This window comes from Saccopteryx leptura, chromosome 2 (assembly GCF_036850995.1).
Source record: "Saccopteryx leptura isolate mSacLep1 chromosome 2, mSacLep1_pri_phased_curated, whole genome shotgun sequence".
Taxonomy (NCBI): Eukaryota; Metazoa; Chordata; class Mammalia; order Chiroptera; family Emballonuridae; genus Saccopteryx; species Saccopteryx leptura.
The window spans coordinates 378,119,234-378,182,062 of NC_089504.1; the positions used below are offsets into that span (position 1 = coordinate 378,119,234).

Here is a 62,829-nt window from a genome sequence, read left to right on the forward strand (position 1 = left end):
ATGTGTACACAGGTGTTTATTATATTATTTTATATTTTTTGTGAATGTTTGGAATATTTCACAAAAGAAACAAAAGATATTACCTATTACTCTAAATATTTGTGATGTATAGAGTTAACAACACAGCAAATATTACTTATATAATATTTATTCTAAGAAGTGTTAAATGGTGAGAACAAATAGAAGAAACAGCTCAGCAGACAGGGCTTTTTAAAAAGCCATATTCTGGATCTTTTTTCAGACCCCAACCGTGTCATAGTCATTTACATAGTGCCAAACACAGTGAGCACTGTTGGAAATGCACCCTGTACATACACACAAACTGTTTGTATTAAGATGAGCATATACTGAGCAATACATTATCAAATCACTGAGCCCAAGTTACACGGCGTTTTTGGATCTGTGATGCCTTTGGAATAATTTCGTCTGAATATTGAGTGGATACAAGGAAAATACTATAAGGCATTTCAATGTTTTCTTCTGGCGAAAGAACTTGGGTGAATTTCTTAGATTGCTCTGTATCCTCCCCTTCTCTGGCAGAATTTTTGAGAATCTCACAAATTTTCATTAGCTCCTTGTACTCTAGGAGGGAGAAGACTCCTGGGGAAAAGAGAAGCCAGAGGAGGACAATGAAGAAACAATAGAGAATCACAAAATCATTTCCCTCTTTGTTGATAGAGGGACCTGACCTAAAGCCCAGTGGGTCCCATTGTACTGCCCCAAGCCATCTGGAAGGGGGATGCTTTCGTGAAAAGCACTAAAAGTGTATGCAGAATAGCTTAAACTCTTCTCAACTAAACAAAATTGAGGATGCTTTTTGAAAAACTACATGCTTCTGAGATAGAAATTTCTAAGTGAAAAAACATATTTTTTGGAAGCATAAATAAGAAAGAAAGACCTCCAGTGTTAGTGGCTGAACACTTAAGTGTTAGATATTGCTTCTCTCTGACCTAAAACTGCTTTGGCACTACAGTGAACGCTCAGGGTTCCTGCCCTTCTCAGCCTAAGTGAACAGTCCATGTTAGCCACCGTCCTCAGATTTTACTCTGATGGTTATCTTTTCTCTGAAAGGATGAAAGGACAGTAGAAAAGGTGTAAATAAGGAGCTGCCCTCTGAGGCAAGTATATGGAACATTTCACACAGTCTTCATCTCTCACTCTACCCTTCTAACAATTGTCATCAGAGAGTGATTCCACTTGGAACTTAAGCCCGTGGGACCTTTCTCCACATCCCCTTTTTCCATCCTTTCACTCTATCAGGAATAGCTTGGTTCTATCACCCATTAGGGGCCCTGAAGACACTTACCAGAGGCAATGAGAAAGGAAGCACTTAAGTAGGCTGTGAAAATGACCCAGGTGAACTTAAAGTAAGAGTAGTACACGAACAGGCCTTGCTGTAGCTTCAGGTGATACAGCAGGAGTGCAGAGATCAAAAAGACACCTGATGTTGAAACAGAAGAAAATGCCCCTCTGTAGAAGGAAGCTTGGCTCTTCTACTCATCTTAACCCCAGACACGCCTGACATCTAAGCCTCTACCCTGTACAAATGCACTTTATCCAAGAACCAATCCCACTTTAGTGGTTGATTCAATTCAGAAGCTGCATATCTGAGCCTAAAAACTGGGAAGGCCACACAGTCAAAAACAACAGGATGGACCCAGTGGTGGAATTCAGCCAGTTCTCACCGGTCCGGCAGAACACATACCTAACTTTTTGTTGAGTTCAAAAAACTGGTTGTTAAATGGTACTTGTAATCAGGGTTCTAAGGTAGGACCTGGGCAGCCATCCAATGTGGAAATCACAAATTTACATTCCTCACTCTTTTTTAACGTTCATCTGTGCAACAGCATATTCTAAGCACCCATAGTAATGTTCATTCCGTGCATAGGAGAAAAAAATTTGACAGAACTATGCTTGTAATATTTATGTATTCATTTCATAAAACTCATTTTACCTTTGATGAAATACTTCATTCTCATGTTTGTTACTTCAGTAACGTTAAGAGAAAAAGTGTCAAACAACCAGGGGATGACAAGCTGTCATTTGTGTTATGCAATATGGAAATACCTTAAATAAGAGTTTTATTGTCTTTTGTCAGATATTATTTAATATTTTTTCATTAACATCTTAAAACTCTTTCTTATAACATAATTTAGTTTTGTGTACCTCTTTTATTTTTCTTATTTAAGTACTAAGTGCATGAAATAATAAGCTATCTTTCGGTATATCTTTTTTTATACATAAACGATCATTGGGGAAAATGGTTAAATTATCAATATTTGACTCCCACCACTGGCTGGACCCATAAACCAAGTATAGATCTAAGTGTGTATAAGGGGAGCCAGGAAGTTACCTGTGGAGACACTAGTGAATATAGTGATAAAGAAGACACATTTAGTTGGAGTAACCATATAGGTGAATTCCAGTCCCAGAAAGAAGTTATGGTAGCAGGACAAGCCGAGGATCAAATACATCATGATCCTGACCGCTTTCAGGTCATCTGTTGGAAAGCAGAAACCATACTGAGATAAGGACCGATGTTTCTTCTAAGCTGATTTCCACACAGGGGCCACAAATCTCTAAGTAAAAGTTGGAATGGAGTGGAAGATTGGTTTAAATCAGGGGTAGTCAATCTTTTTATACCTACCGCCCACTTTTGTATCTTTGTTAGTAGTAAAATTTTCTAACCGCCCACCGGTTCCACAGTAATGGTGATTTATAAAGTAGGGAAGTAACTTTACTTTATAAAATTTATAAAGCAGAGTTACAGCAAGTTAAAGCATATAATAATAATTACTTACCAAGTACTTTATGTTGGATTTTCGCTAAGTTTGGCAGAATAAATCTTTATAAAACAACTTACTATAGTTAAATCTATCTTTTTATTTATACTTTGGTTGCTCCGCTACCGCCCACCATGAAAGCTGGAACGCCCACGAGTGGGCAGTAGGGACCAGGTTGACTACCACTGGTTTAAATAATAAAGGGGACGGGGTGGGAAATAAAGAAGCAGGGAACTGTAAGCTGAATGGGAGAGAGAACAGGAAGAAACCATTCTCTATCTTGGTATCTCTATAAGCTTCTTTCTATTCCTTCCTTTTCTCAGAACTCATTTCTTATGAAAGACTGCAATTTATCCTGTCCACCTCTGGTGTCAATATCACCGACTTTCCTAGTTGTCAGTTACGCTTATGCTCCTGATGTGCTGGTCACCCTGCTGCTACTGCCAAGGCTTCTCAACTGTCCACAAGTAAGTCTGTGAACTTTTAAACTTTTCTCCAAAACAGAAATGGTAAGATTTTGGACTCTGCTTTGACTGTGTTGATTATGGAAGTGGGCATACTGCAGCCTGAGGAAATTGCACCAGAAAATAACAAGTAAGCTGGTAAGGTAAACAGAAGACAGGAAAGATGAACCCTCCCTATCCACCCATCTTTCTATGATATAGTTCTTACCATTTGGCCAAATAGTAGAGACCAACCATGGATTCTGCCTTTTCATATTGTCTGCTCCTTCAACCTTCAGTGAAGCCCATTCATCAGTGAAAATGCCAAACACCAAGAAAACTAAGACCAGGGAACTCAAAAGCATGTTAATGGCCTGTAGTTTTCTGATCGATATGTGCACCATTGTGAGTGGAGATTTCAAGTTCAGACCACCACTAATATCTCACGTGTCTTTTCTCTGATTTCATTAGCCGTTGGAAGAAAGGACAATCTAGACTCTTGGTGATGGCTGAGGCATTGGCTGTGGCAGCAGCTGAAATAGTCTGTGGGACAAGGAAGATACATCCAATCTTCACACTCCTGTATCTGTTGACAAGGCTGCCAACTGCCATGGAATCATCTATTGGTTTGACCCCTGACCTTGGGGCCTGATGCAGTGGATGGAACCACAGGGCCTAACGGTCTTGAGAAAGCTATCAGATATAAAGAGAGATATGACATCACATGTAAAGAGCTCTATCAGATACACAGATAACTAGAGGCCTTCAAAGAAGATAAACAGGCATGACTAAAGAGGTCTAATTTTAAAGTCAGAATTACATGCTTCAGGATGAGTGGCTATTAGGTAGAGACCGGTGAGGAATAGAAGGAATTCAAGATCATTAACGTGAGTAGTCTGCTAGTAGCATCACAAAAGGGAATAACAAAAAAAACAAGCAAAAGGGCATAGCATTCAACATTCAGGCTGTTTTGGAAAAACCTGGTTCCTCTTTTGGAGTGCATAAAACAGTTCAATCAGCCAGGCATCTAGGAAATAGACCAGTGTCTTAAAACCAACAGAAATGAACAGATATAGCTAACCATTGCAGTCTAATATCATTTATAAGTTATAGACAATTATTTGTCAGAATTGTCTTTCAAGGTGACAAAATTTTGATATAAATTTTTAATGTTAAGCCATCTTTTTTTTTCCATGCGATACAACCATGCACATTGTTGATTTTGGTTTGCTAGTTTTTTTCTGGAGTTATGTGCATTATACTTATGAGTAATGTGGGCTTATAATTTCTCTCTTTTTTTCATGTCTGATTTTAATCTTAATGTTATTACTGACTTCATATGAGTTGAAAAGAATCTTATCTCTTTTCAATTTTCTCAGTTTGTAAGACATTGCAATGATTTGTTCTATTAAAGTTCAGTAGAACCCACCTGTAAGATCATGGGCACTTTGTATGGTCTTTATGCAAAGATTTTAATTACTTCTTAAGTTACTTGAATAGTTTTAAAACTATTGAGGTTTTTTTATTTCATTCAATCTGTTGTGATAAAAATGTAATTTGTCCATTTCTTCCTAATTTTCAAATAAGTTGGCATATAGTTTGTGATATAGTCTAATTAACTGTTTAATGTTGCCCTATTCTTTTATTTGATCTTAATATAATTTTGCCTACTTTCTCTTTAATTTTTTGTCTTCTAATGAATCCTCCTAGAAATTAGTTTTTTTGGTTTTTTTTTGTTTTTTTTTCTGAAGCTGGAAACAGGGAGAGACAGTCAGACAGACTCCCGCATGCGCCCGACTGGGATCCACCCTGCACACCCACCAGGGGCGAAGCTCTGCCCACCAGGGGGCGATGCTCTGCCCCTCCGGGGCGTCGCTCTGCGGCGACCAGAGCCACTCTAGCGCCTGGGGCAGAGGCCAAGGAGCCATCCCCAGCGCCCAGGCCATCCTGCTCCAATGGAGCCTTGGCTGCGAGAGGGGAAGAGAGAGACAGAGAGGAAGGAGGGGGGGACGGAGAAGCAAATGGGCGCTTCTCCTATGTGCCCTGGCCAGGAATCGAACCCGGGTCCCCCGCACGCCAGGCCGACGCTCCACCGCTGAGCCAACCGGCCAGGGCCTAGAAATTAGTTTTTAAAAAAACTAATTTTGGCTTTATTAAATCATCTCTTTTTATTTTATTGATTTCTGCTTTACTGCTTTTGACTATCTTTTTGTTTATTTTTTCTAATTTTCTAAACTCTCCTAATTGTCAATCATTTCTCTTTCAGAAATAAACTTTTAAGTCTATAAAAGTCACTAATACCATTACTTTGTTATATTCCACAGATTTTGATATATACTGTTGGTCAAATGAGTTTGTGAAATTTGTGTTTTTTGAGTTTGTTCACTTTTATTGTTAAAAATGGTGCTGGGCAGCCCCAGGTGTGTGATCTATGAAATTGCAAATTATCTTCCTCCTTGGGAAGAACCATTGTTAGGCTAATGTTGCTGGAGGAGAGGTTTTTGCACCAAAAAGTTTTGAAAAGAGTAGAAGGATAAGACAGAGAGAGAAGCCAAGATGGCAGGGAAAGAGAGAGAAGTCAGTTTTGCAGAGTAAGAAGCCATGTTGGCAGATGGGGAACCAGAGGTGAGGGGCTTTGGGACTGGTGAGGCCTTTGATTCTAAGAGGAACCAGAGAAGATTCTCCTGATTGTGGAACTGGAGAATGTGTCAGTGGCTTTGGGAGCCCTGTGTGTTTGCTTGTTGGCCGGTGCGAGTCTTGAATAAAGGAATGCCCACCACTTTTTGGCTCCACTGTTTCTTTACCGTCTGCCTGAATCAAATGAGAACCTGCATGTGAATGGTCATGACAGTGGCAACTATTGGCCATACATGTTCCATTAATTATTTTTTCCATTCCCATTGCAATTTTTTTTTAATCCATGAATTATCTGAGATGGCACCTTTTAATTTCCAAACTTATGGCTATTTTAAATATATCATTTTATTATTAATTAATTAATTAATTGTTTTTAGTTTTGAAAGTGAATTCTCCAGTACTTAGTCCTTGAAATTATTTGAAGCACGTTTATGGTGAAGTATGTGTCAATATTTTTAAATATTTATATGTGTTTAACAAAATTGTATATTCTCTCTTTTTTTATTTTTTTATTTTTTACAGAGACAGAGAGAGGGATACATAGGGACAGACAGACAGGAATGGAGAGATGAGAAGCATCAATCATCAGTTTTTCTTTGCATATTGCGACACCTTAGTTGTTCATTGATTGCCCTCTCATATATGCCTTGACCGCGGGCCTTCAGTAGACCGAGTAACCCCTTGCTCATGCCAGCGACCTTGGGTCCAAGCTGGTGAGCTTTTGCTCAAACCAGATGAGCCCACGGTCAAGCTGGGGACCTCGGGGTCTCGAACCTGGGTTCTTGGCATCCCAGTCCGATGCTCTACCCACTGTGCCACCGCCTGGTCAGGCTATATTCTCTATTTTGATACAGAATTTTATAAAAGCCCATTATATCAAGTTTCACTGCTGTGCCATTCATATTATCTATATATTTTTTTATTTTTTGAGAGAATTTTATTGATATTTTCCACTATGATAACACTTTTGTTTTATAAGTCTATAAAGTTTTCTTAATGTTTATTGAAGTTGTTTATCAGGTATATACATGTTTAAATTATAATTAGTTTATGATGAATTAAAACTGTTTTATCATAGAGTAATCTTGTCAATCCCTAATGATGTTAATGTCATAATGTCTACTTTGCCAGTTATTAATATAGCCACATTTCTTCCCTTAGGGTTGGTATATGTTTGAAATATTTTTCTTTTTTTTTAATTATTTTTATTTTCTTACCTTGTATGTGTGTCTCTTGTAAATAGGATACAGATAGTTTATTCTTAGGTATAATATTAAAATGTCTGTCTTTTAACTAATAAACTTTTAATTGTGAAAATTTATATATTCAAACTGTTTCTATATATATACATATATATATATATTTTACAGGGACAGTGAGAGAGTCAGAGAGAGAGACAGATAGGGACAGACAGACAGGAACAGAGAGAGATGAGAAGCATCAATCATTAGTTTTTCATTGTGATACCTTAGTTGTTCATTGATTGCTTTCTCATATGTGCCTTGACCACAGGCCTTTAGCAAACCAAGTATCCCCTTGCTCGAGCTAGTGACCTTGGGTCCAAGCTGATGAGCTTTTTGCTCAAGCCAGATGAGCTGCGTTCAAGCTGACGACCTCGGGGTCTCGAACCTGGGTCCTTTCCCATCCCAGTCTGACACTCTATCCACTGCGCCACCGCCTGGTCAGATATATATCTTTTTATTTTTATTTGCCTCCAATTTTTATGTTTCTGTCTGATAACTTTTCCTTCCTTATAAAGTATGGTGTAGAGTTATTAGCTAAGATATCCATATTAAGGATTAAAATATATATCATCAAAATAACTTGAGCCTGACCAAACGGTGGTACATTGGATAGAGTGTTGGCCTGGGACACATAGAACCCAGGTTTAAAACCCTGAAGTTTCCGGCTTGAGCATGGGCTCATCTGGTTTGAGCATGGGCGCATCCAGTTTGAGCATGGGCTCACCAGCTTGTATGTAGGGTCACTGGCTTGAGCATGGAGTCATAGACATGACCCCATGGTCACTGGCTTGAGCCCAAAGGTCATTTGATTGAAGCCCAAGATCGCTGACTTGAACCCAAAGTTGCTTGCAAAGGGTCACTTGGTCTGCTGTAGGTCCCCGGTCATGGCATATATAAGAAAGCAATCAATGAACAATGAAGGTGCCACAACTATGAGTAGATGCTTCTCATCTCCCTTCCTGTCTGTCTGTCCTTATCTCTCTCTCTATCTGTCTCTATCTCTCTCACAAAAATAATAAAATTAAATAATTTGATTTTTTTATACTCTACTTTTCTATATTTCCTTTATTTTCTGTCCAAATACATAATTTTTATTTCAAATATATATTTTTAATATGTATACCTCAAGTATGAAAAGTAAAGCTTCACTGTTACTTAAAATTCTGTTCAGTTTAACAAATATAAAACAAGATTCATGACAAAAAGTTTACAATTAGGTATAAAATGTATACGAATATGTATTTTTAAAACTTAGAATCAGAAGTTTTGTAGTGGTAAAATTTCTTTCTGTACTGATGCACAGGAATCTATACTTAAGAAGTAAATCTTATATTTGGTATATTAATAGGAAGTTTAAACTCTTATACTTCATGCTTTTAATTTTAATGTTTATTTTAGAAATAGAAATAAATATCTAAAACTTCTTTTTTAAAAACCAATTATTTTTTGCTTTATCATTAGCGTTCAATACCTTAAATAATTTCTTTTTTCTTAAATTAAAGTTTGAAGATTAATCCTGAGGGAAATGCATTGAACCAAAGTGAAGTGATTGCAACACTTGATTTTTACACTATCTTCACTTATATCAAGTTAGTGATGAAGTTTCAAAGTCTTGATAATAATAAAAAGATGCAATAATTAATATGGGACTCTGGATCTCATATATAATATAAATAAATCATAGCTTTAAGGTACAGTTAAAATTTAATACAAAAGTGGTGATTGCAGGGAAAAGGAGTGGGTAAAGGAGGTTATGGGGGTATAAATGGTGATAGGTGACGACGACTTGAGGGGGTTGAACACACAATCTGGAGAACAGAAATGTGTCGTAGAATTAGGCACCTGAAACCTGTATAATTATGTTAAGCAATGTCACCGCACTAAAAGCAATTAAAAAAAAACTAATATTAAAGACATAAGCTAACCCACCAACAAAGGGTATTCAAGGTCTCTCATCAAGTAATAATCTGTAAATTTTTTAAAGAATGTATCATCTGTTATTATCTGTTATTATTTATGAAGCACAATCTGATATATTTTAGTGTTATTTGCAAAGTAGCATATTAAGCGAGAATCTGAATCTACATGATACATTAAGTTTTTAACCAAGGATTTTCAAATAATTTTAAAAGCCGCCAAAAATGATCTGGTCATCCATGTCAGAAACTGAAATAAATCATAGACTCTTACCTCAGTGCCGAAAATGATTTATCTTTTTATTTCTCTCATCAATAGCATTCATTGGAAAGCCAGGGAGAGGTGTTTATTCAATGTCCCAAAGACTTATTATTATGATGATGATTATAAAATTTGTAATATCAATATCACTATTGTTGTAGGTATTATCAAAAGCAATGAAATTAATCTTATTGTATTAATGTTAAAACAAATAGTAATTATTAAGAGTTAAACTAAGATTATTACAACATAAATCAGAATTACAGTAACTGAAGTGTTCATCATCCAGTGAGTAAATTATGATATAGCTATATAATAGATAATGTTACTAATACAAATGAAGAAATTACTAATACCTGAAACACTTGGACTCATTCCAAAGCATCAGATTAAGTGAAAGCAACAGGACATAAGACTACATGCTGCAGGATTGAATTTATAAAATTCTAAAAATTTCAAAAATATGCTGACAGACAACACCTAAGGGGTGTCACAGGCTGATGTGTGGAGAGGAGAACATTTAGTGTAAAATGCTACAAGGTAACTTTTTAAGGCAATGGAAATATCATATTTTAAACCATCACTACAGCGGTAGTGGTAGTTATACAATTGTATACATTTAACAAAACTCAACAAATTATTCACTTAAAATTGTCTTTTGTGTGTCAATCATATCTCAATAAAATGTATTTTAAAATACTTAACTAGGCATACACATCTATCTAAATACTCTTAGTGTGAAAAGCAGATTAAAGCATATTTCAAAGCATTATAAACATTTTAGGAAAAAAGTTATTTCCAAGTTTATTATTCTCTGAGGTTTTAAAGCAATTCTATAAGTTTTTCTTTTAATAAATAGGCACAGAAGAGAGTCTCCCAAGAGAGCTTAACTTTGTAACTGTGATTAGCTACTACAATCCTAACATTCTGTGATTGCAGTAAGAATAATAATGAACGTTTTTGTGCTATAGTCCCAAGAGCAATTCTAAACCACATCTCTACAGGTGAGCAAAAAATTATTAAATATCAAAGTTCACCCAAATATAATCACTTTAACATAAGCAAGGTAATATTACTTTCTGGAGAAAGTAAATAAAGTGGATACAGTACATCTAAAATTAGGACACACTGGGCCTGATGAATGAACAGGAGTGACTAAACAAAATGATGAAAGCTTTGAGAGATATTTCAATGAGGACAATAATCGAAGCCATTAAAGTAGAATAAAATGCCTCAAGAAACAGTAAGCTTAACATCAATAGACAACGACTTGGTGGAGACATTGCAGAACATTTTAGGACAAGGTTGGCTCATTTGTGCTTTAAATTCTCTAATTTAATATTCCGTAGTTTTGAATAATTCTAAGTTTCTAGATAGATCCACAGAAAAAATAGAGATTCGCTGAATAGACAGGTAATTAAGTTAATATAACTGAAAAGAAAAGTCTAAGAGGTGGGAAGCTTTCGGTCATTTTTCACCAAAGACCTAAAGTATAGACGGAGGACTGGCTCTGAAGTCAGTTGTGTATTACTTCTAGATTTGTCAACAAATCCAATCATTCTGCTCCATTGGTAAAAGTGTGATCCTGAATATATGTTTCTTGAAACTCAAAAGAATGTATTAAAATTGAGATACCCTGGAGGGTAAAATAAAAGATTAAATGATAATATAACACAAACATTCTTAGTGTAAGTCAAGACTTAGAATATTTTTGTGGGAATAAGAAAAAGAACTGGGGAAAATAATCAGATGTTATAAAAGGACAGTTTTTCATTCAAAGGAAGAAAGACAGAGTCCTTAAACAAAGATTGAATATTTGCCGTGGTTTTAAAAACAGGGTTAAGTATCATAGAGGGGGAGACTCTCAGACGAAGACTAAGAGAGACTTACATGGAATTTAAATGGAAGCAATAAAAGAATTTTTAAAAGAATGGATAGAATGAAGTAGCAAAAAATACCCAAAGTTCAAATTTCTTCACATATTTGAATGAAGAAAATGCCGACAGTTCTACAATCAGTATGATGTAAGTATGCTTTATTAAATAGTATGTAAACTTTATTATGTAATAACATACTTTGTTAAGTATACTTTGTAATGTAAATATCATGTAATGATCCATATTTATATCTTAAACAATCAGCACTAAATTTATTTACATGTACATTTTATAAATTAAGGTGGAATTACTACTTTGCCAAAAAAACATGTTTAGTGATGGCACAGTCAAATGTAGATTTAACATAAGTATGAAAATGAATTTTTTTCATCTATATCAGTTACAATTAAAATTTTCCACATTTTACCTGTAGCAGCACAGATCTTGAATTACCACTAACCCCTTCCCTTGCCACGTTTTAGTCCTTTCCTATTCATCCTTTCCTAACTGTGTTCTTAACAAACATTTTTGAACAATAAATTGGTATACATGACTGTGGTATGCTCTGTGTTAAGATTTTGATTCAGGCATGAGATATTTTTGCTGTCTTCATTTTAGAAATGAATAAGGTAAGAAAGACCCAAGATGCTTCAGAGTCTTATTAAGGACTGCAAAGCTCTAAGTAGCCAAACAAAAAATACAACATAGGTTCTCTGATTTCAAAACCGGCTACATTTTTTTCGTTATTTAACATTTCCCTGACTATATCTGGAATCCTGAAACATGCAAATGTGCAATATTATGAAAAATTTTATGATCTAAAAAAATGTTATTGGAAAAAAATACAAAACAAAACAAACAACAACAAAAGAAAGCCCTACTTTGGGAAGGTTACCATTAAATTCGTATCCACAAAATTGTCATTGTCTAGAACCTTTCCTCTGAGACATGATGGTCTCCTGGGGGAGCAGAGATCATCTCGAGAAAGCTAAAACAAAATCAGGGTTTTTTTCCCACTATATTCACAAAGGAGAACAATGTCACACTTTTTGTTCTCAGAGTAGTACGTTTGATCCAAATACAGCCGGAAAAAAAGGCTGTCACTACCATTATTTTCATAGTTGTATAACCCTATGATAACCGTAGCAGACAGCAACTCTATTTATGTTCAAACATCCCAGATTTTTATTGTTTAAAAAAAAGGCATAATGCCTGACCTGTGATGGTGCTGTGAATAAAAGTGTCCACCTGGAATGCTGAGGTCGCCAGTTCGGAACCCAGGGCTTGCCTGGTCAAGGCACATGTGAAAGTTGATGTTTCCTGCTCCTCTCATCTTCCCCCCTCTTTCTCTCTCCTTTATAAAAAATGAATAGATAAAAATCTTAAAAAATAAACTTTCCTTCAAAAAAATATAAAAAAGGCATAATGCTTTTGAAGATCCCGCACTGACTAACTTTTACAAAGCCAGAGGTTATCAAGCTCCTATCAAGGCCATCAAAGACTATATAGGCAAGAAAGAAAATGAAGGAGATTAATATAGAAGTTGTAAGTAATTAACTAGATAAATGGAAGGAGCAATGGAATAGATGGTGAGACTCCATGTTCTCCTGCCTTAAGATACCGATCCATCTCTGATGTTGTCAGCGATGAGGGTGGGAAAGGATAAATGAGAGGAAATATTAAAGTGTTTCTACTTGTCTACACAATGTGATGATTCTGTTCTTATATCAGACATCAATAACATTAACACTTGTCCACCCAGATATGGTTATTCCCTTTTGTGCAATAGTAATCGGTTTGGAAGTTTATTATCTGGGTGCAGGAGCAGAGGAAAGAGCTCTTACAGGTACCAAGATCATATTTAAATAGACTCTTTGGAGTACTTTGATAACTTAAAAGATTAAATAACTGCCCTGTAATAATTTGGAAGATTAGCATAAGAAATAGAATAATGCATCTTTTTATTATAAATGGTTGTCCTTCCACTTAGACTTTCCCCTGTTTGTCACCCTCCCCATCTCTAAACTGTGAAAGATGTGATGCATTAAGCATCTTGGTTTTTGGATCCTTTCTCCATGCCCAACATTAATATTGCAGCACAGTTACCTAGAACTACACGGATCCCAAACTAACAGCTAGAGACAAGGGGACACACACACCAGAAAGATACAGGTTGTGCTAAATGTCTGGATTCCTTTATATGAAAATGCAGACTACAGAGTTCACCATCATTCAATCTTGGGGCAGCTGCAACCCCATGGGTAAAAGACGAGCTCCTTAAATTTTAATTTTTTTATTTAGTAAATAAGTGAGTACCTTTTGCACTCAAAAACTCGGGGTTAAATAGATAGGGTGACTGCCTTCATGGAAAACAAAACAAATATTTAGACTGGAAAGGAATATATAGATAATTGACACTTTTCTTTTATAGATGTTAAAACTGAGACCAAGAATTTATGAATAAGTAAAAAGAGTTTTACTACAAATCCAACAGCAAGCCAAATTACTCAGCACCAAATACATTTGAATACCACTCTTAGATGAGTGGAGAACTATTACTCATTTGTAAAAAAGTTTGCTACAACCTAGAAATGGCAAATAGCTTTAAGAAACCAATATTTCCTTATCCAGAACCAAGAAGGTAAAGACAAAAATGTTCTTATTAAAAAATAAGGTTCACTTGATTTGTGAGATCAATGAGCACTAAAGAAAAATAATGAGACGACACAGAGACCACAAAAAGTCGCAGCCAATTTTTCAGACGGAAATCTGTTTCAAAAAAATATATCCTTCCTGCAAAGTAATTAAGACATCTCTCTCCCACACAGAGAGTCTGAGAAAAATGACCTCCTCCACAGAGTAACTGGATAGATTCCAAGGGCAGAAAGAAACCAGCTCAGGGTTCATACATTGGTCATTTTTAACTTAAAACTAAAGGATCAGCCCCAGAATAATACACCAACAACAGTGCCTCAACTGAATTATATAGACGTGCAATATATGCTTAGCAAAGCTGAGAAGTAGTCAAAGATTAAGCTGAGGATGTCAGGCACTATCTCTCTGCGCCCACCTTTTTTTACACTACTATGAATAAGTTGATCTCCACATGGCTGAAAAGAATATCAGGTATAAGCAATCTGTTTGAGAGAATCTGTAAGATTCAGCTGGGGAAGGGAAGGGGAAATGTTGGTTACTCCTCTGGACGCTGCCATAGACATAGCTTACAAGGAAGAAGGAAGAAACACACTGCTCATTTTCCCAAAAGACTGTTTTCAAATATAGAGAATAGGTTATGCAAAATTAATACCCATACAAAGTAGGGCCAAAGTAGGTTCACAGTTGTGAGTATGGGAAACAGTTTATTCTTGTACTGCTACTTATTAATCACTGTATTATTTTCCACACAAACAACTATAAATCTACCCCCACCCTGTATAGCATCAACCTACTTGTTCTGTAAACAGTGTGCACAAAAAAAGTTATATCATTATAAGAAATAAAAACATACAAAAACTAGGTAGCCTTATAGAGAGATCAATTATTATCACATCAAAATAACTTGAGTCAAACTAGATATTATGCCTGACCAGGTGGTGGCGCAGTGGATGGAGCGTTGGACTGGGATGCCGAGGACCCAGGTTCGAGACCCCGAGGTTGCCAATTTGAGCGCGGGCTCATCTGGCTTGAGCAAAATAAAAAATGCTCACCAGCTTAGACCCAAGGTCGCTGGCTCAAGCAAGGGGTTACTCGGTCTGCTGAAGGCCCATGGTCAAGGCACATATGAGAAAGCAATCAATGAACAACAAAGGTGTTGCAACGAAAAACTGATGATTGATGCTTCTCATCTCTCTTCGTTCCTCTCTATCTGTCCATATCTATCCCTCTCTCTGACTCTCTCTCTCTGTCCCTGTGAAAAAAAAAACAAAACAAAACTGGATATTACACTGATAAACAACACAATACCAGTAACAGAAACAAGTGGAGACAAATATGGGTTCTCTTTCATTTGACTGTCTTGGCCAGTTTTTATAGTTTCTTCTCTTTGATTTAGATGATACCCAAAATGTTGAAATAACATTGAGAAAAGTAACTCAACTTTTTTTTTTTTTTTCAGAGACAGAGAGAGAGAGTCAGACAGGAATGGAGAGAGATGAGAAGCATCAATCATTAGTTTTTTGTTGTGACACCTTAGTTGTTCATTGATTGCTTTTTCATATGTGCCTTGACCGTGGAGCTACAGCAGATGGAGTAACCCCTTGCTCAAGCCAGTGACCTGGGGTCCAAGCTGGTGAGCCTTGCTCAAACCAGATGAGCCCACGCTCAAGCTGGCAACCTTGGGGTCTCGAACCTGGGTCTTCCAGCATCTCAGTCCGATGCTTTATCCACTACATCACCACCTGGTCAGGAAAAAGTAACTCACCTTTGATGAACATTTCTTACTCCATTTTCAAAATTTACAGGATTCTCAGTTAAGTATGTCTCTCTTCTTAGGTACAGAACATAGCTGGGAAAATAGGTCAGGAAGAGTATAAAAGACAAGGGAAGGTATGGTGGGTAAAAGAAAATAAAATCACAAAGACTCAAGTTTTATGAAACCATAGAAATAATTTCATTCAATCAAAAATCTTAAGCCTGACCAGGCGGTGGTGCAGTGGATAGAGCGTCAGACTGGGATGTGGAGGACCCAGGTTCAAGACCTCGAGGTCGGGCGCTCGAGCGTGAGCTCATCTGGTTTGAGCAAGGCTCACCAGCTTAAGCCCAATGTCACTGGCTCGAGCAAGGGTCACCCGTCTGCTGTAGCCCCACGGTCAAGGCACATATGAAAAATAATCAATAAACAACTAAGAGCCGCAATGAAGAACTGATGTTTCTCATCTCTCTTCGTTCCTGTCTGTCTGTCCCTATCTGTCCCTCTATCTGACTCTCTCTGTCTCTGCCACACACACACACACACACACACACACACACAACCTTAAATATGAGAATACTGAGTTAGAAAAAGTCACATAGGCCTGACTGGTGGTGGCACAGTGGATAGAGGGTCAACCTGGGACCTCAGTGAAACCCTGAGAGGTCACCAGCTTGAGCATAAGATCACTGGCTTGAGCACTGGATCATCAGCATGATCCCAATGTCTCTGGCTTGAACAAGGGGTCACTAACTTGGCTTGAGTCCCCTGGTCAAGGCATGTATGAAAAAGCAATCCATGAACAACTCATTTGTCGTAACTATGAGTTGATGCTTCTCATCTCTCTCCCTTCCTGTCTCTCTCTCTCTCTCTCTCTCTCTCTCTCTCTCTCTCTGTGCAAATAAAGGGGGGGCACAGACTTTAGCCAAGTTTCCACACATTTATTAGGGTCAGAGACAGGCCAAAACCAAATTACTCTTAATTCTAAGGGTATTTCTTTTTAACTCCATCTCCTCACTGATATTGAGAACTGAAAACTTATTCAAGCTGACTTTCCTTTCTCTATGTTATTATTTTTTCAGAGACCGTTGCTCACTAGGCATTGCATGCAATGCAGATGCAAAATCAGATGACAGTGACCAAATTTACCCTGACTGCCTTCCCTGTTCTCCAGAACCTTCAGATTTCCTTCTTCGTGGTTCTCTTGTTTACTTACACACTTACTCTAATACAGGGGTCGGGAAACTTTTTGGTTGAGAGAGCCATAAACGCCACATATTTTAAAATGTAATTCCGTGAGACCCATGTACATTATACATTATCCAATAAAAATTTGGTGTTGTCCCGGAGGACAGCTGTGATTGGCTCCAGCCACCCGCAACCATGAACATAAGCGCTAGGAAATGAATGGATTGTAATACATGAGAATGTTTTATATTTTTAATGTTATTATTTTTATTAAAGATTTATCTGCGAGCCAGATGCAGCCATCAAAAAAGCCACATCTAGCTCATGAGCCATAGGTTCCCAACCCCTGCTCTAATAGGAAACATTATCATCATCTCCCTAATATGGGTTGATGATCACCTCCAAACCCAATGTACTTCTTTCTCAGGATTCTCTCATTATTGGACATTTTATACACTACTTCAGTTACCCCAAAGCTCTAAACTTATTTCCTAGAGAACAGAAAAACTATAACTATTGCTGGCTGCCTCACCCAAATATACTTTTTTTCCTGGGGACAATGGAGTTTATCCTGCTGGCAGTGATGTCCTTTGGCCGCTATGCAGCCATCTGTAACCCCCTGCGCTACACCATCATCATGAACAGCAAGGTCTGTCTCCTCCTGGTTTTGGGCTACTGGGTGGGGGCCTTTCTGTCAGTGCTCTGCCCAATTATTGTGGTGTCCAGATTGCCTTTCTGTTATAAAGAAATTCGTCACTTCTTCTGTGACATTGCCCCTCCACTACATGCAGCCTGTATTGATACTCATTTCATAGAGATGCTAAGCTTCCTGTTACTGTCCTTTGTCCTCCTGACCTCCCTGCTGCTCACTACCATCTCCTATACCTGCATCATTTCTACCATCCTGAGCATCTTCTCTGCCCAAGGGTGTCAGAAGGCCTTCTGCACCCGCATCTCTCGCATCACTGTTGTCTCCATTGCCTATGGGAGCAACATCTTCATGTATGTGTGACCTAGCCAGAGCTCTTTCCTGGCTTTTGACAAAGTGACCGCTGTTCTCACCATCATGGTGACCTCTCTTCAGAACTCCTTCATTTATAGCCTAAGGAATGAAGAAGTAAAGGAAGTCTTGCAAGATGCCATCAACCAAATTATGTCCTTAGTGTGTAGGAGAACTGGAAACTGTATTGCATGGGAGAACTTGAAAGTTTGTCAAGAATGACAGTTTTCAATGTTTAGACTCAATGTGCACAAAGGCATGCCTGAAGACCATAAGATCAAATATATGGGGGAAGACCTGAAAAGGCTTGTGCCAGATCAGATGCAAAGTATTATAGTCAAGACCCAGAGGAGGCAACTCAGCCACAGGAAAAATAACATGTTGCAAACTCTATTATTGGACCATCTCACACATGGAAAAATGATGAATTAATGAAAAATACTGAAGTCAGACAACCTGAACTTTAAGCCTGGATTTACATCTTTTATCAGTTACATTTAGCCAGCCTGAATTTTAATTTTTTCATTTGTAAAGTGGAGACTATAGTTGGTGCTTTTTCTTTTTCTTTTAACCAAGATAGCCTAAGAAATATAACCACATATAATTAAAAGTGAACACTTCTTATTGGTTTTTTTTCAGATTTTGCAAGATGATTGGCTTTCTCCCTGACAGCTAAATACTACAAGTAAGAAGAAGAAGAAGGAAAACAATAACAAAAACAAAGAAGAGGAGTAACATACATATGTCAGTGTTGGTGCAGCATAAATATGTACATATATATATAATATATATCTCATATATATATCCATTTAACCCTGTTAACAACCTTCAGAAGCTGAGAGTATTATCTTCACTTTAAAGATGAAAAAACTGAGGTTCATGGAGGCTAAGCATCTTCCCCAAACTAAACCATTAGTGAGTGGCAGAAAATTAGAGTCTATAAATTCCAGTCTACTTAACACCTCACGATATCATAAAGTACGGAACACGAAAAAACTTAAGAAAGGAAACAGAAGTTAGCCTGAAATTTTTCCATTTTTTTCTGAGGCCAGAGCATTCCCGGTCTGCCCTAATGGTCTGGCAGACCTGCTAATCAGGGCAGATGGGGGCACAGTCAGAATAGCTGTGAGAGGCAATTGCTTTGAAAGGAAAATCAATTATTCGGAGGGCATAACTGACTGTGAGTCTAAACTGATCTTCTGTGGCAACAAGCCAATGTGGCCATCATCTACAGAAGAATAAGTATCCTGGGATTCATTTGGCTGGGGAAAAATAAAATCAGAAAACAACTCAAGCTAGCCTAAGCAAAATGGGTCAGGGCACACAGAAGAAGCGACCATCTGCTTCTCTTCTATATAATTTTTATTATAATAATATCATGAGTGCCACACAGAACCCTAGAAGGTAAGAAATACCAAGGCCTGCTAAAGGACTAGAATCAGGGACTAGAAATCCTTAAGGATCTAAGGCAAGTATTCTCTTCCCTCTGATCTCTCTTAGCTCTCTCTGAGGTCATACATTCTCTGCATTAATATTTTCCTCGTTAAATTTTGTGGTAGGCTCAATGATGACACCCAAAGATGTCTAGGTTCTAACACCTAAAACCTGTGAATGTAACATGTAAAGTATATATAGCAAAGAGATTTGGAGATGTGATTAAATTAAAGATCTTGAGAAAGGGAGATTATCCTGTATTATCCAGGTGGGTCCAAATGATAATCACAAATGTCATCCTATGATAGAAGTAAAGGTCGATTTTACCACACAGAAGGTAATGTGATGATAGAAGCAGAGAGATTTGAAGATGTTATCCTGCTGGTATCATGTGTCTCCACAATCTCTTTTGCTACTGAATTTCACCTGAGGCACAAATCTTAAAATTTTAAGAGAAGTATATTAAGCAAACATTAGCAATTAAATTCTTAATTGTGTGCAGATTATCTCCTGAATAACAGGAATTTAATGATAAATATTTTAAAGGTAAATTTTTTTAACAGTTGGCATTTGAAAAATTTAATAACTCACATAGCTATTTATTTCAAAGACCAACCTAGAAAGGTGCTAGTTCCAGAGAAGAATCAGGTTTATAGAATGAATGACTGGTGATTAAGTTAACAAAGACTAATTTTAAGAATTTTTTTTTTTGAGTGAGAGGCAGGGAGGCAGACAGACAGAATCCCGCATGCGCCAGGACCAGGATCCACCCGAGAGGCTCCTTATGGGGCAATGCTCTGACCATCAGGAGCCACTGCTCTATTGCTAAGCAACAGAGCTATTTTAGCACCTGAAGTGAGGTCATGGCACCATCCTCAGTGCCAGGGGCCAACTGGCTTGAACCATTTGAGCCATGACTGAGGAAGAAGAGAGGGAGAGAGAAGCGAGAGGGGAAGGAGTGGAGGAGCAGATGGGTGCTTCTCCTGTATGCCCTGACTAGGAATTGAACCCAGGACATTCACTCACTGGGCTGATGCTCTACCACTGAGCCAACCAGCCAGGGCCAATTTTAAGAAATTAAAAAACAAAAGCCTCTTATATTAAGGTAACCAAATGTCCTCCTTTAGGGAGGACAGTCCTCCTTTTGTAAGTTCCATCCTCCCTCGATAAGTGTCCTCCTACATGTCCTCCTTTTTGATATTGGAAGACTAATCTGTAAATGTCCATATTCAATCTATGCAGAGTTGATCCATTACATGTAATGTGACATATTTGTATTTGACATGATGATTCGTCAAGGATCAGTACAGTGCAGTGAGATGCGATTATGAGGCACATGTGGTCTGCATGGGAGACCTTGAGAGAGCACATGATATACTGAGCGTGCAAATGGCTTTGTATACTTCTTACTGAAACATGACATGGCACATATGACATTGTAGACTCACGATTATTTCTTTCTCAGTGAATATTCAATCATAGACAGGTAAGCACAATTCATGTTTTATTAATTCACTATCTATTTAATGATTTCCAAATACATATAATTTTATTTACAAGTATTTTCCCGAAATTCAACTTTTAAATTTTTTATTTATTTATTTATTTATTTTTACAGAGACAGAGAGAGAGTCAGAGGGATAGACAGGGATAGACAGAAATGGAACAGATGAGAAGCATCAATCATTAGTTTTTCATTGCGTGTTGCGACTTCTTAGTTGTTCATTGATTGCTTTCTTATATGTGCCTTGACCGTGGGCCTTCAGCAGACTGAGTAACCCCTTGCTGGAGCTAGCGACCCTGGGTCCAAGCTGGTGAGCTTTGGCTCAAGCCAGATGAGCCCACGGTTCAAGCTGGTGAACTCAGGGTCTCAAAACTGGGTCCTTCCACATCCCAGTCCAACGCTCTATCCACTGTTCCACCTCCTGGTCAGGCGCGAAATTCAACTTTTAAAGTGGAAATCTAACCTCAAACCATATCTATTAATAATGCATTTTGATTAAATAGTTGCATAAAACAGATGTTTTTAATTAGAAAATGATAAATACATCTGAATATCACTCCAAATTAGTGGTTTTGTTTGATATTTAGTTTTGTTAATTTAACTTCTGGAAAATTCTCCTACCATGATGTGATGTTTCCAGTTCCTAATGTGCTTGCATCATTCGTGTAGCTCTATATTTTATTTTTAATTTTTAATTTCATTTAAGGGATGGAAAAATCAAAAAAGAGAAAATGCCATTTCAACAATAAATTGAAAAAGGAATTTCCATTCTTCATATCAAAGAAAGATACTATTGTTTTCTGCAATATTTGCAGTGGAGACTTTTGTATTGCAGTTGGGGGCAGAACAGCAATAACAAAACACTTGACCACCAACAAACATAAGCAATCATTAAATGCTGCAGCTTCCAGTTGTAAAGTAACAAGTTTGTTTAAAACTTCAAGTTATTCTGAAGATGAAAAACAGTTGGCTGCAATGGAGGGAACATTTGCATTTCATACCATAATTCACAAAGTTTTCATAGTATGGATTGTAAAACTAAATTATTGAAAGAATTTCACAATGAAAAATTTTCATATGCCAGGACAAAATGCAAAGCTATTTTGTTTCTAGGAATTTTTAAAATTTCTTCTTTGATCTCATTGTTTACTCATTTGTTATTTAATAACATGATATTTAGTTTCCAAGTGTTTGAGTATTTTTCAGTTTTTCTGTTGTGGTTGATTTCTAGTTTAATGCCATTGTGATCAGAGAAAGTGCTCGATATGATTTCAATCTTCTTAAATTTGTTGAGACCGCTTTTGTGCCCTAACATGTGGTCTATTCTAGAGAATGTACCATGAGCGCTTGAAAAGAATGTATATTCTGCTGTTTTAGGGTGAAAGGTTCTGAAGATATCTATCAAATCGAGTTGATCTAATATGTCCTTTAAGTCTGCTGTTTCTTTGTTAATTTTCTTTCTTGAAGATCTATCTAATGATGTTAATGGGGTATTGAAATCCCCTACTATTATAGTATTGCTGTTGATCTCGCCCTTTAAATCCATCAAAGTCTGCTTTATATATTTAGGTGCTCCTATATTAGATGCGTAGATATTTATAACTGTTATATCTTCCTTTTGAATTGCTCCCTTTATCATTATGTAGTGACCTTCTTTATCTCTAACTATAGTCTTTGTTTTAAAGTCCATTTTGTCTGATATAAGTATTGCTACCCCAGCTTTTTTTTCATTTCCATTTGCGTGAAATATTTTTTTCCATCCTTTTATCTTCAGTCTATGTGCATCTTTTGATTTAAGGTGTGTCTCTTGTAGACAGCATATGTATGGGTCCTGTTTTCTTATCCACGCAGCTACCCTATGTCTTTTGATCGGATCATTTCATCCATTAACATTTAAGGTTATTATTGATATGTAATTGTTTATTGCCATTTTATTCTTTAAAACTGTATTCCTCTTTTGCTATATTCTTTTTCTCCTTTGATCTGTTTACAACAGGTCCCTTAGCATTTCTTGCAGCCTTGGTTTGGTTGTAATGAATTCCTTGAGTTTTTTTTTTTGTGTGGAAAGCTTTTTATTTCTCCTTCAATTTTAAACGATAGCCTTGCTGGATAAAGTAGTCTTGGTTGTAGGCTCTTGTTCTGCATTACTTTGAATATTTCTTGCCATTCCCTTCTGGCCTCAAGTGTTTCTGTTGAGAAGTCAGAAGTCATCCTTATGGGGGCTCCTTTGTAGGTGATAGTCTTTTTTTCTCTAGCAGTTTTTAATATTTTCTCTTTATCACTTAGCTTTGGTATTTTAATTATGATGTGTCTTGGTGTTGATTTCTTTGGGTTTCTCCTTAATGGAGTTCTCTGTATTCCTGAACATGTGAGATGGTTTCTTGCCTTAATTGAGGGAAGTTTTCAGCTATGATATGTTTGAACAAAGTCTCTATCCCTTGTTCTTTCTCTTCTTCTTCAGGAATCCCTATGATGCAGATGTTATTTCTCTTCATGTTGTCACAGAGCTCTCTAAGAGTTTCCTCAAATTTTTTGAGTCTCTTTTCTTTTTTCTGCTCTGCTTCCATGCCTTTATTTATCATGTCCTCTAACTCACTGATTCAATTCTCTGCTTCATCCACCCTGATTTTAATTCCTTCCATTGTGTTCTTTATTTCAGATATTGTATTTGTCATTTCTAACTGATTCTTTTTTATTATTTCAATGTCCTTTTTTATATTTGCTATCTCTTTATTTAGGTTTTCATAATGACCATCTATTGTTGTTCTAATATCTTTGAGGATCCTAACAATTGTTATTTTAAACTCTGCATCTGGTAATTTGGTTATATCTGATTCATTTAGGTCCTTTTCTGGGGATTTCTCTTGGTTCATTTGTGTTACATTTCTCTGCCTCCGCATTTTCTCTGTGTAAAGGAAGGTTTTGGCCCCTGGAGTCCACTGGGTATGGCCACTGTTCCCTAGGTATGGTCTGTCTGCAGGCCTGCCACCCCCTCTTCTGTTGCTGCCTAGGGCTTTTGGGTTTGGGCATTGCCGGTGCCTGCCCACTGGAGCTGTTGCTGTGGTTTCCACCTCTCCTTCATGGGAGTGGCTGTGATCACGTGCTCAGGTGCACAAGCCTTGGTGGCCTTGGCCTTTGCCCCACCCCCGTGGGTGGTGTTATACTCAGTCCTGAAGGCACTGGCGAGCACCTTTGCTCAGCTGCGGGTTTCCTCCTGTTTCTGGGCTTTCGCCCCGCCCTTGCAGGAGGAGCCCACTTGTGGAATGGCTGCTAGCCTTGGCTCTACTGGCTGGGCAGGACTGCGTGCCCATGCTTAGCTCAGTAGCAGAACTCTGCCTGTTCTGTGCTTTTGGCTCCACCCTCGCGGGAGGAGCCAGCTCCCAAATCAGACCTCAGTTCCACGAGCAGGGCAATGCTGTGCTTCTGCGCCCTTGCTCAAGGGCTGGTCTCCACCCCTTCCAGGGTTCCCACCCTTCTCCCGCAGGCTGGATTACAGGCTGCTGGCAGCTGGGCTTGACCGCTTTTGCACACCTACTCCTCCCCAGCTGGGCAAGACTGAGCTCACACATGAGCCCAGTGGTGGCCAGCAGGCTTCCGCTCCTGCTGACAGAACCGCCCCTCTCCATCCCACAGCCGCCCACCCTCCAGCGAGCCCTCAGCCATGTGGGGTGTGGGCGCTGCAGCTCAGACCCTAACACTCACTACCGTAGCCCTGAAAGCTCCCTCCTTCTAAGCAACTCTGCTCTCAGTGCTGCAGGGGAACTTGTTTGGCTGCTCTCCTGCTTCCCTTTGCTGGTATTGCTGTCTCTGGGGGAAATATTCACCTCAGATTTGGGGAGTGACTCAACCCAGGGGTTAGGGTGGCTGTCTCCCAAAATGTTTCTCCCTGTGCCTCCTAGATTATACTCTCTTCCTGCTACTCTGGTATTCTCCTCTCTCCCCATCCCCCGGAGCCCCGGGTGAGTGGTTGTGAGAGAGGTGTTCTGCGCGGTCCCTTTAAGAAGAATCTTGGGTCTGAGAAATCAGTCTCTTTCTCACAAACAGTATCCTGACTTGTTTCCAGCTAAATACTGTCCTTAAGCCTCTTCTGAGCTCTGAGGCTACAGGCTGGGGCTTTGTTCCTGGGACTCAGGACCCTCCCCTCTATGCTAAACTCACTTCCCTTCCTGCCACGCGAGTCTCTCCCAGCTGCTGTTTGCTCCAGGGAGCTGGGCAGCCCTCTCCGTGTTTCCGCTTTCCCTACCAGTCTCGGTGTGGCTTCTTCAGTGTTCTTTGGTTGAAGAGTCCTCTTAGTTTAGTCCAAAGTTGGTTTTTCCAGATGATAGTTCTTAAAATTAGTTTGTAATCCACTTTGGTTCTGGGAGGTGGATGTTGGTACGTCTGCCTACTCCAGCGCCATCTTGTCTTCCCCACGAGGCTATTTTGAAATCAGTATTTAAAAATTACTGTGACAAGGTACTTACAGAGGACTTGGAAACTGCAGCATTTGTAACAATTTTATCTGATGCATCAAATCATAATGAAATTAAATAGTATCCAGTAATAGTAAGATATTTTAATGTTACCAAGGGCATTCGAGTAAAAAATTTTAATTTAGAATCCATTGAGGGCAAAACTTCTGAAATTTTGTCAAACCATTATACAGAGTAATAAATGAAAACAATTTGAAATCCAAAGTTGTTGCACTAATGGCTGATAATACAAATACAAATTTTGGTGGGTGAAGATGCAAAGGGGTGAATAATGTGTATGTAAAATTACAAGAGTTACTCCAAAAGAAAATACTAGGAATAGGTTGTAATGCACATATTTTGTCAAACGCAATCTACACAGCGTCATGTGCTATGCCAGTTGATGTAGAAGTAATAATAACTAAAGTTTATTTGCATTTTAGTTATTTACCATTTGTGTTGCTACTTTAAAACAATTTGTGAAGAAGCAAATGTTGAATACAGAAAACTTTTAGGATATTCAAAAGTTAGATGGCTTGTTCTAACACCTGCTATAGAGCATGTTCTACAATTATTTGAGCCTCTCCATTCATATTTTTTAAGTTTAGACAAATGTTTGAAAATTCTGGAATTGTTAATAATAAAATATCTGAGATATTAATATATTTTGTACATGATCAAACATCTATTTTTCACAAAACCATTCAAAAGATTAAAGGTAAACACATTTCAGCTACGGAAGTAAGGCTTATTTTGAATATCTTTATCCTTCAAGATAAATCTCGTTTTGAAGAAAAATTTCTTTCTTTAATTATAAAAAGAAAATTGTCAGACTTGAGGAATCAAATCTGAGCTTAACAGAAAAGTTTATCAAAGAAGTCCAGAATTTTTACCAGACATGTTTTCAATATATTGAAGAATGGTCTGAAACAAACATCATAGGAAATAACAGTTTTCAATGGTGTTTTTTTACTTCATCGCAAGTATATTGGACAGATATTAAATCTTGTTTTGAGTTTTTATCTAAAGAAATGCCAGACATCAAAATAGATGACAATTGTCTCTTTGAAGAAATTAGAAGACTGCCTGACCAGGCGGTGGTGCAGTGGATAGAGCGTCAGACTGGGATGCAGAGGACCCAGGTTTGAGACCCCGAGGTTGCCAGCTTGAGCGCGGGCTCATCTGGTTTGAGCAAAAACTCACCAGCTTGGACCCAAGGTCGCTGGCTACTCGGTCTGCTGAAGGTCCGCGGTCAAGGCACATATGAGAAATGAATCAATCAACAACTAAGGTGTCGCAATGTGCAACGAAAAACTAATGATTGATGCTTCTCATCTCTCTGTTTCTGTCTGTCTTTCCCTATCTATCCCTCTCTCTGACTCTCTCTCTGGCTCTGTAAAAAAAAAAAAAAATTAGAAGACTGAATGTATATTTAAATTCTGAAAAATTAATACAATGGGAAAAGGAACACGTCAAAATTGATGGAAGATGGGTGGAAATATTTAGCATTTCAAAATGAACATATTCCATGTGAAAATTTATTTATTCTTGTCCAATTTACATTGTGCTGCCCTGGAACTAATGCAGCAGTTGAAAGAGTTTTCTCAGTTGCTAATGATTTTTGGACAAGTGAGAAATCGAGATTGAATGTTGATACTCTGGCTGCAGCACTTGCCATAAAATTCAATATGAAGGATATTTCTTGTTCAGATATTTCCGATATATTGTTACAAGATGATACATTGATAAAAAAATTCATTCAAAGAAGCAGCCAAGGTGAATATTATCTAAATGAGTACTTTTTTCTTATAATTATTAAAAATTAATAGGCATGTAGGCATAATTACAATATAAAATATTATAAGTTTTTATTATGCATTTATCATATTATAGTATATTATTGTTGCAATGAATAAAATGTTTCTTTTATTTACAATATTGTTTTTTCTATTTAGTTTTGTCCTTTTCATAGAAAAAATGTTGGTCACCTTACTTATATTAGGTATGACTAGGATGGCATGCATATACTAATTTTATAAATTCATAAAAGTATTCTCATTTTTACAAATTTCATTTAAGACCTAGGTAACATAAATGTGTAATTTGGGCCTGGGTCACTTTGCATATTGATAGAAAGCCTAACTGTGCTCTCTGTTCTTCATGCATAAGAACATACTGCAATTACACAGTGCCAGGAAGGCCACTGGCAGGAGGACTACACAGCTGTCTCCAACACATGGACCAAAGAGGGATTGATAAAAATAAGAGCAGCTGACAGAAACAGCTGAGGCTGATGACAAACTGATACAGATTAGAAGAGTGAAAACCTGACCCTTTAAGATTAACTCTGGGAAACCTAGAAATGACAGACTAACCCTTGACTAAGTTTCAGATATCCTGGGTTCAAATCATGACCCCAACATAAACTAAATCATTAGCTTCATGCACGTTATTAAGTTTCTATTTTTCATCAGTTGCCTCAATTATAAAATAAAGTGGTTGCATTTTATATCCTATCAGGGCTTTATCCAAACCTATAACCGTGCTTCTTAAACTTAAATATACATACAAATTGCCTAAAGCACTTGTTAAAAATGCCAGTTCTGATTCACTAGGTCTTGCTGTGGGGAAATGTTTTGCATCTGCAATAAATTTGCATGAGATTTGATGATATTTATTTGCACATCACCCTTTGTGTAATAAGGCATTAGAATGTGCTGGTTTCATCTTCCTAGTCAAGATCAGTCAAAAGGGGAACAGCTAGCCAACGACCTTTGGGCTAAAGCCAGCCAGACCATAGGGTAATGTCTACGATCTCACATTCAAGCCAGTGACCCTGTGCTCAAGCTGGTGAGCCCGCACTCAAGCTGGCGACCTCAGGGTTTCAAACCTGGGTCCTCAGTATCCCAGGTTAATGTTCTATCCACTGTGCCACCATCTGGTCAGGCTAGTTGATTATTTTTTATTGTCTCTAGCTCTTTCCTCTTGTTTCTTATTCCTGCTATTAAAGAGAGAGAGAGAGAGAGAGAGAGAGAGAGAGAACAGGCCCAAAATGGAGTCACTTGTACTAAGGCCTCACATCAGCAAACCAAGATGTAGTACTGAACTGAATTACAGTTTTAATATTCCCCAGGAATGTGACCTTTAACACTCAAACTGAAATTTCCTGATCAGCACCACCAGAAAATATGATGGACCCCTTTTCATTCTAGGTAGGAGGGTAATCCTGCCTAGAACAATGCATGCTTTAAAATTTATTTTTTAATGACAGTTGACATACAATAGTATCTTAGTTTCAGGTGCACAACATAGTGATTAGACATGTATATATATATATATATATATACACACACACACACACACACACATTTTATGATCACCCCAGAATGTCTACTACCGTCTGGTGCCACATAGTTATTACAATATTGTTGACTATGTCCTTTGTGCTGTACTTTACATCCTGGTGACTATTTTAATAATTGGTAATTTGTGGAGGTTTGGAGGGAAGTCTGAAAAAGGTGAAAGGGATTAAGAAGTACAAATGCTTTCTTTGCTAATTTCTTTTTTCCTCTTATGTCTTTAGGGAATCTTTCATTTTTTGCAGCTAGGTGGAGCTCTTTTCTATTTGCTATGGTATGCTGCCTGATTCATGAATCGTTCAGTAAAGCCAATCAGACTGAAAATGCACTTGAATTTTTGTTATTTCATACCACTCATTAAAAAAAAAAAATTAAAGCATGGGTGGATCAAATAAATTTGCAAATGTGATGTATATGGTTGCTCACTTATAGTTTGCATTGGGTGTGGGGGACGGGCTGTAAGCAGGCAGGATCCTTATAGCCTAAGGCTTCGTTTTAAGATGCCGCAGTAGATAGAGCGTTGGACTGGGATGCGGAAGGACCCAAGTTCGAGACCCCGAGGTCGCCAGCTTGAGTGTGGGTTCATCTGGTTTGAGAAAAAAGTTCACCAGTTTGGACCCAAGGTTGCTGGCTCGAGCAAGGGGTTACTCAGTCTGCTGAAGGCCCATGGTCAAGGCACATATGAGAAAGCAATCAATGAACAACTAAGGTGTCAAAACAAAAAACTGATGATTGATGCTTCTCATCTCTCTCCGTTCCTGTCTGTCTGTCCCTATCTGTCCTTCTGACTCTCTCTCTGTCCCTGTAAAAAAAAAAAAAAAGACTAAGCCTTTCCCATTCTTTTAATACTAAGATCTTCTCAACACTAAGCTTTGCCCCACACCGTTGACTGTTGCATGATAGGGGGTGGTGCACTCTTATGAGGAATCCCATTTATGCCTCAGATAAGTGACTTTGTATCAAAGACTTCCTTATTTGTATATTGGATTAAAGGTTTGGATTTCTACACTATAAAATGGGGCAGAGGAGCCCATGCTGTAGCAGGGCAGAGAAAGGCCATGTGAAGAAGAGGAGAAGCAGCCAAGATGGTGGAGTGCTGAAGGAGAAGCCAGTTTGTGCAGAGAGAAGGAGATGGGAACAGAGGTGAATAAGGCTGGTGAGGTAGAAACCTTTGATTCTAGGAATACTTGGATGAGTCAGTGGCTTTGGGAGCCCTGAATGGAAAGGGAAGTGTTTTCCCACTGTGTGTATTTCTTGCCTGCCGGCTGCAAGCTAGGATTAAAGCTAATGGCCCACCAGTTCTTGGCTCCGTTGTTTCATTACTGTCTGTCTGAATCCAATGCGAACCTGCATGAGCCAGGTGGCTGTGATGGTGTCCGTGGCTTTACAGTATGTTTGGGGGGAAGTTGAGGATTCTGATATTTTGATAGCAGGTGGTGGTGGCTTTCGTGGACTGCATGCAGAAGTTGAAGGAAGAAGCAGAAAAAAGTGGGGCTGGGTCTCTGCACACCCCAGGGGCTTCATGTAGAGAAACGCCTGATACAAAACCCGGAGGCCAGCTTGAACACAGAGGAGCTAGACAAAGGCACAAAAGCTTGTGCTTGTAAACCGTAAGTGGAGCCTCGCTTGGGTTTCCTTAAAGTTGTCATAAATAACCTGTTTTTTTCTATGAGGGAGAGGGATATTGTTTTTGCTTCAAATGTTTTATTTGTGAAAATCTTATCAGATCAATTGTAAAACTGAAAAAATAAGACAGGTTAATAATTTTAACAATAAATGACCACACAGACATTAATTTAAGAGGAATAAAAGTGTTCCCGGATGGGGACTGAGCCAGGGCCGCTCTGCCTCAGGCCAGCCGGTAGTGTGTGCGTTCTTGACTTCATGCAGGAAAGACTTCACAAGAGTCCAGGTGATTTGGGGAGCACGTCTATTAAACAAAGGAAGGACTTGGGGTAGAAGAAGCAACAGGAGAGCCTAGGTGGTGCTCTGCTTTGGCTCCCTGGAAACATTCTAGGAAAGAAGTGAGCCAAGGTGGGGCTGCTTTGAGCTCCCTGGGAGGTCAGAGCAGAGGGGGTCCTTGAAGACAGGTTCAAGAGGTTAGCCCGGGAGGGGGTGCTGCTGCCCACTGCTCCCCTGGTTGCAAATCTCGTGGGGACCTTCAGACTTCAGGACAAAGGACGTAAACAGAGCCCTGAGAAGGGGCATGGACGTTCCACAGAGCCAGCCCGCACTGGGTCTTTGTTTTGAGAGTTTTTACCTCTCTTCTGCTGGCAAGAGCCTTAGGGGCGGGCCCCAGCAGAACACTCACTAGCTTTCCATGTGCACTTTTAATATGCTGACGCATCAAAATGAGCATATAGGGGAGTTTGGGGTTATTCTTTGATTGCTTTATTGTTCTACCTTTATCTTGGGTCTGGCTGGCTCTAATTGGGTTTTTGTTATTCATCTCCCTAACTTCATCCCCTTGGGTTTGGCTGGGACAAACTGCATTAACGGGGTCTCTGTCTTCTCTCTCCCTGACCAGGGTGATTTAAGCTATTTATTCTCTGGTCAAAGAAGAGAGGAATAAACCACTTGTTCTCAAGTGTCCTGGTTAGGGAAGATAAGGTCTTGCATTTTACTAGCTGGCTATAAATTGGTCAAATTGTTTGGCCTTGTTTAATTATCTTATCCCAGTTTCCCCATTCCACTTGCCCTTGCTTCTTACTATCCTGCTTCAAAAGTACTGCCCAGAGCAAACCGAAGCCATGGCTGCCTTTCCCAGCACAACATTGTCTTCCCTTATACTTCCCTCTTCCTTTCTTCCCCTCCTGAACAAACAAATTTAAAGTGACAGCAAAGATCGAATTACAAGGTCATGGGATAAAGAATTATAGAAAGAAAACACTGAGGATGGGGATGAGGAGAGAGGGCGGCAAAGAGAAGGGTGGAGGTCTTCAAATATTTTATGAGAAAATAAAAGTAACTGGGCCACTGGTGTATGTAGTTGAACTTTAGGAGGGGAGATATTCAAAATTTTTAAGTTTTTGTGGTGATGTTTAGTGTCAACTCTCCTCCCACTTCATCCCTGAGCAACTTTAAGTAAATTTCTACATATTCTTCAATGAAAAAAACCCACTATTAAACATTTGAATGACACAGCTCTCCCTTACCTATCAAGAAATAAATTCAACTTCACTTTTTCTTATCTTCATGTATCCATAGTGTAAACCTGGAGAGGAGACTAGAGGATAAGGCTTTCCAAAGCTTGCCTGGCTACAGACCACTTTTCCCTATGTGTCTTAAACTGGTGACTGCCTGCAGTCTTCTTTAAGGTGTATCTCTAAAGTCATCCTCATTTTTTTTTTAAGTCATCCTCATTTTTATCTTGATCTTATGACTCCATGATATTCACAAAAGCTCAATTTGGGGATAAATTTTTTTTTAAATCTAATTCAAGGAAATCTGAACTATAATACAGGAAAAGTTGGGGATGATTATAGATTTACCATACATTCTCTTGCCTGACCAAGTGGCTCACCATCACTTCAAATTACAATTTTTTCTTGCAAATTTAAATGACTCCAATTATAAATATACCAATAAAACCAAAAGCAATGAGAATCTTGGGTTCAAACACAATGAAGAGATTCCAGCAACGTGTCTCAGGAAAATGAAATGTTTAAGACCTAAAAGGAAGAGAGGGCCCTCCCATGGCACCAGAGGGTGGTGACTTAGGGGGTTGAAGGGACTGAGAGAGCAGAAAGGAAAATGGCAAGTACAAGCAGAAATGCCACTGACGCAATCTCAAAGCAAAGAAATAAACAGAAATGCTCAAAGGAAAATAGAGAACAATGATATCACAACTATTCTCTTACTAGTCGTTTACAAGCAAGTTACCATTCAGCCCCCAGAACAAAGGTATTACTTTGCCCGTTTTAGAACAGGGCACTGGGGTCCAGAGAGGCGACTCTGCAACTGATGATACACGCATGGGCCAGCATTCAAACTGCAAAGTCCTCTCTTCAACCATGTTTTGAGGACAGTTCAAAGGGGGAAAAAAAATCAAGAAAAACGAGTACAGATATAGGCATCATCAGCAAAACAAACAAAAGATCAAAAACAGAAAAACAAAAGAAGGCAGAGAAAAGGGCAGGCAGTCAAACGGGCAGAAGCGATCTGATCTGAGCCGTTTTACTCTAGATGCCGAGACGCTCAGAACCTCAACTCGCGCTAGGAACATAGAGAGAACCAAACCTCCCAATGCCTAGAAAGGCCACAGCGCTGAGGAGGCGGGACGAAGCGCAGCTTCTGGTTCCGGGTGCAAAGGCCCCACGTGTTCCAACCGCCAGGCCCCGCGCAGCTCGGATCCGGTGGCGGTGCCTCGGCCAGGAGTGGGTGAGGGACCTATCGGTTCCGGACAGGAGTCCCCGGAGCTGTCGGAGCAGTGAGTGCTGGCGGGCTGGGCCGGGCCGGGCCGGATGGGGCTACACTGGGCAGCTCAGGGCGAGGAAGACGGGGAGAGGTCGGAGACCCCGCCTCCCCGGGAGCCTGGGAAAGGGCGGTGGCAGTGTAATGGGGAGCCCGAGGCGTGGTGGCCGCCTGTGTGCTGGTGGCCGGAGCAGGACCCTCCGGGGACACGGGTAGCGGTCCGGACGCCTTTCATTGCAGCCACCGCCCTCCGCCCCTGCCGAGGCCTGCAGAGAAAGAGTTCGTCCTTACGTCCATTGCTTCCGCGCCAACTCCCCCCACCCCCCAACCGAGGGAGGAGTGCTCTGGGCCCTTTGACTTTCCCAGCGCTTTTTTCACCCCGCCTCTGAAATTACTCAGGAACCACCCCCTCATTCTCCCTGCCTGGGCGAGCCCGACTCAACACCACTAACTCCCTTGTGCAACATATACGCAGAAATACTCCCCTATGATCATAGTAGGCCTGTGGCTCTTCACCTGCTGGGTGACAGACCCCGAGCTGCCCCTCACGCCAGTGGTTGCATTTCCACTTGCAGCTTTCCTCGTCCGACTCCTAACAGCCCGTTTTGGTACTTCATATCACCACTGTTACTCCCAGCAGGAGTGCACGGCCCCTGCTTTTTCTTGGGTTGGACGAAAAGTTTGGGAGTGTGTGTGGCATGACATGCTGTGTTCTTTCACAAAGATGTCAGACCAATTTTTGTTTTCTGGACATTGGATGTTCTCGTCTCCTAGGCGCTCTGATAACCCCTGTCTGCCTTGGTTCCTGCCCTGACCTTCCCAACGGTGGACTCTTTGCCCTGGTCTTCCATGGCCCTGGTCCTGGGGAGCAGTGCCACACCCAGGCTCTCACTTGGAGGCCAGGCTTAGAGCTTATGCTTCACTGTCTATACTCTGCAGGGGACACCCAGGGCAGCCATGCTCAAGCTACAAGGAATGCTAGTGGAGACCCTTGTCCCTCTTCCTAACTTCTCTTCCAAGCCACCGCATTCATGAGCCTTGATCCAGAAAGCCACTTCAGAATGGCAGTGCGGTAGCCATGGGAGGCCTGTTATGGAGAAGTGTGTGGCAACGAGCACTTAGGATTTGTGGCTGTGTGTCTTGAGTAACTTCCTGATTTTACTAGGTTGTATAAGAAGGTGGTGGGTTTGGAAGGAGGAGGGGAATTTTTCCTCCTAGGTCCAAACACCTGGGATTTATAATCTTTATACCTTTCTCCTTTGTCTATACCCTTTTGCTCTCTTTCTGTGTAGTACATTGCAATAGACAGTCATGCCAGGGGCACAGCAAGGTTTACTCTGATGTGAGGGGTCTTGGGCATTACGAACTGTGCAGGTGAGGTAAGTTACAGGTATACAACATGTTTTTTCCAGTTAATTTGACACAGGCATAAAACATATAACAATCCTAGATGCTTTCTACTTTTATAAACTCTCCTTTAATTTGGCCAACACTGGAGAAGCTGGATTCTTTCTGCTGGAACCTCAGATTTACTTTCTTTGCCTTAGGCACCTGGAGAACTTGTTAAACACTGATTGCAGGGGCCACCCCTAGAGTTTATGATAATAGGTCTGGGCTGGAGCTTACATTTCTAACAGGTTCTTAGGTGCTGGTGCTGCTGGTCTGGGTTTCTCATGCTGAGAACCACTGCCTTTGGCCAGACATCTTCACATAAACATTGCGGTGGTTTCTGGATCAAAAGACCTATGTGTGAGTACTTCTGTGCCGGAAGCTAGTAATATGATCTTGTGTGGGTAATTCAACCACTTAGGTCTTGGTTGTTTCGTTTGTAGAATTAAGAAAGTGTACTTTACAACACTTCTGAATGCTACATTATCTTACACCAAATTGAAGATGAAATATTGTTTCTTTCTCTTAATTTTCTTATTTCTCTTGAAAGGAACTTCCATTTTGATCATCGAGTTTATCCCATATACTAGGTTTTTGCTGTGACTCCCTAGTATGTAAAGTCCCTGCTATTTCTTAACTATATACTGATTTTTTTAAGGTCTGTGTCTGCTTTTTTTATGTTTCTCTGCTTATCACCTTGAATTGTGTGGGACTCACAACTGATGGTCAGTTGAGGCTTGGCGAGCTTTGGGCAAAGCCAGGTATGGAATGAATGAACTCCATCCCCTGTCCTCCTGCCCCCTTGAAGCTTTTCCCCCACTAATCCTATGCCCCATAGTAAAGCAGTATGTGAGTATGCCACATGGTTCCCCCAGGTCGGAGATTGGAATATGTGCTATTGCTGAATACCTAGAACTGTTGCTGTGAGTGGTTTATTGCTCAGCAGCCCTGGCATCCATTGATGATGAATTGCAGTGTCTATATCCCAGATTGGAAGAGAAACAGCTTAATTAAATTCAACACACATTTATTGAGCACCTTTTCTACCAAGCCTTTGGCAAAGTTTTAGGCACTGGAAATATGAAAATGAATAAGGAGGTCGTTGCTCTCAGGGGCAGTGCTCACAGTGGGACAAAAAGATGCTGAACGGTGCCTACAGCAAGAGTGGCATTTTGGGATTACTTCTGCTTTGGACCATGATTTAGTCTGCAGTGAAAACCTGATACTTGTCAGTCTTCTGGTCCAGCCAGCATGGGCACCACCCTTTATCATCTCCTATGCCTGTGAGCCTTGTCAAAGCCAAAAAGAAAGTCATCTAGTTACAGAGCATGCAGTATCCTGGCTAGAATATTAATTACAAAACTAAAAACCTAGTAAATCACTTTTGAATTGACTCTTCTGCACTATCTATATTTATGCCTCAGGTCAGGCTGTATTTATAATATCCTGATATATTATATTAAACAATGGTTCCTCTGAGTGTTTGGCAATGAATTGATCATGTTCATTGTAGAACTTTATTAGGTACAGCTAGTTTAACTCTGCCAAATGAAAACCGCTGCCCTTTTCAGGATGGGAGTCAGGTTTGATGATTGACCTTTTCCTACTTCAGATTAGTTTGGGTTTTGTTTTCACCTGGGACATTTAGATGCCTTCTTTATATGGGCCATTAACCTCCCCTGGGTTGTACCCTCACTTAAGGTTTAAAAAGCCTAGCTTTATGTTGGAGATGAACTAATATGATCAAGATGGCCACACATTTAATTCCAGACGCTTGAAATTTTTATTTGGCCTCTAGCCTGCTTCAGCCCTGAAATGAATCCCTCTCGCCAGCCTAGGCTAATACATTAGGACCCCAATACTCAATAAAGAGGCCACAGATCCTTGTTCCTCTCAAAACGCCTCCTTTATCTCCATCAAAAAGCTGAATGGTTTCTCAAAAGATGATCCAGCTCTCTGCCTTTCGGTAGAGAATAATCCCCATTTCCAAGATGAACCCATATATTTAGGAGGTAGAACATAGGTCATCTACCTGCAAGGCAGAACTATCAACTGTTCAACCTCTTGGGCCTTTGTTGCATGCCTGTAGCAAACATTTTAAGTGAAAAATAAATGAGTTATGATTTTACAGCTTTATTTTACATTTAATGTTTACATTTATTCTCAATGACATTTTAATACCCATTTACACTTTGATCTTAACCACAGTGTCTACAAAGTTTCAGTGTGGAAGATATTTATAGCTGAACCCTCACTGACTTCTGACTTTGTGGTACTTATTGGCCTCTGTATTTTTCCTGTCTGCCCTTTCTCCTCACCATATTCTGTTTCTTTGAACCCTACTGTAATAAGCTTTGAGCCATCTCTTGGTGCTATGCAAATATTTATTTTATGTTGAATCTAATTAAGGAGGAAAAAATTTTAAGTGACCAAGACTAAATATAATATATTCATTTGGCAGGAGAGAGAGAGAAAGGGAAAGAGATGAGAAGCATCAACTCGTAGTTGCATCATTTTAGTTGTTCATTGACTGCTTCTCATATGTGCCTTGATGGCAGTGGCAGCCGAGCCAGTGACCAAGGGATCATATCAGTGATCCCACGCTCAAATCAGACACCTTGCTTAATCCAGCAACCTTGGGGTTTTGAACCTGGAACCTTAGCATCACAGGTTGATGCTCTATTCACTGTGCCACCACAGGCCAGACAAAAATAATTTTTTTTTTTTTTTTTACAGAGAGAGAGATAGTCAGGGACAGACAGACAGGAACGGGGAGAGATGAGAAGCATCAATCATCAGTTTTCGTACGGACACCTCAGTTATTCATTGATTGCTTTCTCACGTGCCTTGATCACGGGCCTTCAGCAGACCGAGTAACCCCTTGCTCAAGCCAGCGACCTTGGGTCCAAGCTGGTGAGCTTCTGCTCAAACCAGATGAGCCCGCGCTCAAGCTGGCGACCCCGGGGTCTCGAACCTGGGTCCTCTGCCTCCCAGTCTGACGCTCTATCCACTGTGCCACCGCCTGGTCAGGCAAAAATAATTTTAAAAAACTTTTTAAACATAGTTTGAAGCATACTGATCATGATGTGTTTGAAAGCATCCCCTTTTATGTCTTTGCCTTCTGAGTTCAGTTTTCAAGGGACTTCTCGGTTGTAGCACTGACTGTGTGCCTCACATCACCTCCTCCCAGTTACAGGGAGAAAGGGGACTGTGATATTGATAAGGGGAAGCATTGCTAATTTGGTTTGGCAGGATTTAATGTAACTGCTTATTATTAAAATCAATTTAAATCCTGTCTTTAAGTTTCCAGGCCTTGGAAAAGGATCGTATTTAATCTTAGCTTATAAATGACTTCAAAACAAGAACTTTTACTTTGGTTTAACAGTTTACAGTGAACAGATTGAAATTTTTCCTGTAGGCCCTGACCGGTTGGCTCAGCGGTAGAGCGTCGGCCTGGCGTGCGGGGGACCCGGGTTCGATTCCTGGCCAGGGCACACAGGAGAAGCGCCCATCTGCTTCTCCACCCCTCCCCCTCTCCTTCCTCTCTGTCTCTCTCTTCCCCTCCCACAGCCGAGGCTCCATTGGAGCAAAGATGGCCCGGGCGCTGGGGATGGCTCCTTGGCCTCTGCCCCAGGCGCTAGAGTGGCTCTGGTCGCGGCAGAGCGATGCCCCGGAGGGGCAGAGCATCGCCCCCTGGTGGGCAGAGCATCGCCCCTGGTGGGCGTGCCGGGTGGATCCCGGTCGGGTGCATGCGGGAGTCTGTCTGACTGTCTCTCCCTGTTTCCAGCTTCAGAAAAATAAAAAAAGAAATAAGAAAAGAAATTTTTCCTGTAGATTTAATTTTTTTTTGTAGTTATGCTGGAATAATGGACTGTTTGCATATTTATTATTTAAATCTTGCCTCCATCCCAAAAGGATTTAAAGCAAGTTGAAAAAAAAAAATGAACAAAATGTATTATCTGCCTTATGCCAGGCTCTGTGCTGAGTGAGTCTGTGTTACTTCATATACTCCTTGGAACAACCCTGTGAAGCAGTAGGAGCCACAGTTTGAAGATGCGCCTGAGACTTAGGTAGTGTCAGGTGGTTGATGAGTGCGGAGAGCGACACAACCCAGGGCTCCAAAGCTCGGATAAACATTTGTATATAGGACAGTGAACATAAAGGATTTTTTCCAGTAGAAGGATCGAAATGGGATAATCTTTAATTTTAAAGAACAACACAGTGTTGGAAAAGGGAAGTTAACAATTTTTATTAGTTAATTTCTATTCCAGGGTAATGAGAGGAGCTTTTGCAACGACCCCATCAACAGTTAGTCAAATTTCTAGGTTATGGGCTCACATTAATGTAAAAGATAAGAATGGAGACTGAGGCCCTGGCCGGTTGGTTCAGTGGTAGAGCGTCGGCCTGGCGTGCAAAAGTCCCGGGTTCAATTCCCAGCCAGGGCACACAGGAGAAGCGCCCATCTGCTTCTCCACCCCTCCCCCTCTCCTTCCTCTCTGTCTCTCTCTTCTCCTCCTGCAGCCGAGGCTCCATTGGAGCAAAGTTGGCCCGGGCGCTGGGGATGGCTCTGTGGCCTCAGCCCCAGGCACTAGAGTGGCTCTAGTCACAACAGAGCGACGCCCCAGAGGGGCAGAGCATCGCCCCCTGGTGGGCGTGCCAGGTGGATCCCGGTCGGGCGCATGCGGGAGTCTGTCTGTCTATCCCCGTTTCCAGCTTCAGAAAAATACACAAAAAAAAAAGAATGAAGACTGAGCCCTGGCCGGATGGCTCGGTTGGTTAGAGCATCGTCCCGAAGCACAAAGGCTGTGGGTTCAATCCCCAGTCAGGGCACAAATAGGAACAAATCAGTGCTCCTGTCTGTCTGTCTTTCTCTATCCCTTCCTCTTTCTCTCTTTCTTCCTCTCTTCCTTTCTCCCTCTCTTCTCACCCTCTTCCCTCCCTCCCTCTCTCACTGAAATCAATAAATTAAATTTAAAAATAAAAAAAGATGGAGACCGGAAAGAATATAGATGTCTAAATATGATCATTTAAATTTGATGATCACTGTTTTCTTCAGAAAATGAATTACTTGCTAGTAAATAGGTCACCATAGATACTTTATTAATGCAAACTTTGTCATTTAGGCTCCTCGGGTACTAACATTTTAAGGTAGAGAACCGGATGTGCTTTCATTGCCTGCACTCTTCCGTTCTCACCAGTAGGATTTTGAGGGTCTTCACAAGCCCATGACATGTTCAGATTATGTTGGCTGTCTCATGAAACCCCCACAGTGCGCCAGTTTCTCGGGGACCTGGGGCTGGACGGTACATCTTTGGGTACCCAATCCAGCACTCTTCCCACAGCACCTCCTGCTCCTCCCCATCTCTCGCCCAGCCAAGAACTCCTCTTCTTCCTTCTTCGTTCTGATGCCGGTGGTCTGTTTGCCTTCATCTCGTTTTCTTAGACCACCAAAGGAAATAGAAACAAGCGTTGGAAATCTCAGTCATGATCCTGAAGTGCATTGGAAAATGGCAGTTTTTACATGACACATTTTTTTTCCTTTGGAAAGCAAAGCCCTGTGGGAGCAGAACCTTTGTCAGTGCAGACTTTATGGCAGGGGTCCCCAAACTACGGCCCGCGGGCCGCATGCGGCCCCCTGAGGCCATTTATCCGGCCCCCACCGCACTTCCGGAAGGGGCACCTCTTTCATTGGTGGTCAGTGAGAGAACCATAGTTCCCATTGAAATACTGGTCAGTTTGTTGATTTAAATTTACTTGTTCTTTATTTAAAATATTGTATTTGTTCCTGTTCTGTTTTTTTTACTTTAAAATAAGTTATGTGCAGTGTGCATAGGGATTTGTTCATAGTTTTTTTTATAGTCCAGCCCTCCAACGGTCTGAGGGACAGTGAACTGGCCCCCTGTGTAAAAAGTTTGGGGACCCCTGCTTTATGGAATCCATAGTAAGGAATCTCTTGTTGCGGCTGCAACAAGAAAACAGTAAGGGTTTCTTGTTCGTTGCACTGGGTGTGGGTTCTCGGGTTTTAAGGTAACAGTGGTCCCTTCCTGAAGCCATAAAGCCCTATGTATCAAGTGCATCTTCTCTCCCTGCTTTGCAAAAATGGAGGGGCGTATGAATCTTTGTGTGGATAAATAATCATTATTGTAGCTATATTAAACTACTGGGTGTCTGGTTTTGTGCTTATTAAAGTTGACTTAAATCCTCAAAGGAAAAAAATTTTCCCTAAATGCACAGCCTTGTGTGACTTCCATTTGGATTACCCCAGGGCAACCTGAGGATGCCTTTTGATGAGATGGGGTTTCGGCACGTTAGGATCCACTAACAGTATCCTGTTTTACTCACAATCCAAGCAGTACATGGTATTTCCTTATTTATTCCTTTGTCCAGCGTGCAGTTTGCTGGATAAATGAAGAATTAGTAAGATATGGTATCTATCCTTCCAGAGAAAAAGACTTAAAAACTTAAGCAATGATCTGTGTTTGAGTGCCTGTTGTATGACAGATGGTGGCCTGGGTGCGTTTTGTCCCTGTCCTCAGAGCTTTGCAGTCTGGTGAGTTAAACAGCAAAGAGCAATTTTACCACACAAAAAATAAAGAGATGTGTGTGCTGGGATGTGGGATGGTGCCAGTTACCGGAAGGATGAGTAGAGCTAACCAGGTAAAGAGAGCAGAGAAAGATAGTTCAGAAGGCAGCATGTGAAGCATCTTGGAGTCCAGTGACAAGAGAGAACAGTGCTTTCAAGCAGAGCCATTCAATAGGAATGGCAGTCGTGGGAGAGACAGGTGGGTAGGGGCTGGGCCTTGAGGGCTTTGAGAATCAACTCCCAAGAAGTTTAAATTTTATTTTATGGACAATGTGAAGCCATTGGTTGGTTTTTTGTGTCTTAGAAAGGTCACCACTCTGGCCTTCCTACAATATTGCAGGTGCAGTGTCAAGGGGGCTCCTGCCCATTATTAAATCCCTGCACCCACTTGCCCCACCCCACAAAAAAACTGAAAGTAAATGGATAGGTTCCAGAAGTAACAACTAGACAAGTGCAAGCTGGCTCCACCACAGCCAGAGGAGATTTCACACCAAAGAAAGGCTCTGGGATTTGGGTTCTCACACCTGTGCTCCAAGAAGGTGTGAATTGGGGAACTGGTGGGGGTGGGGGAGGCACATGGAATTGAACCATCTGACAGCTTGGAACCTCGAAGAGCTGCCCCACCATGGAAATCTGTCTGGTGGTCAGTCAGAAGGGTCAGGAAGTGGGCCTCCATAACCTTGGGTACGGCAAACATCACTCACAGGCACAGGCCTGAGTGATGCCAGAATAATTCAGGAACATTCTGTGAAATTAATGCAAAAACTAATTCAAGATCATTGAAACTAGTAATTTTTTCAAGTAGAAGCATTTAATTCTATTCAAAGAGTTTACTTTTATAACCTAGGGCAGTGGTCCCCATCCCCCAGGCGCGTACTGGTACTGGTCCGTGGGCCATTTGGTACCGGTCCACAGAGAAAGAATAAATAACTTACATTATTTCCATTTTATTTATATTTAAGTCTGAATGATGTTTTATTTTTTAAAAATGACCAGATTCCCTCTGTTACATCCGTCTAAAACTCACTCTTGACGCTTGTCTCGGTCAGATATATTTATCCATCCCACCCTAAAGGCCGGTCCGTGAAAATACTTTCTGACATTAAACTGGTCCGTGGCCCAAATAAGGTTGGGGACCACTGGTCTAGGGCACTCGGAGCTCCCAAAGTAAAAACAATCTCATTGAAAACGGGTATGAAATTTTAAAAATTATAAGCCACTTGAGAAAATAAATCACACCATGAGGTAGAGACAGCAGATTCAATAGGTAGGAAAGTTAGCATATGAAGATCTAGAGATATGGTCTAAAACAGTATGAAAGTGTGTAGTAAATATTTTAGGAAGAGCAATACAATATATAGATGATAAAAATATGCTCATTGAAATTAAATTCATTTTGATGGGCAACAGAACATTAGCTCAGCTGTAAGAGTGGATTGATAACCTTGAAGGTGGATCTGAGGCAGTTCTATTGAAGCACAAAAAGACTGAAAAATGAATTCTTCTGGTTCTTGTGGAGTCTGCGGCTTGGTCTGGAGGGGCAGGGGCAGAAAGGCCAGTGGTAGAATTTGCACCAACTCGTTCATTCAGCATTTGAGTACCGGTTGTATATCAGTGTGGTGTAGGAGCTGAGGATGTTGTCATTTTCTGAAGGATTCTATTAATGCCTTTTAGTGTGTCATAATGGCTTGACCATGGGACTGGCAGCTGCAATGAGATGGTTGAATTTGAAAGACATTTAGATGGGAGAATTAACAAGATGGGGTGAATAAAAGAGTAGGAACATAATAAAGGAAGAGGCTGACTCTTCCTGTTAAAGTAGGAAGAACATTTCAAAGTGGAGGTTTATCATTTAAATGCATTTTTTGTGCACTTTATTATAGGTGATTGATGGAAAACATAGCCCCTAATATGAAGACCTTTCACAGGAAAGGTAAAGAATGGCTGTGTGATATTATAGATACTGTGAGAGAGATGTGCCCAGGTTATTATAGAAGCAAAGTGATTTCTAACTGTGTCTAAGGATGGGGTAATGGGATCGAAGAAAACATCTATCTCAGGACATGGAGCCTGAGCTATCTTGAAAGATAAGTAAAGTCTAACCTAAATAAAGGATAGAGTTTACAGAAGCAACATGTTCAAAAGCCAAAGAACTTAGGGCTTTGGTGTGCTGCGCGCACGCACGTGTGTGTGTAATGACTGGAGAGTAGGGCAAAGGCAATAAGGTGACAATCAGCATAATATATGATACTTAGAAGTTTGTATTTCACTTACAAGACAAGAAGGAGTGATTGAGGGTCCTCAATAGGGACCAGATTTGCCAAGAGCACTCCTGTGACCTGGTAACTTGAAGGTAACAAATCTGGAGGCAGGTAGCTCACATTTGGGAGCAGTTTCAGTAATCCAGATGTGAACTGCTAAGGACCTAACCTGCAAATGATGGGAATGAAGAAGAGGGGGCCTGTCTAGAAGAAATAGGAACACCATGCAGCACTGTGGGTGGGCTGTGCGCGTTGTGAGCAGAAGGAACAGCCTTCATGCAAGCACGGAGGCCTGAAGGACACCCTGGTGTAGGGAGGTCGGCCGTGCATGCGTTACAGCAGGTAATGCAGAAGAAGTGCGTAGGGAAGCAGAACAAATAGATTGAAGGCTGATTGGGAAGAGCTTCGTGTGGCATGCAGAGGATTTTGAAATTGATCTAACAGTAAGAAATTTTTTAAATGTTGAGTGATGCCAGTGGAACTATAATTTAGAAACATATAAAAAAGTTAACATTGGGCTACCATCAATCTTCTAAGCACTGCACAGGTAGTAATACATTTAATCCTCATAGTAACTGTTAGGTGAATTTCATTATTGCCTCCATTCTATAGATGGGGGAACCAGGAATAAAGAGAATGGATGCGAACCTGCCCGTGGCCTCATACCTAGTGAACAACAGATCCAGTATTCAAACTCTAGCAGCTGACTCCAGGACTCACTCTTAACCTTACACATCCTGGGTGTTTCTCGACCAAGATGCACATCAGAGCCACACATAGCCTTTCTAAAGATACTGTTGCCTAGATTGACTGAATGAGCATGTCCAGGAGAATGGTGTGTGATACTATTTCACAAAGCTCCGCAGGTAATTCTGTAGCACAGTGCTCACAGTTGAGTAGTCCCAGGATCCCAGCTAGGGAGTTAGGCAGGGGTGCAGGCATCTCTGGGTGCAGGGCCCAAATTAAAGTTGTCTGTGGGGAAAGAGAGGAGGAAACAGATTGAGAGGCTTAAGAGGGAGAATCGGTTTAATGAGCTGTAAGCAATGGAGAAGAATCAAAGTTGAATCCAAGGATCACAAAGTTACATCTTGACTTAACGAGTGATGATACAGCCAAGATAGGATTCCAGGAAGAGGAGAGGGTTTGGGAAAGAATAACAAATTCAGTCTTGAACACTTGGGTTTGAGTGCCTGTAGGTCATCCAACTAAAGATGTCGTAACGAGGAAAGTTGCATTTTGGAGTGCCTATATACCAACCACTGTAAGCAGCTTTCCTGTTAATTCATACAGTCTCCCATCAGATCTCTGAGAAGTCCCACATTACAGAGGACATTAATACTGGGCATGGTATGATTCAGTTCAAAGTGAACTTCGATAAGGCCTTCGCTGTCTGTTTCAGCCACGGCCCTCTGCCTGAGAATAAATATCCTAGTGTGTATGTAAATGTGCTTGTGTAAAACAGACCTTAGTCCCTGCCACAGCTTTTAGCAGGTGATTATTAGTACCCTTACTCTTGGGCATTCTCCTTTTAGGTTCACAAGTCTCAGGAAGTAGAAACGCTGTATTTTTCTATGGGGTGTGAACCTTGCCTGGGAAAAGGGGTGGGGGACATCCCTTCAGGCATCGTCATCCTGTAATCTGGATATTTTTAAGTCTGTGGTTATAGAGATTAAGGGAAGGGGATTTGATAGTTTGAGGAAGCGTTATATGTATACAAGACTGATTAAACTCAGAACTGCTATCCTTGTGTATGATTTCATACTAATACTGTTTGTCTCTACTTTTCTTACCCAGGTCCCTTGGGAGAAACTCCTCGAGGTGCCCAGGCTGAGACTGGGGGGGAATGACAGTGTGAGCTGTAGATGGTGTGAGACCACCCCAGAGCCAGAGAATGGCTACTGCCTTGGAACCAGAGGACCAGGATCTTTGGGAAGAAGAGGGGATTCTAATGGTGAAATTGGAAGATGATTTCACCTGTAGGCCAGAATCTGTCTTACAGAGGGATGACCCCGTGCTTGAGACCTCGCACCAGAACTTCCGACGCTTTCGCTACCAGGAGGCAGCAAGCCCTCGGGAAGCTCTCGTTCGACTCCGAGAACTTTGCCATCAGTGGCTGAGGCCAGAGAGGCGGACAAAGGAGCAGATCCTAGAGCTGCTTGTGCTGGAGCAATTCCTCACTGTCCTGCCGGGAGACCTGCAGAGCTGGGTGCGGGGCCAGCGGCCAGAGAGTGGCGAGGAGGCAGTGACGCTGGTGGAGGGTTTGCAGAAACAACCCAGGAGACCAAGGCGGTGGGTGAGGAGGGGGAGTCCTGACTTGTGTGATGTGGAGGGGGCTACTTGCTGGATGCATGGATTTGGGATTAGGGCTTACAGGGCCCCATAGATCACCCTTTAAATGTTATTGGCTCTACCCTTGGGTGGTGCCTAGATCCATAAGCCCCATGGGGCAGAAGTGGTGTCTGTGTGTGAGTGTGACTTTCTGGTTTTTCGAAATTGCCCAAGGACTATCTTACGGGCCTCAGTCACCCCAGGGTCACCAGGCTTCAGTTTTCCTTTCTTTGGCTATTGAATCTCCAATTTCTGGGGAGGAAGGTTTTGTCACTTCCTCAAAGGTTGTCACAAACCATCAGCCACAGAGTCCCCGCTCGGGACAATAAGAGCAGCAAAGGAGGTGCTGCAGGTGGGACAGGTGGACGCGGGAAGGAGAGGGCCTCCAAGCCTGGTTGGCGGGGCCTGGTTGGCGGGGTAAGGGGACGGGGCAGTGTCCGACTGTCCCCTGCCTTGTTCTGGTGAGGACGATGTTCAGCTGTCCTGCTTGCGCCAGTGGGACTGGAGCGTCCCCTCTTCACCTAGGCCCCTCTGGGAGTTTCTCTTTTGGCAGCTTCTCCTAAAATAAGCCCTGATGACAACCACGACTTTCCTCCTGACTCCATGGTGACTGGAAGTTGGAATTATTCCCAGGTGACTGTCCATGTTCATGGCCAGGAGGTCCTGTCCGAGGAGACAGTGCATCCAGGAGCAGAGGCTGAGTCACCTAGTGAGCTGCAGGATCCCGCGCAGACCCTGACCCCCGAGCAGCCCCGTGAGGAGAGGACTCAGAGCCCAGATCTGGGGGCACCAGAGGAGCAGAGCCTGTGCCAGCAATTGGAGTTCCAGCCCCTGCAGGAGCGCGGTGGGGAGCCTCAGCGGAAGGCGGGCTCTGGGCAGAGTGCGGGGAGGGGGAGATTTCTCCTGTGCCAGCGAGGCGGCAGATCCTATAGGAGTAACTCACAGAGTCCAGGGTGTCGAGAGCAGACAGGACTAGCTGGAGTTCCCTATAAACAGGGCTGAGCTTGGAGAGCAGTCTTGGTGGTTCTCTTGGCATCTGGTAATGTTATAGGTAGTGGTGCTGGGATGGTTTGAGCTGACCTTAGACCACCAAAGATCCCCTTCCCACCAGAAGTGACGGGGATGCCAGGCTCCTTGCCAATTGCAGGGTGTGCCGCGTGTGCTGATCTCTGCCATGTTTCCTTTGTAGAGGTCCCAGTGCCCCAGGACCCCGGCCTTCCTGAGGAGAGGGATGCTGGAAACCCAGAGGTGGTGGCCCTGCTCACTGCTCTGTCACAGGTGCACGCTCCTTTCCCTCTGTTCCACGGAGAATTGGAAGAGCTGTGAGGTGTTAGTCTCGTACTCAGCGGGTCAGACATAAGATACTCCACTCCTGTCGGTGCAGGATCTCAGTACTTTACCTATCTGTAATGGGGGGGGGGGGGGGGGATTGCCATCTAATGAGCTGAATTATAATATAGAAGTCCCAGTTGGATCTGTAGGCTCCAAAACCTCTTCATTTGCCACTGACCTGGCAGAAGGCAATTATTTTGTGATGCTCCAGTACAACTTTGGAGTTGTTGAAGGTTTGTTTTAGTTTTTAGAATAAATTTGATAGCCACTTGAGCCATTTGTCAGGATGACTGACAGCTGCTGAAATGACTTCTGAAGCTGCACGGTGTGCTCCTCTGGACAGTTCAGTCAGGCCACAACATTTACTGAGATTGACCGTAGTCAGAGCCCAGAAGCTAAGCTGTGTGGCTGGAGGGAAAGGACTGGCTTGATCCATGTCTTTAGACTGAGTCTAGCTGAAGAAACAAGTCCTGTTGTGTTCTGTAAACTTTGTAAGTGACCAGGGTGATCGGAGAAGGGCATTAGGGAAAGCTTTCTAGAAAAGATGGCTTAGGACTATTACGGAAATGTTTTATTAAAGCATCAAATAGGGAGTTGATGGCTTTTAAGACTGTCTTGATGTTTAAACAGTATTCTCAGAAAGAAGCAGCATTTAGTTGAGAAAGAAAGTGAGTCTGGAGAGATGGCGGCCCCAGGTGAAGGACAGTCGGGAAGCAGTGATGGGGGAATGTGTTTGCTGACGGAGCCGAGGATCCCATCTGAGTTCCCTTGGTCTCCCGAGTGCATTCCATCTGTACCAGGACCCTCATTCCAGGAACAAGGCGGGAGGCTCTCCGAGGCATCACAGTTTAATTGACTCCCTCTCACCTTTCAGGGGTTGGTGACGTTCAAGGATGTGACAGTTTGCTTCTCTCAGGACCAGTGGAGTGATCTGGACCCAACACAGAAAGAGTTCTATGGAGAGTATGTCTTGGAAGAAGACTGTGGAATTGTGGTCTCCTTGTGTAAGGCATTTCAAGTGTTTCTGGAATGTTCTGAGCACAGAGCTCTTTGTCCTGTTGGAAATTCTGGGGGTCTTAGAGCTTAGACTATATGTACTACACTGTTCTTATGCCTCCCTACCAGTGAGATTGAAGGATTAGCTGAGGAAGGTAATACCACGTTCAAGGAAAGAGAAGGTGCTTAGAAAGTGGTTAGAAAAGTCTAATAAGAAAATAAAGTAATATATCTCCTTTAGTATATTTGAGATAAGCATGAGTTTTGAAACAAAAGTTGGAGATCATCTACTTGTTTGAATATGGGCAAAGCGTTTACAGCTGTTAGTTACCGAGCGTGGGTGAAAGGCAGAGACACGGACTGGGCTGGAGGTGCCAGGTAAAGAGACCACAGACTTGATTGGCCCGGCTGATCTGCTTCTAGTAGGGGAGCTGCTGAACCAGTCCTAACGTCCTGTTGTCCCTTTCACAGCGTTTCCCATCCCCAGGCTGGAAGAGGTCCCCCACGTTAGAGAGGAAGAGCCTTTGGTTCCAGATACCCTAGAGCCCCAGGAGCCAGAGATCCTGAGCTTCACCTACACAGGTGAGGGCCGACGGAAGGAACCTCCCCCCAGGCTGGCGGTTCCTCTGTCAGCACGTCTGTCTGGGCGCCCCTCAGTGGTTCTTACGGCACATCGGGCATTGCTGCCGGCTCCCTCCACATGCCAGCGCCTTCTGTCTTCCTCTGCTTACCCGTCCCGTTATGTGTTTGGGGTATATGTAATACAAAATGGTGAAAGAAAAACCAGAACTTGTGGAATTGCAGCTGTACCATCACTAAGAGGTTCACTTAAACTCTGGATCCTCAGTCTCCACATTTGTAAAATGGGGATAATGTTATTTGTCCAAATTAAGGCTTACTTGACAGCTTGAGATAACAAGAAAGTGCCTGGCATGTGATGGGCATTCAGACAACTGATTGTTTCCTTTCTTCCCAACCTCTCCAGTTATGAGATACGGGCTTCTCACTGTGCTTCGTCCCTCCCAGAACTCTGTTTGTAAATCCCCCCTACTGTGTAGAGGGCGTCATTACCTCTCTCATTTTTCCTTTTCTCTTACACTGTCTTCAGGAGAAAGGAGTGAAGATGAGGAAGAGTTTCTGGAGCAAGATCTGAGTTTAGAGGATCTACATGCCTCTGTTTTAGGAGATCCAGAAATCCACCAGACTCCAGATTGGGAAATAGTCTTTGAAGACGATCCAGATGGACCTAATGAGAGAAGATTTGGTACAGATATTTCTCAAATGAATAGTTTCACGAGTATTCAGGAAACCATAGCTGCCCCCTCCCTGTTAGGGAGGCATCATGAGTGCTCTGTATGTGGGAAAAGTTTCACCTGCAACTCCCACCTTGTTAGACATCTGAGAACTCACACAGGAGAGAAGCCCTATAAATGTATGGAGTGTGGAAAAAGTTACACGCGGAGCTCACATCTTGCCAGGCACCAAAAGGTTCACAAACTAGGCAATGCTTATAAATTTCCCCTAAACCGGAAGAATTTGAATGTAACGTCCGCTGCAGTCCCAGCTCAGAAAGCTCCAGCTGTCGAGAAGCCCTATAGATGTGAGGATTGTGGCAAACACTTCCGCTGGACTTCTGATCTTGTTAGGCATCAGAGGACACACACTGGAGAAAAGCCCTTCTTCTGTACTATTTGTGGCAAAAGCTTCAGCCAGAAATCCGTGCTAACAACGCACCAAAGAATCCACCTTGGAGGCAGGCCCTACCTGTGTGGGGAGTGCGGAGAGGACTTCAGTGACCACCGGCGGTACCTGGCCCACCGGAAGACACACGCTGCCGAGGAGGTCTATCTCTGTAGCGAGTGTGGGCACTGCTTCAACCATGGTGCTGCGTTTGCTAAGCACCTAAGGGGACATGCCTCCGTGAGGCCCTGCCGATGCAATGAATGTGGGAAAAGCTTCAACCGGAGGGACCACCTCGTCCGGCATCAGAGAACACACACTGGCGAGAAACCGTTCACGTGCCCTACCTGTGGGAAGAGCTTCAGCAGAGGCTATCACTTAATCAGGCATCAGAGGACCCACTCAGACAAGACCTCCTAGCGGGGACCCCGTGTTAGGAGATCTGCATTCAGCCCCGACCCCAGGATGGGGTGGTGGAGGCCTTCTGGATGTTCTGGGGAGGTCTCTTCCAAGGAGTCTCCCTGGCTTGCCCAGATGGGTGTAACTTCTTTCCACACGTAAACTCCCCTGGGCAGAACCTCTCAACTTTCTTCTCTGTAAGCTCTTTAGCCTAAATTACAAGCTGAGTTGAGGCTTCTCCTTGATGGAGGGCTCCTGCTTCAGCCTCACGGGTGTGGAGTAGGAGAATTAGAAGACTGAGAGGTGGTGGTTCGATTTCCCTAAAAACAGGCTGTTAACTATCCTAAAGACTACTCAACAGCCTCAAATTTAAAGTTGCCCAGGGACAACCCCTTAGGTTCAGTAAGGGACCAGCCTGTAGGACTCAGTCCTTACTGGGCTCAGATCTCAAAGCACACAGCCCTGGACTCCAAGCCGGATACTTGCGTCCTGATGGCTTTGCCACACACGGCAGGATAACTACACATCTCACTGATGCACTTCCTTACCAGGCACTTTCCTTGGTCACTGGGGAGAGATGGGAGAAGTGTGTGATGGGCAAAAGCCTTAAAGCTGCTTCACGTGGACCTTGGCAGGGTGCTCCCTCCCCCTTGTCATAGTGACACCAGGTGCCAGACACTGCTAAGGAGGAGGACCTCTTCAGAGGCCTCTTCCTTGTGGTTATTTTTTCCTTCCTGTTCGAATCCTCATGCTGTTAGCCTTCCTACTGTTCTGCCCATCTCTTGGTTTTGTCCCTAGCACTTTCTCTACTACAAGTGGGATGTAGCCTTTGGGTGCCAGGGATTTAGTAAAGCATAATTAAGTCATAATGAAAACATTTCCATTCCCACGTACGCACAAGCCCACCCGCCCCCACCCTCGTCACAGAGGTACGTGAGGGACTTTGGAACAGTGTCGACTTACAAAGGCACTGTAATAATTATAGAGTCATAATTGACGGGGTCACATCACTTACATGAAGGAAACTGGAGAAGATCTGAAATCAGATTGTGGAAAAAGTTGCTGCTGACCAGGGCTATTCAGACTATCTGACACCTGGTCCCCACCACCCCTGCCCCGTTTCTCTGAGGTCGGGAAATCGTGAATCCCAGCACCTGGGACCCTGAGAATTGACCAGGAGCAGATGGTTCTCATGTATTTGCATTGTTTGCCTTTTCTTGTGCGATGTCATTTTAATGTAACTAAGAACTTAATAGTATCTCATGGCCCAAGGATCTCTGTTGTCTGATAAAGGTCCCATGGAAATGGGGCTGAATAATTAAGAACCTCACCTGCTCTGATCGTGGGAGTGGCAAGGACTGGAAGACTGTCCTCCGTAAATGGGGCACAGGGTACAGATTAAAGCATGAGAAGAGAGATGTCTTCTGTGCCTGGTTTTTCTGCGGTTTGTCAGTCTGGTGTGTACCATATACCAGAGGGAGGTGGTGGGCTGACGAGGCCCCAGCACCAACAGCTCAAGGGAGTTCTCAGGTCAGTAATGCTACTCCAGCTGACTGGTTTTAATACCAGTCAACCCTTGCCCTTTGGAAATATACACATGAAATAAATAACTAACACTGGCAGCCAGATTCCCTGGTCTCCGAAAGGTTCCATCTTACCTGTTCACTTGCCAGGGTTTCGGGTTTCCTGATTCTTCTGAACATCATCCTTACAGACACCAGGGAGTACAAAGTAGTTCTCCCTGATAGGGAAGGCTTGGCATGGTTAGCAAAGCCACAGCTAGGACAGCCTGGAGTTTGCAGAAGAGACTTTCCTTATAGGAAAACATTTCAGAACCTTCCGTCGCAGCCTCAAAAGGTAATTTCTCCTAGCCGATACCATTTATAGGGGAGTTGATCAAGTTTTGGCGGTAATGGAACAGGCTGACTTTGTATTCACTGATTTAGCTGCATTACTGCAATAAGTGAAAATTTGTCAAGAGAATGCTGCATAAGGGAAAGTTTGCGAGACTGGCCCAATTCGTTGGAACATCAAATAGTTACTTTATTGCTGATTCCCCTGCAAAATTTCATAAGCTGACACACTCTCTGGCCTCTTGTAAATTACTGTATTTTCTGAGGTTCCTGGAGTTACATTCTTTTCCCTACTGAACACAAATGCCCTGTTTACAGCAACAGGGCCAGGACAGGTTAACCTGAAATGAGCAAGAGCAGACAGCTGAACATGGAGATACTGGGTACAGGGTGTTCTTACCATTTAGAAGCAATTCCCTGCAGAATTTTGTTAAGCATTAAATCCTGATTTTGAATCTCAGACGTTTCTGAGAAATAGGCAGGATTTTGAAACTACTGGTAGGAAGATATAAAATGGTCTAAATTAGAGAATTGGTAGATTGGAAATGGTAGGATGATGAACTAATAAACTTGACAAAATGATTCAAATATTTGGCCACTACTTGGGAAGAAGCAAGAAATAATTTAGCCTCTTTTCCATTCCAAAATCCCCAGAGAAATAAATGGAAAGAGATATAAGCAAAATATATTTTATCTAAAACTGGCTTCAAACTAAAGCCAGAATCTAGTGAACACCAATGTACCCCATGGAGGATTTCACTATTAACATCAAAATACCTAACGAACCAAAGCCCAGCTCGCATGCCAAGTCTGATAGAAGACGCCTTCTTTCCCTGGAGCCACAGAGGGTGAACAAAGGAACACTACTGAGTCCTGTGAAGTCTGCAGAGACCATTTGCTTCAACCCTGTCTGGTCAGGACGAGGCAGGAAAGTCAGAACAGGGAACAAAGGCCTCAAGCTCTGACCCTTCCCCTTTTTCGTCTGGCTGGAACGTTGCAGATGTGACCTTCGCTGGCCATCTGTTCTCAGCTTCTCCCCTCTCCCAATTTCCTGTGATTGCGAGGACCGAGTCACTATCTGGAGAGGAGGGGCAAGGACAAACTGCATCAGCAGTCACCCTAACAGAAGCCTAGGACCACCCTGTCCCCCACTTGCCCACGTTTAATAGAAACCTTCCACCCAGACTCCATGGGTGCATCGTCTTCACCAGTGTCACCCACTCTCACTGGAGTGCGTACTACCACTTGAATAAATTGACTGTGCTTTGCTAAACCCTCTGTAATGCTCTCAAATCCTTGCTTGGGCCGTGACAGGAACCTGCATCCCAGTATTGGATTGAGGCCTCCCCAGGTGCTTCTAGACACCAAGGACAGAAGCCTATATAGATTGTGCTTTCCATGAGAAAAAGGAGGTATTTACCCCCCGCAAAAAACAAAAAAACAATCTTGATTCGCCAAACTTCCAAGGAAGCACAGCAACCCGGATGAGAGTTAATTGTGCCCCATGATGGTTTTATTTTATTTTTTTATTTTTTGTATTCTTCTGAAGCTGGAAATGAGGAGGCAGTCAGACAGACTCCCACATGCGCCCGACCGGGATCCACCTGGCACGCCCACCAGGGGGCGATGCTTTGCCCATCCGGGGCGTTGCTCTGTCGCTACCAGAGCCATCCCCAGCGCCTGGGCCATCTTTGCTCCAATGGAGCCTTGGCTGCAGGAGGGGAAGAGAGACAGAGAGGAAGGAGAGAGGGAGGGGTGGAGAAGCAGATGGGCGCCTCTCCTGTGTGCCCAGGCCGGGAATCGAACTCGGGACTTCCGCACGCCAGGCCGACGCTCTACCACTGAGCCAACCTGCCAGGGTCCCATGATGGTTTTATAAACCTGAAGCTGGACTTAAAAAATTGTAAATGATGATGCACTGTGCTCATTAGTAATTTGGTTCTCTTCCACGCCGATGTTTTAAATAGTTGTAGTGTAATAGTTACCTGTGAGACAGGTTAGTAAGAAACTAGGAAAATTCCCCAGCAAGTGAAATGAGGGAACAGACAGATGAACAAATCGCCCAAACGGAACACAGAAAGGCACATTAGAAAGCACTTGAAAGTCTGTGAAGAATGATTATAGCCTAGAAGGGAATAAAAAAGAGGCTGTCCTGATCACAGAACTGGAGGGAGAGAGAACACAAGGAGAACTGTCCTGAGCCTAGGAACCGCCGATTTGAGGGAAAGGGTGGGATTAGTGGGAGGGGGAGTAGAAGGAACCAGGCACCACCTGCTTTTTCTAAATTTGCGATCCCTTCCAGTCCGTTACTGCTCATTTGTTGAGTGTAGCCCGGTCATCGTGTGCTGGATGCTTAATGTAACTTATTTCATCATCAATGTCTGTTTTGACAGCGTTCTTTTTCTCTTTTTGAAGATGTAATTGGCTTTATTAAGTGAATCGTGAACCAGGCAGCATCCCATCCAGCAGCTAGAGGGATGATCCCAGGTTTGTGGGGTTTTTCCTACTTGTTTCACAGATTTAGAAACCAAAGCTGAAAGAGAAGAAGCTTATTCAGATGTACTAATTATGAGGGGCATGGTTTAAAAATCAGGACTGTCTAACTCCAAAGCCAGTTATTTCTATAATAATATCTGTCTAAAATAGAGCAGAGATGTCAGCTTTTCCCAGGGTTGGGGAGACTTGAAGCTTTAAAGAGTAGATCTCCCCTTAAGAAGTTTCTTATGTCCTAGGAGGAAGTTCATCTCCCATACAAACTGCCTCCTCTCTTGAAAAATGGCTTTTGGAATCCTTGACTTCTTTGATGACTTGGAAGTTCCTGATAGGTTAATGGGTTTTCTCTGAGTAATCTCTTAGAATCCAAATTATGTATTAAAATCTCTTAATTTCTTTTCCCAGTCCTCCTGTCTGTCTCTCTCCCCATTGCCAAATTCTTTGAAATGAGAAGTAGTGAGGTCCTCTGCCTTGGTTTACAGCCCTCAGTCCCCTGTATTCCAAAGTCGTCCAAGCGGAGTTCGTGGACGACTCCAGTCTCCTGCTGTTTTCTCTATATTTCTCCAATTTTGGCAAAATTCCAAGTCTTTCCTAGTCCTATGATGCTGCTAGTCATTCATATCAATCTTGTAACCCAGGACCTGAAGCAAACAATGTGATTGACTTGTTTATTCAGTGTGATTGGGATCAGGAACTTGTCAGTTAATCTAAAAAGATAATGAACTTCCCCGACCAAGTAGTTCAGTTGGTTGGAGCTTCATCACAGTACAAGGTTGTGGGTTCAATCCTCAGTCATGTCACAAACAAGAAGCAAGAATCAGCCTGATCCGTGGTGGTGCAGTGGGATAAAGCATCGACCTGGAGCACTGAGGTTGCCAGTTCGAAACCTTGGGCTTGCCTGGTCAAGTCACAAATGGGAATTGATGCTTCCTGCTCCTTCTCTCTCTTTTTCCCTTCCCTCTCTGAATGAATAAGTAAAAAAAATTTAAGTGTGTGTGTGTGTGTGTGTGTGTGTGTGTGTGTGTGTGTGTGTGTGTGAAGAATAGCCATGGCCTGTTGGCTCAGCATGTGGAAGTCCCAGTTTTGATTCCCAGTCAGAGCTCACAGGAGAAGTGACCATCTGCTTCTCTACTCCTCCCCTTCCCCCTTCTCTCTCTCTCTCTCTCTCTCTCTCTCTGTCAGTTAATAATAATTTAAAAAATGAATAACCAATGAATGCATAAATAAGTGGAACAACAAATCAGTGTTTATATATATATATATACACACCGATAAAAGGGTAAGTAACTTTTTAAAAGATACATTCATGCTTTATACTTCATCTTAATTCCAACCATGTAAATCCATGTTTATCCCATTTCTAAATAGAAAAAGTGTGTACTTTGTTTATTAATGTCTTCTATACGTACACTATCATTCTTATGTTTCTTAAAGGTTTTTTTCAGTTTTATTAAGATACTATTGATATTTCTCATTTTGCAAAGTCAGTATTCCATGATAGGCCAAGTCTGGTCTCACTGTTCACACTTGTATGATTCGGGATTAGTGAGAGCTAACACTTACGAAACACCATGTGCCAGTTTCCTAAGCACTTTATCAAGTTTACTCATTTACTCTTTTTTTTAAGACGTTATTTACTGATTTTAGAAGAGAGAGAGAGGGAGAGAAAGGCAGGGGGAGGGAGGAGCAGGAAGCATCAACTTGCGGGTATTTATTTTATGTGACCTGACTGGGCAAGCATTTCACCTCTGCATTTCACCTCGATGCCCTATCCACTGCGAGCCAGGCTTATTTACTTTTTATAAGGACCCTATTGTATTCATTTTCTAGGGATACCCTAACGATTATCACAAACTGAGTGGCTTAAAACAAATATATTTTTTCAAAGTTCTAGGAATTTTTATTGACCACCTGCTAAACAAACAAAAAGGAACCCTGAGGGTAGCGAGTGCTGTGCCTGTCACCACCAAACCGAAGCCTGAACTCTTAGCTGCCTTGAGCCTAACAAATGAATCCAAATCTTCAAGGTCAGGTCCTGCTCACCTGCAGACCTGCGTTTGCCATTGCAGTTCAAGAAATTACCACTAGAGGTCGACACCCAATACTGGAAGCTCGTTCTCTCCACAGGGACTCCGTCTGCAAAACTAGGTATGAAGTGGAAAGAAATAGGGAAATACTTGGGATCCCAATTTTTGAAAGTTCCTTACTGCTACACCCAATTTTCAAGAGATATATGCACAAAAACCTGGGCTGCTTATCATCAGTTAGGTCTTTGGACCTCAACCCCTCCTACGCAGTCAAGCAGGGAGGTGATATAGTCATCTTCTGGCACTCTGACCTAAGCAATCTGAACAGATAGGTAAGCCTGACCTGTGGTGGCGCAGTGGGTAATGTCTCGACCTGGAATGCTGTGGTAGCCGGTTTGAGGTCTTGGTTTTGCCGGTTAAAGTACATGCAGGAAGCAATGCCAATGCCCCCAAATCTATTATTCTTCCTGAAAGTGCCTGGCCTCCATCTACTTAATTCAGAATCCGTGGTTTGTCTTAGACTAGAGTCTATTCCATCCCTTCCTCTCTGTATCTCATTAGTGCTGTTAATTCTAAATTATCCTTAATGATCCACATCTGTGCCTTTCTCATTTCCCCTCTACCTCCCTCCCCTGCTGCAAAGATTCACACCTCATCAAGTGAGTTAGTACAATAGCATTCCGACAGAGTTGGCTGCTTCCCGTGTTACCTCTCCATAATTCATCCTCTCCATGATTGCCAGAAAACATTCTAAACATCACACTGCATGTCTCCCCGGCATGTCCAAGACAGAACATAGACATCTTATCTTGGTGTGTCGCCTCTTCTGTCCCTCCCGCACTCTGTCCACACCCCCTTTCACCCTACTCTTACCTGCCAATTCCTTTTTATTTTGAAAACTCAAATTATGGTTCACATCCTCCAAAATGTATGCTTTTATTTTCCCTCGTATATGGCTCATGTAGCCCTTTGAACATTGCAGTGTAATCACCTGTTAACTTTTCTCTTGATTTTGTTTGTCCAACATGTAGTGTAATTCCTGGCACATAGCAAAAAATATGTATATATGTGTATATATTGATACACACACACACACACACACACACACACACACACACACACACACACATATATATGGTCTACCGGAAAGTTCTGTCCGTTTTTGGAATAAAACAAAATACAAATTTTTCTTACCGTCAATAAACTTTATTAAATAATATAATTGCCATTATTATTAACGATTTCTTGCCAGCGTGAGAGCAATTTGTATATTCCATTTTGAAAAATGTTTTATCTTTTGATGCGAAAAATTGAACCAGTGCTTGTTTGATATCTTCTTCATTTTTGAATTTTTTGCCCTTCAAAAAATTTTGTAAGGACAAAAACAAGTGATAGTCGGAGGGTGCTAAGTCCAGGGAATATGGTGGATGCGACAGAATTTCCCAGCCTAGTTCTGCAATTTTTTGATGAGTCCCCAAAGCAGCATGTGGCCTGGCATTATGATGCAGTATGATGTTCTTCCTATTGAACATCGCCGGCCTCTTTTCTTGGACCGCTGTCTTTAAATTATCCAGTTGCTGAAAATACCCCCAAATTGAGCTTTTCGTTCAGTTTTAAAAGCTCATAATGTATTGGTCCTCGAATGTCCCACCATATACACAACATTCTCTTATTCAGAGTCAAATTTGGTTTAGAGGTGGAAGGGCTAGATTTTCTGGGTTCACAATATGCCCTTTTCCTTACGATGTTTTCGTGGGTACTCCACTTTTCATCCCCAGTTATCATCCGGTTCAAGAAGGGCTCGATTTTGTTCCGAGCAAGCAGAGATGTGCAAATGACGACTCGATCATCCAAATTCTTCTGACTTAATTCATGTGGCACCCATCTTGAATATTTCCACACCAATCCTATCTTCTGAATATGGTCTGAAATGGTTTGCTGAGCTGAAGTAAGCCTTTCTACAATCTCCGATGTTGTCAGAAAAGGATCTGCTCCAACATGGTCTTAACAACATCGTTATCGATCAAAGATGGTCACCCAGAACGTGGCTTATCAGAAAGGTCGAAATCACCTGTTTTGAATTTTTCGAACCATCTTCTGCATGTCCTATCAGAAACTGTTCCTTCACCAAACACTTTCAATAAATTTCTACATGCTTCTGTAGCATTTCTTCCTTGTTGAAATTCGTAAAAATTACAGTGGTGTAAATGAACTTTATTAGTAGCCATGGGTACACTATCGCTTCACACATAAGACTAACATGAATCAACTTTGTTTTAGTTAATTTGCTACGTCAGTATGTATACATTAAGTGATAAAAATAGAGAGGCACACATGCGCCAAATAAACATGCTTACGTGTTGAAACTTGTGATAGAAACGGACAGAACTTTCTGGTAGGCCTTAGTGATTCTCTACTCCTTTATTTCAACATTTAGCTTCAGGATGAAAATATTTACTAACAAGATAAATGTTGATGGAAGATTAGTATCTGAAAAAATGAATGGCAGAGTGTAAAAGTTGACTGATAGAGTCATAAGCATTATTTGGAAACTAGTACTGTATAATAAAAGAAAGAGATAGAGACATAGTCCCTGACTCACCAATTTAAATGATGTTCTTTTGGGGAGTGGACCAAAGAATACTTCTTTTGAGAAGTTTCTGCATAGCACAAGTTCCCTAAGGGAGATATAAGCAGAGAAGAAAGAAAGATAATTAGTAGAGGCTTTCGCCTCAAACTCATCACAGAACTTGAGTGAATCTGACAGAATCCCGTGTCCTACCCTCACCCCCAAACCCAAATCCAAGTCTTAAATCTTACCACTGCAATATAAATAAATTTTAGAATCTCATAAGAAGCACAAGAGGAAAGGTATGAGATTATATGTCCCAGTGCATAGAATACAGTAAGTCTAAGTCACCTCTCACTGGCCTTGCTCAGAAGGGAATTTCTACCCCTACCTATGCTATGTAACAATGTGGCAGTGTTTGAGAGGTGACCTCCCATGCAAGCTCCAGCCTTTAAGCTGAACAGAGACTTTATCATAGGCAAAGGGGAACTATCACGTTTCTAAACCTGACTGACCACTGCAACGTTCCTGTGTGGTGGCAGATTGGTTGAGGAGTACTGAGCAGAGGGAAAAAGAATTGAGAAAAAACAATGAACTTCACCACCACATTTCCTCCCCAGTATGCTTTATGAAAAAGTCTTTTGACCTGGGACCATTCTGCTCTATGTAGAACCCTAATAGAGACTGGATGGAGTCTTACATGGTCCACTGTCTGCAGGGTCTTACATTCAAAGAAAAAACATGTTGCCTGACCAGGCGGTGGCACAGTGGATAGAGTGTTGGACTAGGATGCAGAGGACCCAGGTTCGAGACCCCGAAGTCGCCAGCTTGAGCATGGGCTCATCTGGTTTGAGCAAAAGCTCACCAGCTTGGACCCAAGGCCGCTGGCTCAAGCAAGGGGTTACTTGGTCTGCTGTAGCCCCACAGTCAAGGCACATATGAGAAAGCAATCAATGAACAACTAAGGTGTCGCAACGAAAAACTAATGATTGATGCTTCTCATCTCTCTCCGTTCCTGTCTGTCTGTCCCTGTCTATCCCTCTCTCTGACTCTATCTCTGTTCCTGTATAAAAAATAAAAATAAATGTCTAAATCCAGAATCCTTGAAAAAGAATACACATTTTTACTATAGGTCATCTTTCTTTAATTTAATTCTTTAATTACAGTGTACATTCAGTATTATTTTGTATTCATTTCACAGGTACAGCATACTGGTTAGACAGTCATATACAAAATGATTTCCTCCAGTGCCACCTGGCACCATACATAGTTATTACAATACCATTGCCCTATGCTGTCCTTTACATCGCTGGGACTATTTTATGACTACCAATTTGTACTTCTTAATTTCTTCAACTTTTTGCCCATCCTCAAACTCTTTCCCTCTGGAGACCACAGTCTCTATGACTCTGTTTCTGTTTGTTTGTTTGTTTATTCTCCTTGTTCTTTATATTCCACATATAAGGGAAGTCTTAGGGTACTTGCCTTCGGCTTATTTTAAATACTTAACATAATGCCCTCTAGGTCTATCTATGCTGTCACAGCTGGTAAGACTTCATTTATGTTTATGACTAATAGTCCATGATGTTTTTATCCACTCATCTATTGATGGACACTTCCAAATCATGGCTACTGTGAATGATGCTGCAGTGAACATGGGGGTGCATATGCTTTTTTCAAATTAGTGTTTCAGGGTTTTCTTTTCTTTTTTTCTTCTTTTGATAAATTCCTGGAAGTGGAATTGCTAGGTCATAAGGCAGTTCCACTTTTAATTTTTTTGAGGAGACTCCATACTGTTTTCCACAGTGGCTGCACCAGTCTGCATTCCCACCAGCAGTGCAGGAGGGTTCCCTTTTCTCCACACCCTCTCCAGCTCTTGTTTCTGGAGGAGCACAAGGGGGCTCATCCAAGAGGGCGGGGCAGCTGCGTGGAGCGTCTTCTCCTTCAGCCCACTTCATGTAGCAGCTGCAGTTGAATTTTGTTTCAGTGCCTCACTACACAAGTTTATCCACAGGTCAGCACTCTAGCAACCATGATTTAAGTTCTCCCTGGTGCCTAGGCTGGCTGGGCCAGAGTAAACTGAAGCCTAAAAGGAGTTCATTTTTGTTTGTTGTCTGTCTCTTTGGACCCACACAAACCATGTATTCTTAGAAGATTTTTTTTTCAGCCTCTTTTCTGCTCACTAAACAAGCTCCACTTATCTGTAGCCATTAGGTCTATCCGCAGGCGTGTATCAGGCAAAACCGGGAAGTCGATGTGAACCACGAAACAAGATATTTCCTCCCTTCTCTGCTCATGTAAGCAGAGAAAGCTGTAATCAGAGAGCAACCACTCCTCAACACCCCTCTCTCTCTCCACGCATGGCAACCACAGTCAGAACTTTCTGAATATGGGCCAAGGCTAAACTCTAAGAGCTGAATAATGTCATAAAGCCAGTGTAAAGTCTCCTTTGCATCTTAGAAGCTATTACAAGAATGTGTTCTTGAAAAATGTGGGAAGAGATGAGAAGTTGGTTGCGTGGAGATATATGAAATTATCAGGCCCTCTATTGCCAGACAGAACTACTACCCCTTTGCATTTACTGCTAAAAACCCTCCTAAAGTTTTATTTTCAGACCCCATTCTAAAGTCTTGTCGGTAGACAGCAGGGCTCCTTTGCTTTGGCCAGCTTTTATTCATCTAAGGCAGTGGTCGGCAAACTCATTAGTCAACAGAGCCAAATATCAACAGTACAACGATTGAAATTTCTTTTGAGAGCGAATTTTTTAAACTTAAACTATATAGGCAGGTACATTGTTATTAACTTAATTAGGGTGGAGTACCCTTTGTGGAAGAGCCACACTCAAGGGGCTAAAGAGCCTCATGTGGCTCGCGAGACGCAGTTTGCCAACCAAGAATCTAAGGTAATGTATTATTGATGATAGCCTTTTATCCTGAGCCTGTGTTCTCCGATAATATTTTGGAACCTAGCAGCTTTGTGACTGAAAGACAGGCTCCGTTCACTGCCACTGGCGATAGTGGGTAAGTGTGAGGAGGAGAGCCTTGGATCGGGCACTTGTCACAGCCCACGCGGGCTGCACGGCAAAATGCCATAGCCTGGGCAGCTTCAGCAACAGACACTGACTTTCTCCTGGTTCTGGAGGCTAGTAGTTCAAGAACAAGACACCCTCACGGTTGGCTTTTGGTGCAGATGGTCACCTCACTGTGTTGTCACAGACCTCTTCTTTGTGCATGCACAGGAAGAGAGCATGCTGTGACCTAGGACACTAATCTCACTCTCTTGGCCTTGTCACACCTGTTTTCTCCCGAAGTCCCCATCTTCACATACCATCACATTAGGGGTTAGGAGTTCAACACATTGATGGGGGCTTAGGGGTTTCTGAAGGATGTATTCAGTCCATAGCTGCACTGTACTATAGATACTCTGTTATTGTAAGAACCCTCCTGACCACAGATGGAAGGGAGGGTCCATGAGGTGTGGGACCACATATTTCTGTGACGCCTTCTTCTATGTTTCTATCGACAGCTGTGGTTGTGATATGTTGTGGTTTCTGTGTTGTGGTATGACCCACACTGGACTTGCAATGAAACGACAAAGTCTTGACCACCTCACATCCATCAGAGTAGTTAGTATCAAAAACACAGAACATAATGGCAATGACGTGGAGAAACTGAAACCCTCATGCAACCATAGTGGGATTGTGAGATAGCACACCTTCTATGGAAAACAATACAGCAGTTTCTCAAAACAGTAAAAGTAGCCTGACCAGGCGGTGGCGCAGTGGATAGAGCGTCGGACTGGGATGCGGAAGACCCAGGTTCGAGACCCCGAGGTCGCCAGCTTGAGCGTGGGCTCATCCGGTTTGAGCAAAAATTCACCAGCTTGGACCCAAGGTCGCTGGCTCAAGCAAGGGGGTTACTCAGTCTGCTTAAGGCCCACAGTCAAGGCACATGTGAGAAAGCAATCAATGAACAACTAAGGTGTCACAATGCGCAACGAA

At 41.9% G+C, this 62,829-nt stretch overlaps 2 protein-coding genes and 1 pseudogene across 3 annotated transcripts; 2 read left to right on the forward strand and 1 right to left on the reverse strand.

Annotated features, from left to right (window-relative positions):
- Positions 1 to 367: 367 nt before the first annotated feature.
- On the reverse strand, positions 368 to 3,630 carry TMEM225 (transmembrane protein 225). The gene is made up of 4 exons (XM_066364615.1): positions 3,456 to 3,630; positions 2,354 to 2,500; positions 1,307 to 1,441; positions 368 to 600 (listed from the first exon to the last, which is right to left on the reverse strand). Exons 1-4 carry the CDS (start codon positions 3,628 to 3,630, stop codon positions 368 to 370), a joined length of 690 nt encoding a protein of 229 aa, XP_066220712.1.
- A 13,051-nt stretch (positions 3,631 to 16,681) lies between these two features.
- On the forward strand, positions 16,682 to 17,980 carry LOC136392450 (olfactory receptor 6M1-like; annotated as a pseudogene).
- A 14,846-nt stretch (positions 17,981 to 32,826) lies between these two features.
- Positions 32,827 to 50,764, forward strand: ZNF202 (zinc finger protein 202). 2 transcript variants are annotated; one of them, XM_066365291.1, is made up of 8 exons: positions 32,830 to 32,935; positions 43,765 to 44,018; positions 44,947 to 45,445; positions 46,114 to 46,324; positions 46,670 to 46,758; positions 47,687 to 47,816; positions 48,280 to 48,390; positions 48,917 to 50,764. In XM_066365291.1, exons 3-8 carry the CDS (start codon positions 45,044 to 45,046, stop codon positions 49,906 to 49,908), a joined length of 1,935 nt encoding a protein of 644 aa, XP_066221388.1. In that variant the 5' UTR covers positions 32,830 to 32,935; positions 43,765 to 44,018; positions 44,947 to 45,043; the 3' UTR covers positions 49,909 to 50,764. The 2 variants fall into 2 exon arrangements, with proteins under 2 accessions (XP_066221387.1, XP_066221388.1); XM_066365290.1 differs by lacking the exon at positions 43,765 to 44,018 and having other exon boundaries at positions 32,827 to 32,935.
- The last annotated feature ends 12,065 nt before the right edge of the window (positions 50,765 to 62,829 follow it).

Bases quoted from the DNA above. Each gene is read 5' to 3' on its own strand.
- ZNF202 (XM_066365290.1), top strand. From the start codon at position 45,044: ATGGCTACTGCCTTGGAACCAGAGGACCAGGATCTTTGGGAAGAAGAG. The intron at 47,817-48,279 runs GTAAGGCATTTC...TCCCTTTCACAG, and splicing joins TGGAATTGTGGTCTCCTTGT to CGTTTCCCATCCCCAGGCTG. The intron at 48,391-48,916 runs GTGAGGGCCGAC...CACTGTCTTCAG, and splicing joins CCTGAGCTTCACCTACACAG to GAGAAAGGAGTGAAGATGAG.
- TMEM225 (XM_066364615.1), bottom strand. From the start codon at position 3,630: ATGGTGCACATATCGATCAGAAAACTACAGGCCATTAACATGCTTTTG. The intron at 1,442-2,353 runs GTAACTTCCTGG...TTTCAACATCAG, and splicing joins ATTCACTAGTGTCTCCACAG to GTGTCTTTTTGATCTCTGCA. The intron at 601-1,306 runs GTAAGTGTCTTC...TCTTTTCCCCAG, and splicing joins TTCCTTTCTCATTGCCTCTG to GAGTCTTCTCCCTCCTAGAG.